This window comes from Apodemus sylvaticus, chromosome X (assembly GCF_947179515.1).
Source record: "Apodemus sylvaticus chromosome X, mApoSyl1.1, whole genome shotgun sequence".
NCBI classification, from domain to species: domain Eukaryota; kingdom Metazoa; phylum Chordata; class Mammalia; order Rodentia; family Muridae; genus Apodemus; species Apodemus sylvaticus.
Window position 1 is genome coordinate 12318160 of NC_067495.1, and position 60948 is coordinate 12379107.

The 60948-nt window shown below is 45.9% G+C and overlaps 2 protein-coding genes, 1 long non-coding RNA gene and 1 other non-coding gene across 5 annotated transcripts; 2 read left to right on the forward strand and 2 right to left on the reverse strand.

Moving 5' to 3' along the window:
* The first annotated feature begins 12473 nt into the window (after positions 1-12473).
* Positions 12474-19901, forward strand: Was (WASP actin nucleation promoting factor). The gene is made up of 12 exons (XM_052171079.1): positions 12474-12669; positions 12969-13109; positions 13652-13738; positions 13865-13967; positions 14089-14130; positions 14224-14277; positions 15103-15277; positions 16043-16085; positions 16293-16446; positions 16539-16954; positions 17176-17290; positions 19673-19901. The coding sequence occupies exons 1-12, from the start codon at positions 12538-12540 to the stop codon at positions 19726-19728; spliced, it is 1518 nt and encodes a 505-aa protein (XP_052027039.1). The 5' UTR covers positions 12474-12537; the 3' UTR covers positions 19729-19901.
* Positions 18658-18762, reverse strand: LOC127675868 (U6 spliceosomal RNA). The gene has a single exon (XR_007975556.1). It is a non-coding gene; the product is annotated as a U6 spliceosomal RNA (small nuclear RNA).
* Positions 19902-26683: 6782 nt separating the features above from the next.
* Suv39h1 (SUV39H1 histone lysine methyltransferase) lies at positions 26684-38866 on the forward strand. Of its 2 annotated transcripts, none has more exons than XM_052170880.1 (6): positions 26684-26879; positions 29094-29239; positions 30300-30962; positions 36329-36475; positions 36561-36690; positions 37409-38866. In XM_052170880.1, the coding sequence occupies exons 1-6, from the start codon at positions 26861-26863 to the stop codon at positions 37540-37542; spliced, it is 1239 nt and encodes a 412-aa protein (XP_052026840.1). In that variant the 5' UTR covers positions 26684-26860; the 3' UTR covers positions 37543-38866. The 2 variants fall into 2 exon arrangements, with proteins under 2 accessions (XP_052026840.1, XP_052026839.1); XM_052170879.1 differs by lacking the exon at positions 26684-26879 and adding an exon at positions 27088-27304.
* Positions 32703-59926, reverse strand: LOC127675000 (uncharacterized). Its single transcript, XR_007975425.1, has 5 exons — positions 59530-59926; positions 51835-52009; positions 47486-47663; positions 46441-46572; positions 32703-32847 (listed from the first exon to the last, which is right to left on the reverse strand). It is a non-coding gene; the product is annotated as an uncharacterized LOC127675000 (long non-coding RNA).
* Between the last annotated feature and the right edge of the window lie 1022 nt (positions 59927-60948).

Sequence of the window (60948 nt, forward strand, 5' to 3'; positions counted from 1 at the left end):
GTCTCAGTCTCTTCAGTGGCTGAGATTACAGGCACCAGCCACTGCTCCAGTTTGATTCACACACACACACACACACAGAGAGAGAGAGAGAGAGAGAGAGAGAGAGAGAGAGAGAGAGAGAGAGAGAGAGAGAGAGAGAGGAGACCCCTGTGGCTGTGGCTTCTGACTCCTTTTCATGGCTCCAGAAATGGCCTGACAGCTTTTCGCAGCCCGGTTTCCCAGCTTCCTCCTGTTTGACTTCAGTGCTTGCTATGCCTCGCAGCCTACTCTTGGTGGCAGTGTTGCCCTAGGAACCAGAAAAGCTTTGTAATTCCTTCACCCACTCCCCAAATTGACATTCTCTCTTCCCACCCTTTGGGTCTGAAAAAAACTGCTAGGGAAGCAAGCAGGCTGGGGGCTGGGAGACAGGCTGCCTGGCAGGAGGAGGGCAGCCCCTGTGGGTAGCAGCACCTTTGTTCCTTCAAATTGGAAATCAGTAGAGCTCCAAGCTGCAGATCCTCCGGGGAGGATGTCTTTTGGAGAACTGCAGTGCCCTTTGTGAGAGCTCCCACCATCTATTTGTATGATCAGGTAGTCAGGCAAAGGAGGCTGCGCTAATGCAGAAGCCCCAAAACACTGGCACCTCAAGGCCTTGCAGGAAGCGATCACTGACCATCTAGCCACACGGTCCAGGGCCTCCATGCCTTCTAACTTTTAAGCATCCACTGCTATTTGATGACACCCGGGGTCCTCAGAGGTGGGTCTTCAAAGGCTGCATCTGTATCATCGGGGAAGTTTCTACTGACAAGTTTCCCCAGACTGTAGCTCCTACCTTGTAAATAGACAATATGTAGGTGGATACGTACCTCCTCCCCAGCAAGGGACTGGGATGGCTGCTACAGTTTGAAGATCACTGTGCTGGCACAGGTACTGTCACATAAGCACAAACCCTCATGGGGCCCATCGGTGAGACAAGGTCTCACCAAGTAGCCCGGGCTGTCCAGGGACTGACAGCGATCGCCTGCATCTCCTTCCTGAGTGCTTGGTTTAATGGTATGTGCTACCACACCTAGCCTACCTTCAAGATTTTAGAAAAGAAAATTTGCCCTGGGAATATAGAATATAGCTCTCTCTCTCTCTCTCTCTCTGTTTTTTTTTTAAAGACAGTTTTTCTGTGTGTCCTTGGCTGTCGAGAACCTCCTCTTTAGCCCAGGCTGGCCTCAAACTCGAAGAGATCCACCTGTCTCTACCTCCTAAGTGCTGGGATTAAGGGTATGTGCCACCACTATCCGGCTGCTGGACCTAATTTTAATATTAGCAGTTTAGTTCTGAAACCAATTAAAATTTTTGACCACTCTTTGGGAGTGGAAAGAATTTTTATAATACAAAGGACAAATATACTAAAATAGGCAATTGAAATAGTGTAAATTTTATTTTATGTGAATGCTTTATCTTCATGTATGTCTGTGTGCATACCTATTGCCTACAGTGGTCATTAGAGGGTGTCTGATACCCTAGAACTGCAGTTATAGGTGGTTGTGAACCACCATGTGGGTGAGGGAAATTAAATCCAGGTCTTCTGCAACAGCAGCCAGTTTATCTTTCCAGCCCTTAAAATGGGTAATCTTTAGGTTTTTTTAATCAATAAATGTAAATTGTACTAATTATGTATATGCGAGAGAGATGCATGCAATATGACTTAGGTATTGAAGGTCAGAGACTGTGCTATGGTCTGTCTGTTCTCTTTCCATCTTTGGATTCAGGAATTGAATCCAGGCTATGATGGTTGGATGGCAAGTGCTAAGCCATGTCACCAGCTCCACATAAGCAATTTTAAACATCCCTTTCTTCCCTACACCATGAATTTGTCCTTTTAAAATTAGGCAGCACCTTCCATTTGGTTGTTCAGACCAATAATTACATATTTAAGCTATATACTTAATTAGTTTAGTATAGGTATGGTAATACCTTGTCCTGCAGACACTCCTTTGGTGAAAGTTTGTATTTCTTTTACTACTTTTTCTGGTATTAGGGGCATTTTACCAGGGCATTGTAAATGCAGTCTACTACTGAGCTATATCCCCATCCCTCATATCAGCTGGGTGATAGTCTCCTGCACCTTTAATCCCAGGACTCAGGGGACAGAGACAAGCAGATCTTTGAGTTCGAGGCCACTCTGGTCTACAGAGAGTTCCAGGACAGGCAAGGCTACCCAGAGAAACCCTGTCTCAAAAAATCAAAACTATTATAGCCCATCCCTGTGGCCTTTAACCCCAGAAGTCCAGAGGCAGAGGCAGGCAGATCTCTGAGTTCAAGTCTAGATTTGTCTACAAGGTCCAGGACAGCCAGGGCAACAAGAGAAACTTTGTCTGTTTTTTTTAAAAAGGCAAAAATAGGACCCAGCATTTATCTTGGGGGTAGGGCACTTTCCTAGCCCGCGGACGCACTTCATTCTGTAGTACTTAGAGAAAACAAAGAAAAAAAACCCAATAGTTTGTAGTCAAAAATTTACAAGTAAAGTAATTAAAAATGTTTTGTTTTTGTTTCTGGTTTTTTTTTGGGGGGGGGAGGGTTTCGGAGACAGGATTTCTTTGTATAGCCCGTTAGCCTATGCCGTCCTGGAACTCACTCAGTAGACCAGGCTGGCCTTGAACCACTGCCCAGCTTTCAGAATGTTTTGTGCTGTCAGTTGTGGTGACTTTCCCTGGCTGTCCTGGAACTCACTCTGTAGACCAGGCTGGCCTCGAACTCAGAAATCCGCCTGCCTCTGCCTCCCAAGTGCTGGGATTACAGGTGTGTGCCACCACCGCCCGGCTAGTTGTGGTGACTTATGCTGAACCCAAGGTAGACAGAAGCAGGTGGAATTTTTTCAGTTAAAGGTCAGCTTTGTTTACATAATCAGTTCCAGACCAGCTAGGACCAGAGAGAACCTATCTCAAAAAGAAACAAGTTGCCCGGCTGAACTGAGTAGCTGGTAAAACAAATTGTTGCCAGGCTGTGGTGGTGCACGCCTTTAGTCCCAAGCCTCAGGAGGCCAAGGCACGGGGATTTCTAAGTTCAAGGCTGGCCAAAAGAAACAAAGGAAAAACCATTTATGCATCAGCTGTAAAAGAAGATAATTGATGACAATAAATAAGATTTTAAAGCTTTTTAAATTCGTTTTATTTGTGGGTTTTTTTGTTTTTGTTTTTGTTTTGTTTTGTTTTTCCGAGACAGGGTTTCTCTGTGTAGTCCTGGCTGTCCTGGAACTCAGTCTGTAGACCAGGCTGGCCTCAAACTCAGAAATCTGCCTGCCTCTGCCTCCCAGAGCGCTGGGATTACAGGTGTGCGCCCCCACTGCCAGGCTTAAATTCCTTTTTTTTTTCTTTTAATAAAATTTAAGTTTCAAAGGGGGAAAGTTGCTTAATCACCTGAGTTTCAGAATCTGTACCAGATAATTCTTATTTTCAAAGTCCACAGAGAAGACATTTCAGAAGAAGTCCATTACTTCCATTTTTTTTTTCAAATTCACCCAGCAGTTTTAGTATTGAGAAATGTTTCTTTCTGGGGCTTCCAATCTCGAGCAGCAGGTGTGTGCTGACTTGTTTTGATACAAGTATTCTGAGCACGAGCTGGGTCTGTGGAGCTAGACATATCGTGTCTGACATTGGTAGAGCCCGTGTCTCTCCTGTGTCTGCAGGAACAGAATTGCTTGGTGATCAGAGGAAGCTTTTACAGTGATATTTCACTCTCCTGTGGCATGTCTTTTGTTTGTTGTTTGTTTTTTTTTTTGTGACAGTTTCTTTGTGTAGCCCTGACTGTCCTGAAACCCTGGAACTTGCTCTGCAGACCAGGATGACTTCAAACTCCGAGATCAACTTGCCTGTGCCACCAAAGCTCGGCTTCTGCTACACCTGCTCAGGGGTTACTGAGAGATTACAGTGATTGAAGAACAAAATTTACACAGAGCCCTGTTCTCAAAAGAACCAAACAACAAAAACCAATTTTTAAAAAATTGACTTATATGACCCAGGCTGGCTACTAAAGTATTAATTATAGAAGCTCTAAGCCCTGTAATGCGATCTCAGTAACCTTCTACTGTAAGCAAGTACCCTCCATTGGCCTTTTACCCACGATGAATTTTACAGACGGAGGTGGTATTTGAACCCTCCACCAAAGAGCTCTAGCTAAAGCCTGGCTTTGCAAGGATGCCTAGTCACGGGCTACAATCACTGCGCATGCCCCGAGGCAGTTAGCGGGAACTTGGCGCAAAAGTGGAGGCGGAGCCGCGTTCTTCCCAGGGCCGCAGCCTCAGAAAGGAAGTCCCGCCTTCATCTGGCCACAGACCAATCAGAGCTCACCATGGCAGCTCCGGAGCCAATGGCCCGCGCGAGTGGCTGGGAGCAGGTTCCAAAAGAAAGGATTAGGGGGTTAGGGGAAAGCGGGTGACCGTGGAGGGTGGGATAGAGGCCGTCCGCTGACTCGATCCTGCCATCCGCCAGAGTCACCTGGAAGAAGGCAGGCGAGGACGGCGTCCTGGGACGAGCGGACTGGCGGCCGTTTGTGTCCAGGCGCCGCTTCTTGCTGCCCCCCCTCCAGCAAGTGGAAGGTTCCAAGATGGCCGCCCTCCGCGGCGGCGGCGGGAGCCCGGGCGGTGGCTCGGCTCCCGATCCCCCCTCGCCCGACACCCGCGTGGTTCAGTCCGTGCGGCCGAGCTCGTGCGGGGGGGGGGGGGCGCGGGGGGGGGGCGCGCGGGGGGCGGGGGCGGGGCTGAGACGCGGGCGCCTCCCAGGCCGCACGCAGTGGTTTCGGCCGTGCCAGCGTCACAGGCTATGGAGAGGATGCTTCTCTCAACACAGACGCTCAGCGTGCACTCGGTCGTGAGACCACAACCATTTGTGAGGGAGCCTTGTCGGCGACCTGGGTTTTCTTTTCGTGACAAGGTCGCTGGCCTGCGACGTACCGTGCTGGCCGCAATGGTGTAAAACTCAAAGAGATCCATCCTCCTGCCTACCCCGCTGAGCACTGAGATGACAGGAAGGACCGAGGAGGGTGGGGAGGGGCTTGGGGGAGTACTGAGCATCACTCTGATATTTTACAGAAATAACAATAAATAATAACCCACCCAGGCCTGTTGACTGACACACACTGATCCCAGAACTCAGGATATGGTACCCATCCTCAATTACATAGATACTCTGGGCTACATAAGACTGCCTCAAATAATAATGATGATGATGTATAATTATAATAATAGAATTATTTTAAAAAATATAACCTGTCAGATTTCACCTGCATCTTCATCACATTACTCCAACGGTCTTATTTATCTCAATGACCTTAATTACTATTATTTTCTTTCCTATGGAAGAAAGTACTCAGAGCTCACCAGAAAGGACAAGGATGGTGAGAGGACAAGAGACAGAGCCCAGGCTGAATAGCTCCAAATTTTGCTTCTAGCCCATTAGCCCTATTAGCTACTGTAGTGGCTGTTCAAGGTTGTCGACTTGACTATATTTGGAATGAACTACAATCCAGAATTGTAGGGCTCACCTGTGATTCTAATCTGGAGGCTCAGAGATACAAGTTTCTGACCTGGATCTCAGCATGGACATCTTGAGGCATAGTGGCTATGAATCCCAGATGATTAAGACAAGGAGATCTCTGAGTTCAAGGTCATCTGGGACGAAGCAAGTCCCAGATCCATGCTACATTTAATCTGGGCCACTCCTTCTGCTGGAGACCTGCATAAGGACATTGGAAGAAGGAGGATTTGCTCACTCTCTTTCGCCTACTTGCCTTGTGGGACTGAGCAACAGCTAGATTTGTGGACTTCCATTCACAGATCACCATAGTTGGGGAGTTGGGACTGTAAGTCACCAACAAATTCCCTTGCTATATAGAGACTACCCATAAGTTCTGTGACTCTAGAGGACCTTGGCTAATAGAGCTACTGAGCTCTCTCTCTCTCTCTCTCTCTCTCTCTCTCTCTCTCTCTCTCTCTCTCTCTGTGTGTGTGTGTGTGTGTGTGTGTGTGTGTGTGTGTGTGTGTACACATGCCCGCAGTGTTGCTCAAGATGGACTTTAAAGCCTCTGAAACACAAGGCAGCAGAGTTCAGCCCTCAGCTCAGTACATGTGATTCTTATCTCTACAGATGTTCTCTGTCCAGAGCAGGTTCCTCTCTTACCGAGCCAGGACTCGGGGCCTCTAACCCATCCACATGCTCCTAGCCCTCAGGAGTAAAATGTGTCATCACAGTCTCAGATAGTTCTTAAGAAACAGTAAGCTGGGCAGTGGTGGCACATGCCTTTAATCCCAGCACTCTGGGAGGCAGAGGCAGGCAAATTTCTGAGTTTGAGGCCAGCCTGGTCTACAAAGTGAGTTCCAGGACAGCCAGGGCTACACAGAGAAACCCTGTCTCAGAAACCCAAAGAGAGAAAGAAAGAAAGAAAGAAAGAAAGAAAGAAAGAAAGAAAGAAAGAAAGAAAGAAAGAAAGAGAAAGGGAAAAAGGGAAAGGGAAAAGGGGAAAAAGGGAAAGGGAAAGAAAAGAAGCACTAGTTGGCTCCTCCCCATGTGTAAGTAAGTCTTCGATATGGACTTGGTGGGAACCAGAGTGTGAAGATAGCCATTCAGGGCTAGAGGTGTATGATCAGGATCCTTTAGGCAACATCTTTATGAAATATAATCATCCTTTCTTTATTTTTTTTTCTTTTGACACAGTCTGTGTAGCCTTGGCTGGTGTAAAAGTCACTACATAGACCCAGATGGTCTCAAGCTCCTGGCAATCCTCCTGCCTCAGCCTCTTGAATGCTAGTTTACATGGTCCTGCCCTCATACTTGACTTCCTCCTTGTTATTTGCGAGTGGTTTAGTTCCACACTCCTGCAGATTCCCTATTCCTCCAGTGTTGCTATAGTCTTTTTTTTTTTTTTAATTTTTAAAATTTATTTACTTTATATATGAGTGCATGTACCTCTGTGTGCCAGAAGAGGGCATCAGATCCTTTTATAGTTGTGAGCCACCATGTGAGTGCTGGCATTTTAGGACCTCTGGAAGAGAACAGCCAGTGCCCTTAACCTCTGAGCCATCTCTCCAGACCGTAGTTTTGTTTTTCATTTGGAGCAATGTCAATAAAATATCTACCCATTATTAACACACACACACACACATACACACACACACACACACCACAGCTCACCTCTTAAAGGGAATAGGAGAGCTTATTCTGGAGACATTCTGAGTGGCTTGGAGGCACAGATTTAGTTGGCCCCAAATGCCACGTTCCAACGAGCAAGCAGTTTCATCCAATTTTGTAGTTTTACAGAACAAAGACAGTCATAAATCAAGACAAGTTTAAAATACACTGGTCGGTACCTCAGAGATGGCAGAAATTTTTCTAGCAGCCCAAGGTACTATCTGATGGCATTCCTAGCTTTTATGTTGGTGGGAACATGCAGTCGGCTACCTCAAGAGATTCTCGAAGGTTTTTATCTTTTCCTTACAGGATGTTAGTTCTGACACAAAGGTGGGCACAAATGGCTGCTCTAGGAGCTAAAGCCAGCCCACGAATAAGAAATATCCATCCTCTTCCCATCTGTGCAGATTTTTCCAGTCAAGAGATTCTGAATTCACAGCTTCTTTCTAGGAATTCTCGAATATTCAGACCATATTTAATACAGAAGTGACGTGGAGGTTTTTCATTTATTTATGTATTTATCTTTCACAAATTTTAAATCGTTTATTGATTAAAGTCACAGACATGGAAGGCCAATCATAAAGCAAAGTAAGTACTAGGTATCACTATAAACAGGAAACCAGCTGCGCGGTGACACACATCTGTAATCCCAGCGATTAGGAAGCTGAGAAAAGTGAGTTTGGGGCCTACTGGAGCTATAGCCCAAGTAGTTTACAAAAGAAAAACAAAAGACAAAACAAAACAAAATTCAGCTGGGCTATGCTCATGCCTTTGATCCAGCAGGAAGGGGCAGAGGCAGGTGGATCTCTGTGAGTTCCAGAGCAAGAATGCCTGTCTGGAGGGTGGTGGTGGGTTGGAAACAAACAAGATTAAAATTGGGAACATTTCTCCACCTGAAAGCCCTGGTATTACACACATGCACACATACACGCGAGTGCGCACACACGTGCGAGCGCGCACACACACACACACATATAATGGGATCTAATTCCCTATTACGCTGTGTCTGAAGACAGCGACAGTGTACTGTACTCACATTAAATAAATAAATAAATCTTAAACAAATATATGATTTTTGTTTTCTTTTTTAAAGAGAAAAAGTATAAGTTTTAATTCTGTCTGCTACTTATAAATAAGAACAGAAACACAACAATAATTAATTTTCTGGTTCTTTTGAGACAGGGTCTGGAATTTACCATGTTCACCAGCCCAGCTTTGAACTCAGAGAGATCTTTCTGCCTCTGCCTCCCAATTAAAGGCTTGTGCCAACACACCCAGAGAGAATCACAACTATGAAATGTTCATTTAAAAAATACCAGCTAGCAGAAGCATGGAGGTTTAAGGTCATGTGCTGTATGTAAAGGGGGGCAGCTCTTGGGCTTCTTATTACAGAAGCAGTAAGAAGGTGAAGAACAGAAACCATAGGAGTAAGGGAGTTGATTTTCATTCCATGCATGTAAGTGTTCTGCTTGCATCTGTGCCTGTGTATGTGCCTGGTGTCCCTGGAGGCCAGAAGAGGGCATTGGATCCCCTAAAGCTGGAACCTACAGAGCCTTAGGAGCTGCCAGGTGGGTGCTAGTTAGAAGAGCAACCTCTGAGCAACGTCTCAATCCCCCAGAGCAGGAGAATTTTCTCTTATCGTGTGAGTGCCTCCTAAGACTTTAGGAGTTCACACAGAACTGGCCATCAGCACACCTCCCAAGCTCTGTGACCACAGCCAGCTTGTGCTGCAATCTCCCGCCCAGGAAAATCAGTGCCTAACAACTGAGCCTTTCCCACGAGTTGGGTCACCTGTGGACACTGAGTTAACACGCGGTACTTTTTCTTTTTTTCATTTTTTAAAAAAAAGTATTTATTGATTTCATGTATATGAGTACACTGTAGCTGTCTTCTGACACACCAGAAGAGGGCGTCAGATCTCATTATGGATGGTTGTGAGCCACCGTGTGGTTGCTGGGAATTGAGCTCAGGACCTCTGGAAGAGCAGTCAGTGCTCTTAACTGCTGAGCCATTCCCTCAACTCCTTTAAAAGATTCCAGAAAAACAAAAAATTAAAACAAACCTGGGACAAGTTTCTTTGAGGACACACATCATCAAATTAAGGATTATTAATCCTCCCCTTTGTTCCTTCAACACTGTCTCTTTTTGAGACAGGGTCTCATGTAGCCCAGGCCAGCCTCTAATTCACTATGTAGTTTTGGCTGACCTTCTACCTCTCTTTTCCAAATTTTTGGATTGCATGTGTGTGCCACCATACCCAACAAACATACTTCTTTTGTATTTAGTTTGGGCTAGTTCCTAAAAATTCTCTCCCCCCCCCCCAGACATGTTATCTCTGTGTAGCCCTGGCTGTCCTGGAACTCACTCTGTAGGCCTCGAACTCAGAAATCCGCCTGCCTCTGCCTCCCAAATGCTGGAATTAAAGGCATGTACCACCACTGCCTGGCCTTAGAAAATCCTAGTAGAAATTCAGTGTGTCCTACTAAGATGAGAGAACTCTGGTCAGTAGAGCGGCTGCTTGGCACAGGAAACCCTGAGTTTAATTCTCAGCATCCCATAAATCATGGGGCAGATGCTTATAATCTCTGTACTTGGGAAGTTGGAGGCTTCAGGATCAGAAGTTCAAGGCAAGCCTCAGCTACATGGAAAATCGGAAGTCAGTCTGTAAAACATTTCTTGTAGAAAGAGTTTAATTAATTGAGATGTTTACCTTGAAATGTACACATACACACAATACAGGAAATAAAAAGCACAGCTTCTAACACAGCGGGTCACTCACAGCCTGAAATGTCTTTTCCTTCCTTCCCTCCTTCCTTCCTTCCTTCCTTCCTTCCTTCCTTCCTTCCTTTCTTTTTTGACAAAGGGTCTCACTATGTAGCTCTGGGTTCTGCTAGAATTCACGATGTAGACCAGGCTGGCCCAAATTCAAAGTGATCTTCCTGTCTCTGCCTCCCAGATTCTGGAGTTAAAAGTGTGTGCCACCATACCCACCATCCTACAATGGGTTTTTACACACTTTTTTTATTTGTTTTTTTTTTTCCGAGATAGGGTTTCTCTGTGTAGCCTTGGCTCTCCGCTGTCCTGGAACTTACTCTGTAGACCAGGCTGGCCTTGAACTCAGAAATCTACCTGCCTCTGCCTCCCAAGTGCTGGGATTAAAGGCCTGCGCCACCACCACCCAGCTTTCAATGGCTTTTTAAAGCCAAATATGTCCTTGGAAAAGCCTGGGGGGATGGCATCAGTAATCCCAGCATATGAGAGGAGGTAATGATGGCTTAGCGGTTAAGAGTGCTAACTGCTCTTCCAGAGGTCCTGAGTTCAAATTCCAGGATAATCAGAAGTTTAATATCATCCACAGTTACACAAGTTCAAGGTCATCCTGGACTAAGTGAAACTCTGTAGGTCCCACTCTGTCGCCCACCCCCCAAATGAAAGAAAATAAAAATCAGGTTGTAAAGTGGCCGAGATCTGGAGATGTCAGTAGCTCTGTGTGTTGTGGGCCCCATAAACCATTTGGAGACTAGGTGAGAGGCTGGGAGAAGTGAAGGAATCATCTCAAATGGCTTTTGGAGCCTGCCTGAGTTCAGGATCTAAGACCTTGTGCCTGCAGGCATAGATAGTCATGGTCCAGGCAGCCCTGAGGACATCCAATTAAAAGGTTTTTACCCACACCTGAAACCTGTTTCAGCATGTCAGACTGCTGTCCCTACAACTGGCGACCCTCCTCCCCAACCTGCGGCCTCATCCCTTAGGCAATGGAATGAGAAGGCATGAGGGTACCACTCAGTGTTACAGCATGTACTTGACGTGGACAAGGCCTGGTAGCCAATCCTCATCACTAAAACTGGAGAACACTAAACCTTCAACAGTTACAGACTTTCAAAAAGTCCCAACATAATAAAAAAAAAAATCAATCAAGATGTTGTTTTAGTATTTATTTATACTGTGAAGTCCTTCCTTCCAGAGTGAGATTGAAAATAAAGTAGTGTGTGTGTGTGTGTGTGTGTGTGTGTGTGTAGGGAGATGGCTCAGCGGTTAAGAGCACTGACTGCACTTCCAGAGGTCCCGAGTTCAAATCCCAGCAACCACATGGTGTCTCACCATGAGATCTGAAGACCTCTCCTGGTGTGTCTGGAGACAGTGTACTTACATATAATAATAAATAAATCTTAAAAAAAGAAAGTAATTAGGGCCACGCATGGTGGCACATGCCTTTAATGCAAGCATTCAGAAGGCAGAGGCAGATGGATCTCTGTGAGTTCAAGGCCAGGCTGGTCTATAGAGTGAGTTTTAGGATAGCCAGGGCTCTACACAAAGAAAACCTGTCCAAAAAAAAAAAAAAAAAAAAAAAAAACAAAAACCAAACCAAATGAAACAACAACAAAACGAACAAACAAAAAACCAAAAAGGGGTGAGGTCTTAGTTAGGGCTAAAGAGGTTGCTGAATGGTTAAGAGCCCTGACTGATTGCTCTTCCAGAGGACCCAGGTTCAAATCTCAGCACCCACATGGTAGCCCATGACTGTAACTCCAAGATCTGATACCCTTACATAGACATACACGTAGGCAAAACACCAAGGCACATAAAGTAAAAATAAATTTTAAAAAAGAAAGTATTTGGGGGCTGGAGATATGGCTCAGTGGTTAAGAGCGCTGACTGCTCTTCCAGAAGTCCTGGGTTCAAATCCCAGCAATGACATGGTGGCTCACAACCATCCATAAGGAGATCTGATGCCTTCTTCTGGTGTGTCTGAAGACAGCGACAGTGTACTCACATACATGAAATGAATGAATGAATGAATGAATGAATGAATGAATAAAAAGAATAATTGAGAAGCTGCAGGGGGCAAGAGTAAAAGATGGGGAAGTGAGTCATGGCCTTCCATATCGTTGGCAACATCCAAAGCTGGAGATGGGTTCAATATGCCTTTAAAAGGAAAAGCTGTAATGCAATGGCTCTTTAGCACCTGGAGCCTTCGACTCAACCCCAGGCCAAGTCGGTGCCTTTAGAGGACGGAAGGAGGCTGCACAGACTTGTGACTACTCTCTGTGTAGATGCGCTGCAGATGGCTTAGCTCTCTCTCAGTGTCAACTAGAGCAAGGCTGACCTGAGCCTGTCAGAAGGAGATGGCCCCACACAGAAAGGGAGAGGAGGTTGGGAAGAAAGAAGAAAGGAAGAAGCCCTGAGCTTGTCACAAACATGGATCTAGCCAGACATTTGGAGGAGGGCCCAAGCCTGTCCTAGAGAGGAGGACAGGCCCTCTGGGGGGCCCTGGAGGACTTATTTCCCTTGTGGTTTATTGTACTTCCTGTTCCCTTGCTCACTGCGGAAGTTCCTCTTCTTTCTCTGCACCCAGAGCTTAGCTGCAGAGGACTAAGGCACCATGAGTAGTGGCCCTGTAGGAGGCAGGCCTGGGGGCCGAGGGGGACCAGTGGCTCAGCAGAACATCCCTTCCAACCTCCTCCAGGACCATGAGAACCAGAGACTCTTTGAGCTTCTCGGCCGAAAATGCTGGGTGAGTTGGGTGATCTCCTGGTCCTCCCGGTCTCCCTTCCTCTCCTCCTCTTCCTCGCTACCGCTTCTTCCCCCTTCTGCCTCCTTCTCTTACCCATATTCCCCTGCTCTGTCTCCCCATCATTTCTCTTTTCCCCTTCTCCCCATCTCCTCTCCCCGGATCCACTCCCCCGTTATCTTGATGTCTCTCCACCTTCCTCCTGGCTCTTTCTCCAAGTTCATGACAACCACAGACAAGCAAGGACCAGGCCCGGCTGGCCATGAACAGACTCCACTGAGCCCTGCTCTCTCCCCTCCTAGACGCTGGCCACTGCCGTTGTTCAGCTGTACCTGGCCCTGCCTCCCGGAGCTGAGCACTGGACCATGGAGCACTGCGGGGCTGTGTGCTTCGTCAAGGATAACCCTCAGAAGTCCTACTTCATCCGCCTTTATGGCCTACAGGTGACCCCAGGCCCAGCTGGACAGGAAAGCTAGTTCCCAACTTGCAAAACCAGTTTTTGTCCACAACTCCAAGCCCTCACTCATCTGAGTGATACCCCTGAGCTCCAAAACCAAAACCCAGTGCAGATCCCAAATTGTGTTCTTCTCATTCTGAGTCTAAGAAGATGGACCTCAGAAGGTTTATATCAACACTTTGATCTGCTCCACAAATACCTGAGCCTCAGCCTCAAATCTGTTCTAAATCCAATATGTTGAATACTCTTAGAACCAGAATCTTAAATTCCCATTTTGGAGCCTTCAACTCTTACATATAGGCTTTGAATCCCAAACCTAAATCTCTCACATTGGTGTCTGATTCTTAGACTGTACCCCAATCCTCCATCTCAGACACCTAGAACCCAAGCCCTGATAGTGAGCTGAAGAGCTCTAAAATAAGACCCTGGGACACCCAATCTGGACACCATGCCCCCTGGTTAGAAAACAGAGGTCTGCCACCCAGGATGCCTGGATGCCAGCGTGTCCCCCACCCTGCTCCTCTGCAGGCTGGCCGGCTACTCTGGGAACAGGAGCTGTACTCACAGCTGGTTTACCTCACCCCCACCCCGTTCTTCCACACCTTTGCTGGAGACGTAAGTGAGGAGCAGCATGTACATCCTTGTGCTGCACATGGGGTTTGGGGAGGAGATGAGAAAGTCCTGGGGATGGGGGGGGGGAGGTGAATTGCTGGAAGTTTGCTGACCCCAAGGCATGTATAGGACTGTCAAGTAGGACTCAACTTTTCGGATGAGAGTGAAGCCCAGGCCTTCAGGGCCCTGGTGCAGGAGAAGATCCAAAAAAGGAATCAGAGGCAAAGTGGAGGTGAGGAGGCCTGGGTGGGAACTGGGGGAGGGGTGGGTTACACAGGGGTGAGTGCAGGGCTGTGAAGCTGGAAAAGCCCCTCTCATGGTTTTGGCTCTCGGTCCACCCTATTTAACCACAGAAAGACGACAGCTGCCGCCACCGCCAGCACCAACCAATGAGGGTGAGTCCTCTAGTTCAAGTGGGGGTTATGAAGAACTAACCCAGAAACCTGGGGCAAGATTGGGACAGATCTGAACTCATTCCATTTTCCCAGAGAGAAGAGGAGGGCTCCCACCTGTGCCCCCGCATCCGGGTGGAGATCATGGGGGTAAGTGGTGATTCTCATCTCTGGAGAGATGGTGGAGGGTTAGTAGATCAATGAGTACTTGGGTGTGTCTGTAAATTGGTAAAGAGGTAGATGGGTGGGTGGGTAGGTGAGCATGGTGATGGATGGGTGGCAGCCATGACTAAATTGGGAGATGAACTGATGGTGGCTTATAGATAAATGAGTATTCGGGTAAATGGGTGAATATTTACTTGTATTTAAGTAATGAGCAGGTGGTTCAGAGAATTCATGAATGGGCATGTAAACAGATGAATAGTAAACAAGAGGGTTGGGGACACGGTTCAGGGCCTCCTCAGAATGCACATAAAGATAGGAGAGAAACAATTCCACAAAGTTGTCCTCTGACCTCCACACATGTGCTTTGCGTGCATGCACACACACACAGAAACACACACACACACAGAAACACACACACACACACTATATATATATATATATATCCACACATAATAATACATTTAAAGAATTAAATTACAAAAATGAGATGAGATAATATTCTACCCAGGGAAGATTCAAGGATTAAGTGTGAATGAATGAATAACTTGATAAGCCTTCCAGCCAACCAGCCAGAGAATGAACGAGTCAGTAGTTGAATGATAAAGATGCATGAATTGGTGACTTGTTGTTTTGTTTTTTTGGGGATCCATCCACCGTTCTATAGACCTTACTTTTAGACCTCTCTCATCCATTTCCTTCATGACCATCGAACATTCCACAAACTTCTCCAATGGTCTTTCTATTTCTTGCCCCTCTGCTTTGGCTAGTAGGTGTGTTGGTCAGTGGTTCATTCACCATTTTTTTCCACAGGCCCATCAGGTGGTCCACTGTCTCTAGGACTTGTGACGGTCGACATTCAGAACCCTGACATCACAAGTTCCCGATACCGGGGGCTCCCTGCCCCTGGCCCTGGCCCAACTGATAAGAAACGCTCAGGGAAAAAGAAGATCAGTAAAGCCGATATCGGTGCACCGAGTGGATTCAAGTGAGAACTTCTTCCCGTAGGACCCCAGTGGGTGGGAAAGCACCTGAGCAGGTGGATAGCCGAGCAGAGGGAAGGCTGGCCAGATGGCGGAATGGGTAGAATGAGCTAATGGGTGGAAGACTGAATGGGTGGGTGAGTGGTAGGAGTGGCAGGTAGACGGATGGGTGAGCAGACAAGGATGCAGAGGGATGATGCAGGTTGACTAGTTCACAGACAAAGCGGACAGGGATAGATAACTAGACAGTCAAGCAGATGAATGGATAGAGCATGAGGATTGCACACATGCGTGGAGAGGACATGTAAAAATGCAATGGATAACCAGCTGGGTGGTGGTGGCGCATGCCTGTAATCCCAGCACTCTGGGAGGCAGAGGCAGGCAGATTTCTGAGTTCGAGGCCAGCCTGGTCTACAGAGTGAGTTCCAGGACAGCCAGGGCTACACAGGGAAACCCTGTCTCGGAAACAACCAAATCCAACAAACAAACAAACAAATAAATGAATGAATGAAAACAACAACCCACAGACAATAAAGAACATGGGGGGCGGGCGGTGGTGGCCCACGCCTGTAATCCCAGCACTAGGGAGGCAGAGGCAGGTGGATTTCTGAGTTCGAGGCCAGCCTGGTCTACAGAGTGAGCTCCAGGACAGCTAGGGCTACACAGAGAAATCCTGTCTCAAAAAAAACAAATCCAAAAAAAAAAAAAAAAAAAAAAAAAAAAAGACCGTGGGGCTTGATTGATTGACGATGTCCCCTTCTCTTCCCTAGACATGTCAGCCACGTGGGCTGGGATCCCCAGAATGGATTTGATGTGAGTAGTCCAAAGACAACCCCCCCCACCTCACCCAACTTCCACATGCGCTCCCACTGACTGGGGCTCAGAGCCCACGCCCAGCCCCAGCCCTTCCCACAGCCCTGGTGCTACTTCTACTTCACTGTGATGATGTGGGGACAACGCGGGCCCCTTCCTAATCACGTTCTGCTTTAAACCCTGCTCTGCCCCTTTATCCGGGGGCAGGTGAACAACCTAGACCCGGATCTGCGGAGCTTGTTCTCCAGGGCAGGAATCAGCGAGGCCCAGCTCACCGACGCGGAGACCTCCAAGCTCATCTATGACTTTATTGAGGACCAGGGTGGTCTAGAGGCTGTCCGGCAGGAGATGCGGCGCCAGGGTAAGCTCCCTTTTCTCTGGTCCTGGGGGTTGTTACCCTACAAATGTAGAAGAAAAAAATGAAGCTCAAAATTTAGCTCTACCCCTCTGCAGAGCCACTCCCACCACCTCCACCGCCGTGCCGAGGAGGTGGAGGAAGCCAGCCCCTGAGACCTCCAGCTGTGGGGAGTAATAAGGGTCGCAGTGGTCAACTGCCACCTGTACCTATGGGCGGTGCACCGCCCCCACCAACACCCCGAGGACCCCCACCACCGGGCCGAGGGGGTCCTCCACCACCACCTCCTCCAACCACTGGAAGATCTGGACCACCACCTCCTCCACTCCCTGGAGCTGGAGGACCACCAGCGCCACCGCCACCACCACCGCCACCACCACCTCCACCCTGTCCTGGGACTGGGCCTGCCCCTCCCCCGCTTCCTCCTACTCCGGTGTCTATGGGGAGCCCAGCACCTGGTGGGGGCCGGGGTGCACTTTTGGATCAAATCCGGCAGGGAATTCAGCTGAACAAGGTAAAGATGGGCAGGATAGATAACTGGGGTTCTATGTGTAAGTCAGAACATTGTGGGCCATGGGTGAGATGCCGGGCTTTGGGGGACCCAGTGATAAACTGGAGATCGGTGTGGTCCCTTGAAAGAGACTGGAGTGTGTGAGAGAAGAAATGGAAAAAGGGCAGGAGCAATGCCCTTCTCACCCTCCTGAGCCCTCCTCTGTGCTCCATCTCTCACTGTAGACCCCTGGAGCTATAGAGAACTCAGTCCAGCAACCACTCGCTCAGCAGTCAGAAGGCCTAGTGGGGGCCCTGATGCATGTCATGCAGAAGAGAAGTAGAGTCATTCATTCCTCAGGTGAGCCCACGATGCCAGAAGTGTGCCCTGACTCCCAGGTGTTGCTCTTCTTGGTGACACTAGAGGCCCGTGTATGTGGGGAGATACATATCAAGTCGTCAGGCAGCAGTAATATAATAAGTGGATCTTTGGCAATAATATGAACATATGCCAAGGTATGCACACAGTATGATCATTAACCACATATGTTCAGTGATAGTAGCATTAGTTGTGTGACAAGACTGTTCTTACCTTAAATGGGGAGCCCATGACACACGGATGTACAGATACCACCAAAGTCCAATATGAAGAATCAATGAGTTTTATTGGGGTTACTTACAGGAATATGGGTGAGGGGTTATTTACAGAAGTAGATATGAGTCAAGACAGCTGTATCACCAAAGCCCACCCCAGCATGGTGACAGCTCATAAAAGCTGGGATCCTGGAGCCTGCAGGCTGATAACAGGCTGGGAACTGTCTTTCCCAAGTGACTCTGGTCTAAACCTCTTGCAGGCAGCCGGTCTGGCCTAAGTCTTCTTTGTGGCTGGCATGTCTTGAGAGTGACTCACGGTAGTCTTTAGTGCTTATTCTGAGAGGAAGAGGCCTGGTGGATCCGGTCGGTTGCGGGGACTTGCTGAAGCTGTTTTGAGTTGTTTACCTTTGGGCTGAAGCAGATGCAGTGCTTCAATCTTCATCTCAGAGGAAACCATTAAGACATTAGCTCATCATGTGACAATGCTGTTATAAAGCACTCTTTGGATAAGAGCACGGGCTGCTGTTCCACAGCACATGGGTTCAATTCCCACAGCCCAGAGGGCAGCTCAAAACTATCTATAAATTCTAGTCCCAAGGAATCTGGAAGGCCCCCACAGCCACCAGGCACACAGCTGAGGCACAAATGTACATGCAGGCAAACGCTGATACATAAAATAATAAGCTTAAAAAATTAAGAACTGTATCTTTGCTGAGCTGGTATGGTGGTACATGCCTTTTACCCCACCACTTGGGAGGCAGAAACAGGTGGATCTCTCTGAGTTCAAGGCCAGCTTCATCTACATAGAGAGTTCAGGCTAGCTGAGGCTACATATAGAGACCGTGTCTCAAAATAAAACCAAGGGGCTTGAGGGTTGGCTAAAGGGCTCCTACTGCCAAGCCGGATGACCTGAGTTTGAGTACCATCCAGCATTCCTATGGTGGAAGTAGAGAACTGGTTCCTGCAAGTTATTCTCTGACCTCCACACTTGCACGTGGACCCACACGCAAATGAACAGTGACAGAATTTAAAAAAGAAAAACCTCCATCTTTGGCAATCACATTACCATTAAATCCAATAATTCGCAGAAGCAAATCAACTCATGTCATGCTAATATAACTAGCCATTTTGAGTAAAAATATGGAATGATGCATCATGAATGTCCACGTCATAATTGTACAGGGGCCATGCTAATTTTCTCCGTATCATTCCATATGCGCTGTGTGTGCTGTCAGACACTAGTCTAGCCTTTCTACTTGTCTTTTTTTTTTTTTTTTTTTGAGACAGGGTTTCTCTGTGTAGCCCTGGCTGTCCTGGAACTCACTCTGTAGACCAGGCTGGCCTCGAACTCAGAAATCTGCCTGCCTCTGCCTCCCAGAGTGCTGGGATTACAGGCGTGCGCCACCACTGCCTGGCTCGAGGCAGGTGCTTTTATTTTTATTTGTAAACATTTATTTATTTTGTGTATGTGACTACACTGTAGTTGTCTTTAGACACACTAGAAGAGGGCATCAGATCCCATTACAGATGGTTGTGAGCCACCATGTGGTTGCTGGGAATTGAACTCAGGACCTCTGGAAGAGCAGTCAAGTGCTCTTAACTGCTGAGCCATCTCTCCAGACCCTTTTCTTCTTTTCTCTCTATTTTTTTTAAGACAGTGTCTCACTATGTAGCCCAGGCTAGGATGGAATTCATTATGCATAAGCTACCCTGGTCTCAAATTCATGATCCTCGTGCCTCATACTGACGTTATGTGAATACACTAGTGTATGCGGCTCCGTTAACATCTGTTGTTGTTTTAAGACAGGGTCTCACTATTATGTAGCCCTGGTTGCCCTGGAACTCTTTGAGTAGACCATGCTGGATCCACTTGGCCTCTGCCTCCAGAATGCTGGGATTAAAGGCATGTGCCACCAAACCCAGCCTGACCCTTTTTTTTCCAATACTGCATGGACTTGAACTCCAGCTCTAACACTCACTGCTGCAATATAACCCCTCTTTTGCCCAAGGTCTGCCTTCAGCAGAGAACTTTAGTCTCTCCACGCCCACCCCAGGCCAACTCTTTACCTCCTAGGCCATAGGAGCGTTCTCAGGGCCTTTGAGCCTACCTTCCTGTCCTAAATAATAATCTGAATCTTTCTTCCTCCAGACGAAGGGGAGGATCAGACCGGTGAGGATGAAGAGGATGATGAATGGGATGACTAAAGTCATCTTCCTTCCGGTGGGCCAGCTCTTCTCCACACTCACTCTGCCATCTAGATTCTGCTCTGCTGTCAGCTTTCAAATTCATCAGTGGTGCAGCCTCATACCCACTCTAAACTCAACATCGCATCAACCTTCACTTCTCGTCACTCAGGGATTAAACAGGATAAAATGAATCTTTGTGTCTGAGTGTGTGTTCGTTCGCATCCGAAATGAGTGGCTTGGGTTTCTTTCCCTCACAGTCCCTTTTGGCTTTGATCTTGCTTTGTGTGTTGTTGATTGAGTCTTTCACAAATATGTTCAGTTATTCCTTTAAGCTTTCAGCCATTTAGCCTGTATTTCTTTTCTTTTCCCTTCCTCCCCCCCCCCCAATGACCACCCCCTGTTCTACAGAAGCTTGAATTGGGGCTAGAGGGAAGGCTCAGTGGTTAAGAGCACTGATTGCTCTTCCAGAGGTCCTGAGTTCAAATCCCAGCAACCACATAGTAGCTCACAACCATCTGTAATGGGATCTGATGCCCTCTTCTGGTGTGTCTGACGACAGCTGCAGTGTATTCATCATATATAAAATAAATAAATAAATAAATAAATAAATAAATAAATAAACAAATCTTTAAAAAAAAAGAAGCTTGAACTTTTGTTATGATTTGGGCAGAGGGGGCTACTACAGTCTCAGTATGAGTTTCCTAGGCTTTCCTCAAACTCTTGGGCCTATGCAACCCTCCTGCTTCAGCCTTCTGTGAGCGGGAGCTCCAGGCATGTGCCGCCACATCTGGCTTTAGCCTGTATGTCGTTTCTTTCTTTTTGATGTGTGTGAGTGTGTGTGTGCACATGTGCATATGTGTAACATAGAGAAAGTGTGTGTGTGTGTGTGTGTATGTATGATATATTCATAGTCCAAAGGTTGGTGTTGGATATTGTACTGACTGGTTTTGTTTCAATTTGATATAAGCTAGAGTCATCACAGGGACGGGGGCCTCCATTGAGGCCTTCATGAGATCTAACTGTAAGATAATTTTCTCACTTAATGCTCAATGGGGAAGGGCCCAGCCCATTGTGGGTGGTGCCATCCCTGGGCTGGTGGGCCTGGGTTATAGAAGAAAGCAGGTTGAACACGCTATGAGGAACAAGCCAGTAAGCAGCGCCCTCCATGGCCTCTGCATCAGCTCCTGCCTCCAGGTTCCTGTCCTGTCTGTTTCAGTCCTGACCTCCCTTGGTGATGTGGAAGTGTAAACTGAATAAACCCTTCCTCCCTAACTTGCTTATGGTCAAGGTGTTTTGTTGCAGCCATAGAAACTCTAAGCAGGACTCTAAGTATTCCTCAATTACTCTTTATTTTGTAAGATATTTTCTTGGTTATTTCGTTTGTTTTGTTTTATTTTCTCATTTTTGAGACAGTCTATGTGGCTCTAGTTGTCCTGGAACTTGCTGTATAGATCAACTGGGCTTAAACTCACAGAGATCTCTGTCTGCCTCTGTCTCTTGAGTGCCACCATACCTGTTTGTTTGTTTGAGGAGGGTTTCTCTGTGTAGCCCTGGCTGTCCTAGCACTCACTTTTGTAGATCAGGCTAGCCTTGAACTCACAGACATTTGCCTGCCTCGGCCTCTGGAGTGCTGGGGTAAAAGGTGTGCACTACCCCTGTCTGCTGACACCTTTTTAAAATGTGTGAGCTTCTATATTAGACTTATTACCTTCACTTAGTGGTCTCATATCAATAAACTCAGCCTAATCCAATTTATATTCTGTCTGCATTTATCCCACACCAATAAAATCTATTCCCATACATATCCCCCAGACTTCTGCTTGAATGAATTAGGAAACTCATTAATCTTTTTAGTAGTGTAGTGGAATTCCTCATGGACTGCACTTTCCACCTCCCCTCTAGGAGCCTGCTGAGTCTTTCGTTAGTCTGGTTATAGGTCTAGAGGCAACTATTGGTGGACACTGGGATGTCAGTATTGTCCTGCCCCGCATCTCCTTCAGAGAAAGTCACTGTTGGCTTAGCAGGCAATGAAGGATTAATTTCCTCTATCAAAGCTGAAAAGGCTTTATGTGGGGGGGTTGGGGTTCACCTTCTGCTGATCGTGGAGAGACTGCGTCCTCAGGTGAGGTAAACCCATGAGGATCTGAGGGTTCAAAGTTCTCAGCTTCACTAAGGTCCTCCCGCACATCCCCATCCCAAGGTACAAGACCTCCAATTACTGCCCTGTCTATAACTGCCAACACCCTCCAATGTTGAGACGTGAATTTTCACTGTAATTCAGCCAACCTTGTAGTGAGGACTTCAGTTTGACTTCCCACAACATGAGCTCTCTGGGTGCTGGAGAGAAGACTCTTCCAGCGCACACTCAGAAACCTTTAGACTGTGAGCATCTGGCCCGGACCAGTTTTTAATCACTGAGTTCATTGTTTCCCCTTCACTGTATCAGGAGATGCTCGAATGCTGGTTGGTTAATTTTTATCACGGAGCTTATTCCTTCCCTTTGTCAATTTAACCAGAGAGGCTGGGAGCAACCAGACGGCATCATCATTTGCCTTATTTTTCCACAAATGGTCAAAAGTGTTACATACAGAGTCACAACTGGTGAATTGGGATAATCAAGTACATTTTTCCTCTTCTTCTTTTTTTCGAGACAGGGTTTCTCTGTGTAGCCCTGACTGGCCTGGAAGTCACTCTGTAGACCAGGCTGGCCTCGAACTTAGAAATTCCCCTGGCTCTGCCCCCCAAGTGCTGGGATTAAAGACATGTGCCACCACGACTCAGCACATTTTTCTTCTTAAGTTTGTAAAATAGTTCACATCATGGGCTTTCAGTAGCCTCCAATCTCCTGAAAGAAGTTCTAGTAACTGGAGGGTTACTGGTTACTGTAGGTGTTGGCAAACTGGGAGGCCTATTTCAGACATTTAAAAAATTAATTCTTGCAGGAGTACCTTTAATCCCAGCATTTGGGAAGCAGACTTCTGTAAGTTTAAGGCCAGCCTGATTTACAGAGAGAGTTTCAGGACCACTAGAGCTACACAGAGAAATCTTGTCTGGAAAAGCCAAACCAACCAACCAACCAACCAAAAAACCCCACACAGAGAAAGAAAGAAAAAAGAAATCATCTTTATATATTCATTTCTCTAGAACCACTTGATAAACAGAATTTACACTTAATTATATATGTGTATGCATCTATTTTTTCTTTTCTTGTCTTTCTTTTTTTTTTCTTTTTTTTTCTTTTTGGTTTTTTGGATTTGTTTGTTTTGTTTTGTTTTGTTTTGTTTCCGAGACAGGGTTTCTCTGTGTAGCCCTGGCTGTCCTGGAACTCACTCTGTAGACCAGGATGGCCTCAAACTCAGAAATCTGCCTGCCTCTGCCTCTCAGAGTGCTGGGATTACAGGTGTGCACCACCACCGCCTGGCTATTTATTTTTATATATGGGATTTATTGGAATGGTTTACAGGCCGTGGTCCTGGTAGTTAGTTCCACAGTAGCTATATAGCAGAATCCTGAAGAAGTAGCCTTTAACACCAATGAAGGAATGGACTGGCCAACTAGAGCAGAAGTAAGAAGACAGAGAGAGACAGAGGGAGAGGGAGAGTCAGAGACGGAGAACAAGTTTCCTTCTTCCATGTCCTTGTAGGCTGCCCATAGAAGTTGTGGCCCAGATTAAAGGTAGATTGTCTCACTTCAAAAGATCTGCATTAAAAGTGGCTCTTCTTACTTCAGATGATTTAATTAAGAAAAATAATCCCTGGGCTAGACAGATGGCTCAGCGGTTAAGGGCACTGACTGCTCTTCCGAAGGTCCTGAGTTCAAATCCTAGCAACCACATGGTGGCTCACAGCCATCCATAATGAGATCTGATGCCCTCTTCTGGTATGTCTGAAGACAGCTACAGTGTACTTAGATCTAATAAATAAATAAAGTCGTAAAAAAAAAAAAAATCCCTCACGGGTGTACCTAGTCACTTGGGTTTTAGTCAAGTTCAGATGTCGTGAAGTTGACAACCGAGACTAGCCTTTGGAACCTTACAGCCCACAGAGCCAGAGGAGGAGGACAGTGTGAGGTAGCGATGCTGCGGTGTTGTGATACCGTGAGACAGTGCACATGCAGGCTGTATGCCAAGCCTGCCAGCACTGGTCGGGGTGGATAGCTTTACAGGCTGATTCACTGGCGATCCATGGCACTGCTGCTGACCAGGCTACCAGATGTGTGGATGGCTAAAGAACCACCTCTGGTTTCTAAGAACCGCATCTGGCCCGAGAGAATGTCTGGATGTGATCCTAAGTCTGTGAAATAAAGTAAAACCAAGGAACTACTGAAAGAGACTCCCGAGCTTCAATTGCTTCCAACAAATCCCCGATTTTGGAGGCCTCAAGGGCAAACAATTTAGTCTCCCACTAGTTCTGCTGTAGATAGCGTCTCTGCATGAGGCTGTGTCATCACTTAGGTTGTTGTCTGGCAAAGATGCTTTGGGGCTCCTGTTCCCGGCTCCATCCGCTATCTAAAATCACAAGGTTAAATAACTTCCTGACATAAAGAATTGAGTCAGAAAACTTGCTAATCAGTAGCTTTTCGTGCGATTTACAGACTCCAGAACACCAAAGAGCATTTAGACAATAACAGTTTACATGTCAGAAAAACAGGCCACTGTGGAATTTATGACCATCCCAGCCCCCCTCAAACTAGAAAGATAACTTCCCTCACATCCCTCAGTTCCCTTATACCTGCAGACTCTAAGCAAAATGATCTCCGTCTCTGATAGCGTCCTATCTTCTTTTGTTTGCTGACTTTCCAAATAGATCTCTTTTTTCTTTGTTCCCAATCTGGCTTTTTCCAGTCACGAGTAAATGAATGTGGGTGCTCTAATTGCAGAGGTAATCTTGGCAATTTCAGGCTGGCTGATCAAAGAGTTTGGGGCTTCCAGCTAGGCAGCTATTTCTGATGGCTGGTTGTCTGAGCTGAGTCACATGATACTGAGCATTTTGACTGAATACCCACAGGTAGTATGGTCAGTGGGATACTGAGACTGAATACCTGGTTATCTGACAAGGTGAGAGGAAGAAGGAATGAGTCCCAGGTCAGCTGAAAAACAGCTCTTTCAGTGAAGCTCCCCGACCCCTCAGATACGTATATGGTTACAGACTATCCTGACAGAATCCAAGTCTCTCTGAGGAATCTAACAAATCAGAAGATATTGACTGGTTGACCCATAGTGGGAATGAGAAATAATAGACTCATTATAGGAACCCAGTTTGACATGAGCACAGCCATTTTAGTCATAATTTCATTGGTGGTAAGGCACAGGGCCTCAGTATACTTTCCAAACCTATAGGATAAACAAAGCCATTAAGATAAGCCAGGCTCCAACTGCATATGTAGCAGAGGATGGTCTTATCTGGCATCAGTGGGAGGGGAGGCCCTTGGTTCTGTGAAGGCTCGATGCCCCAGCAAAAGGGGATGCTAGGGCGGTGAGGTGGGAGTGGGTGGGTTGTGGTGGGGGAGCATCCTCATAGAAGCAGGGGGAAGGGGAGTGGGATGGGGGTTTTCCAGGGGGGAACCGGGAAAGGTAACATTTGAAATGTAAATACATAAAATAACCAATAAAAAAATAAAAAGAAAATCTTAAAAAAAAAAAAAAGACAAGTCAGGGGAGCATTTCATGATAACTACTGCTGCCCAAATTATTTTAAACTGATATTTAATGAAATAGCTTTAGAAAAATAATTGATGGGCCACATCGAAGTTTATGTAGCACAGAAACTCCTTCCTCCTGCTATACAGCATAGAGTTTCTCTTGTCTTGCTGACACTAGAGATACGAATAAGTCTGTAAATCTGTAATAACTGCACTTTGCAAAAATCCTGGATCTTTCTAACTCCTCTGGTATATGTACATGTTACTGTGGACTGTGCACATGTGCATACACACATGTATACTAGAGGTCAATGTCAGGCATCTCCCTTAATTGTGATCCATTTTATTTTTAATTTTTATTACATTTAGTGGATGTGTATATGCATACACATATGTAGGCCAGAGGTCAATAATGAGCATCAACCTTGATTTCTTCGTATTTAAAAAAAATTTTTTTTATTACATTTGGGGTACCTGTGTTCATACCTACCAAGGTGCAGCTGTGGAGTACAGAGGACAGCTTACAGGAATGGCTTCTGACCTTCTATAAGAGCAAGCTTGGGGCTCCTGTCTCCCTGCCTCAAACAGTTTGGTGCTGGGTGTGACTTTTACATGGGTGCGGAGGATCTGAATTCAAGCCCTTTGCTAGCGTGGCAGACACTTTCCTGAGCCATGGTTTCATCTTCACCCTCCCTGTTGTGAGAGCCTTGCTAGGTGCTGCGGCTGACCAATCCTGGTGTAAATGAGGACCACAGTAACCAAGTGGCAGTGTGACTGTCCAGAGAGAGCTATTGGGAGCTGACAATGATTTGTCCGGACCTAATCCCAGTCCTCCTCAGGACATGGGTGGACATTGTAGTTCATGAGACGTTTCCTTCAGAGGTAGATGGAGAAAAGGGCGTCCTGGCTAACAATGTGATGGGGACAGTTTGAGGGACTAGCAGGCTGTCTGACGAACAGCACAAGGGCTGTGCTTCAGTGAACTCAGACGGCAGCAGGGCACAGATGGATGTGACCATGTTACTATTGACTGTCGTAGTGCCAATGAAGAAGCGAGTGATCGGAACGGACATCCGATGGCGGCGACTGACTTATTCATTTCAATCAGGTGACTGACTGAGCACCTAGATATGGCTATAGGGCCACCCTGTCAGTGAATGCCTGTTCGACGTTAAAATTTAATGACGGGCAGAATCGGGCTTGCACAAAACGTTCCCTTTATGACTGGCTGACGACGTGATTGGCTAGCAATATGAGTGACAGGGGGCAGGGCCTGGAGCAAAGGCAGACTGTTACTGCGCATGCGCACTCTGAAATAAAAGCGGCGAGCCCGGGCGCTCGAGACCACTCCTGGTGACGGGAGGAGTCCAGTCACAGCTCCCCGGTTGGTCTGAGCCCGAGCTGCGGGCGGTGAGGAGCGGCCAATAGACTGCGCGTCCCCGGCCACGCCCGCGCGCGCTCTCTTCTCGCGAGGCCTGCTAGGCCCGAATGTCGTTAGCTGTGGAGAAAGATGGCGGAAAATTTAAAAGGTGAAGCTGTGGTGGTAGAGACGCAAGCTACCGGCCCGGCCGAGTAGAATGGAGGGAAGGTGTCCACGGCTCCAGGCCAGGCGTCCCGAGCCACGGAGCCTGGAGCTAGAAGGCCGGTGCGGAAAACGTGGGGCCCGAGAGCGCGGGCCCGGCGCACGGGCAGGGCGGGGCTGAGGGGAGGGGGCGCGTGCTTCGGCCGCGGGGGGCGCGGGGCTGCGCAGACTGTGCGCGGGGTTTCTCGGCCGCGCGCGGCTGGCCGACGCGCCTACGCGCGTGAGAGAGTCCTGAAGAGAAGGTTGCGGCCACGCGCGGGAAAAGCGGCTCTCGGTGACCGTTACCCTTTCGGTTTCCACGGGAGACGCCGGAAGGGGAGGAAGAAGTGGAACGGACCCCCCTTCTCAAAATGGGGGACCCGGCGACTCTAGGTGGGAAAGGGATCTCGGCAAGCTCGGGGCTGGGTTTCGGGGTAGGCGATTCTCCCCCCCCCCCTCCGTCCGAGAAAGCGGGATTGGGGGGCCTCGGGGAGAGGAGGGCTGGGCTCGTCCATGTGCAGGGAAAGAGGGATGACTGTGCGTGCCGGGCGGGCGCCTCGGCCGCGAGTAAAGCTGTGAATAGATTCCACAAGTGTGAGCCGGGGCTGCGATGGGTAGGTGTGCGGCCGCGGTTAGTGCGCAGCCAGATGCTGAAATGTTCTTTTCGGGCCGCGTCTCAGGGCTTTCAAAGGCAGGTTAGAGGCTTTGGGGAAGGAGAGGCCTTGGAGGAGAGGGATTAGTCTCCGCCGGGCCTTGGGGAAAAGGATGGGTGTATACAGACGTACGCAATGATTTTAGGGTTTTTTTTTTTTTCTTTTGAAGTGTTTGTACGTTCTTAGGTTACCATCTAGACCATCTTATGAGGATTGTTTTAGATTGGAGTCGTATGGTGGGAGGAGAAAAACATCCTTAAAAGATGGGATTGGTTATTGACAGCGTACACCTAGCATCAAGTGGTTTTCATGACATATTTTGATTTTTAAAAATGGCTTCTAAAATTATGTTGAAGAACGGATGTGCTCTGAAGCCAAAAAAAAAAAAAAAAAGAAAATGTGTAATGTGTACACTTTAGATCCGTGTCTCTTGAACAGTTTTTTGGTGACCCTCAAGAGTCAGTGTTAGCGATTTACCACATGTATTGTTTACATGTTCCTTGATTGAGAGCAGATCCCTTCGGATGGAGTTGTACTTTTCTCAGAAACGTGGGATGGGACCCCTGAGACAGGGACTGTGGCTGTCCTGGAACTCAGAGATAGGCTGGCCTCTCTGCCTCTCCTGGACATGCACCACGATGCTCAGCTTAATGAAATGTCTTTCTTAAATGTGGCACTAATCATGACAAGGGATTTTTTTCCAAGACAGGGTTTCTCTGTATAGCCCTGGCTGTCCTGGAACTCACTCTGTAGACCAGGCTGGCCTCGAATTCAGAAATCCGGCCTGCCTCTGCCTCCCAAGTGCTGGAATTACAGGTGTACACCACCACCGCCTGACAGCAAGGGATATTTAATGTGAAAAATTGATGCTTTTGCTATAGATGTGTTTGCTGTTAATGTGTTTTGATTATAGATAGATGGCTTAATGCCATAGACCCTGCTGCTGGGAATTCGCCTAAGATTACTTGTGTAAAATTCCCAAATGTTTGGATTCTAAAATCCAGTAGCCCAGGAGTTTCAGATAAGTGCCCTTCGGATAAGGAATTTCAACACCTCTGGTGCCCTAGGGATTTTTGTCCTGCCCTGCCTCCCTTGGTTAACACACCCCACTGAGCTAGGAAGCTGTTGTCTTTTGGAAAGTGTAGAGAACATTAGTTAATGCTCTGGACCTCAGGTAAGTTTGCAGGCAGCTTAAGGCCTTGGATGTTCTGGAAGTGGATCCCTTTATGGACTGGCCCATTGCTACAAGCTCCATCCACTTCATCCTTGCTATTCCAGAGTTAGGGGGCAGTGTTTGGAGTAGAAGACTCTCCCAGAAGAGGGCATAGGTCCTCTGATAGGAGAACTTATCCATGTTCAGAGAACCCTTCCATGTGCAGAGAAAGACAGGTTGGGTGACTCTTCCAGGTGTTGCCCTGAGAATTGAGCATTAGGGTTCAAGGAATTGGCACTTCCTGTTGCAGAGGATCTTAGCTTGGGTAAAGCCTGTGGATTACATTTTTTGTGAGTCTTTGGCCTTCTCGTTCTAGGTTGCCGTGTGTGCTGTAAATCTTCCTGGAATCAGCTGCAGGATCTGTGCCGGCTAGCCAAGCTTTCTTGTCCTGCCCTTGGTGTTTCTAAGAAGAATCTGTATGACTTTGAAGTTGAATACCTGTGTGATTATAAGAAGATCCGTGTAAGTCTGGTGTGTGTGTGGGGGGGGGGGCAGAGAGAGAAGAAACAGACAACACTGGCAGGGAGGGGACCCTCTTCTCCACCCAGCCGCCCACATATGTTTGCAAAGAGGATTTTTCTCCTCTCGTTCTTCCTGGGGGGAAATGGTATTAATTGACCCTCTTATATTTCCATTTTACATGGAGGGAAATTAAGTGGCTTTCTCAGAGAACAAGAGGCAGAATGGATCCTCAAACACATGTTTATATCCACCTAGAAATATAGTTATACATATATAGTTAACAAAGTTGAGATTCTGTGCCAAGAGTGGAAGTAATGGGAGCAGGGGAAAGGAGCCCATGGAAAGCAGCATACTTAGTTGAAATGTAGCCTTCATTTTCTATCTGTAAAATGGGGGGGACTAGAGCTGTAAGAATTAGTTCTAGGGTGTGTCAGCTGCTCGGGAAAATACCTGCTGCATAGTGAATGCTACAAAAAAAAGTTAGCTGTTTTTTTCCTTTTTTTTTTTTTTTTTTTTTTTTTTTTTTGGATTTGGTTTTTCTGAGACAGGGTTTCTCTGTGTAGCCCTGGCTGTCCTGGAACTCACTCTGTAGACCAGGCTGGCCTCGAACTCAGAAATCTGCCTGCCTTGAACTCAGAAATCTGCCTGCCTCTGCCTCCCAGAGTGCTGGGATTATAGGCGTGCACCACCACTGCCCGGCTGTTTTTTCCTTTCTTTTCATCTTTCTTTTGAGTTTTAGGCAGGGTTTTCCCAACCTGAAAGAGGGAGGAAGCAGGGGACCAGTGGAAAGGCACCTACCCAGCAGTGTTATGATGTGAATGGTATTTAATGGGGAGTGTGAGCAAAAGAGGAACCAAGAGTAACTACAGGAGTTTGGCCTGAGCAGCTAAAAAGGAGGGACAGATCATTGGAAGACAGAGCAGGAAGTAGTCTGGGGAATTGAAATGGAAAGTAGAAATTTTAACAAATAGTAAGGGGAGGGTGGAAATTAACTTAGTAATCCTTGTTGTAGTGGGTTCTCAGCATTTATGGTACCCTCATGTCCCTGTCTGCCTAACAGGAACAGGAATATTACCTGGTTAAATGGCGTGGCTATCCTGACTCAGAAAACACCTGGGAGCCACGGCAGAATCTCAAATGTGTGCGTGTTCTTAAGCAGTTCCACAAAGACTTAGAAAGAGAGCTTGTTCGGCGACACCGCCGGTCAAAGCCACCCAGGCATCTGGACCCAAACCTAGCCAATTACCTGGTGCAGAAGGCCAAGCAGAGGCGGGCACTGCAGCGTTGGGAACAAGAGCTCAATGCCAAGCGCAGCCACCTGGGGCGGATCACCGTGGAGAATGAGGTAGACCTGGATGGCCCTCCAAGGTCCTTTGTCTATATCAATGAGTATCGAGTTGGTGAGGGCATCACCCTCAACCAGGTAGCTGTTGGCTGTGAGTGTCAGGACTGTCTGTTGTCACCCACTGGAGGCTGTTGCCCTGGAGCATCCCTGCACAAGTTCGCCTACAATGACCAAGGCCAGGTGCGACTGAAAGCTGGGCAGCCCATCTACGAGTGCAACTCCCGCTGTTGCTGTGGCTATGACTGCCCAAACCGTGTAGTCCAGAAAGGCATCCGCTACGACCTCTGTATCTTCCGCACTGATGATGGCCGAGGCTGGGGTGTCCGCACGCTGGAAAAGATCCGCAAAAATAGCTTTGTTATGGAGTATGTGGGAGAGGTGAGGAGATGGGTCTGGGTGTGTGCAGCTTTCTCCACTCCCTGTTTGTAGTGTGTGTGCCCTAACTGTGTACCTAAAACTCTTCTGCTTTCCTGAAGAAGAACCTAGGGTATGGGTCTGAGTATTATAGGGCTATAGTTAAAAGAACACTGAAGTATGAAATCTCTGGTTTCATAAGGGTATATAGCAAAGCAAGTGGGAACTAAGCTCCAGGCAGCATGTTGCAGAGTTTGTGGTAAGGGTTATCACAAACTGAATCTAAAGGAGCATGTAGGCTTGTCTTGGATGGAGGTTGGGCAATATCCCCTAGGCCATTGGTTCTCAACTGTGGGTCACAACCCCTTTGAGAATAGTTTGCCTAAGACCATTGGAAAATAGATAGTCACATAATTCATAGTAGCAAAGAAATAGAATTTTATGGTTGAGGGAGTCACTACAATATGAAGAACTGGGTCATAGCATTAGGAAAGCTAAGAACTGACTTTCAAGTTAACCCTGGAAAGGCATGGTAATACAGTATGCAGGCTAGCTTTTGTAATCAACAATCCCCAGATCTTTGCGGCTTACCATGTTAGGAGTTAGTCTGCATTGTTTTAAAGCAGTCTCCCCTTGGTAGCTCAGGTTGTCTTGGAGTTCAGTCCTGCTCTCCCCTCCTGAGTGCTAGGATTATAAACATGTGCTACTATACCTGGTGTATATAGTTTCAGTGGATATACTATTCGCATAGTGACTTGGGCCCCCTATTTTACACACATCCCCAATGCCTTTCTTCTACCTATGGCCTTCTGGCCACCATCACAACCTCAGCATTTTTGTAGGGGACTGAAGGGGAAGGTGCTAATGACTCAGGCTACTATCTACTGGCTGGAAATAGAGTCACTTCAGTGCCAGGGAGATGGGTGTGTGGGTGTGTGCGCTTTTAAGTTTGTGACCAGGTGTAAAGGGGGGTGGGTCTGGATGAGCAACTAGCAGGTGTATGCAGTACGGGTAAGACACTGGGCATTTAGGATTGGGCAGACAAATCTCGTGGTTTGAATCTTAGCATCCCTGGACCTTTACTGCCTAAATGTGTGTTTTGTCATAATGACATTGTTCATGTATTTCCATAGGTCCCTCCTGGGTGTTATATGCTCCGAAAGTGACAGTACTGGCCCAGGATACATCTGAGGATGTCCACCTATATATCAGTGATGACTAGGAGAGGCTTCCACTCTTAGGAAACTAAAATAAAGGGTCAGGAAAGATGTGATCTCAAGGTATAACAGTCTACCATACAGTAGACAACAGTCTGGACAAGGGGATAGCCATACCCCCAGATTGTCTGCTAGAGAAAATCCACATGCTGGAAAGCCAGGCAGCTCGGAGCAGAGAGGAAGGTGTTGATACTCAAAGGGTCCTGACAGGAAGCAGAGGGATCCCGAGTGTCTGCAGCCCAGTGGGCTGTGGGAAGCATGAGCTCTCCATATTTACAGAGGTATCACCCCTGAATGATTTTGGACAGTCTGGTATGTAGACATCTTTCTAGAAGAAAATGTTCTTAACCTGGGGCTCCTGACAATCTGAAAGGAGAAGTGTCCAGACCCTCTGGGATCTCATTCCTAGAGGTCATCCCAAGCAAGAAGCAAGTCAGTATAATTGTATTGACCAAGGTAGAGGAAAGCCTCTTATAGGAAGGCTCAGTCCCCCAAGTGTCCTTGCTCTTCTACTCTGCAGAGTTTCCAGGAGCCCACTTACCTTTTTTTCCCATTCTCATCCATTCTCTCCACGTTTCTTGACTTCTGTCTTGCCATGACCTTCTTAGGTCTTCTCTTAGTACCCTTAGACCTACGGATCCTTGTGATGGTGCCCCCAAACACTTAGAGAGCTACCTCTTTCCACGTGGCCTCTGAAAGGCAGTAAGTACAGTATCAAGATTGTGTACCACCCCTGCCACTCAGCAGGAGTCACTTTGTCTTCTCCCTGTGAAGTACTTGGAAGCAATTCATCAATGTTGCTTTCATTAGTAGTTTCATTAGTCCAAAACTTAGACAATCCAAAATGCTCAAATGAAAAAAAAAAATTTTTTTTTTTGAGACAAGGTTTCTGTAGACCAGGCTGGCCTTGAATTCAGAGATCCACCTGCTTCTGCCTCTCCAGTGCTGGGAATAAAGATATGTGTCACCACTGCTGGATTGTTTTGTTTTGGATAACCTTTCTCTTTGTACTTGGGGTTAGTGTTTATACTTAATTACGTAGCACTGTCTAGATACTCTTAAGGTGCTCTATGATGAATCCACCCCTCTCCCCACCTGAGGATAGAACACAGGGCCTCCTTTATGCTAGGCAGTACTCTCCACTGAACCACATCCTAATAGGCAAGCTGTTGTGTAATTCAGATTACCATTCCCAGTCTTGGATACTAGTCTTTGGGGCCACAGTTTGTACCAGTAGTTCCTGCTCTATGTTTCCAATGTTATTTCTAGCTTCACTAGGCAGAAAATATTAGCGAATACTGTCACACATACCTTCTTTTGTCTCGAGAAAATAGAGGCCCGGAGAGGTCTCATGTAAGAAATGGTCCAAATTATAAAGTGCTAATAAACCCAGGGCTGTGGCAGGTCTGCTGGCTTCTCCCCAGTGAAAGCAGGCACAAGAGCACCACCCCTCCACAGTTTCATAGTCTCATTCACATCAACAGCCTTTTTTTTTTTTAAGTGTGGGTGTTTTGCCTGCGGTGTATATAGCATGGGTATGCCTCCAGGAGAGGCCATAGATCTTAGGACTAGAGTTAAGAGTTTTGCATCTCCATGTGGGTGCTGGGAATCAAAAGTAGGTCCTATGGAAGAACAGCAAGTATTCTTAGCCAATGAGACATTTCTCTAGCCCCTCAACAACCTTAAAAAATAGACTTTATTTAATAAACATAAATGCCCTGTCTTCATGCACACCAGAAGAGGGCATCAGATCCCATTACAGATGGCTGTGAACCACCATGTAGTTGGTGGTATTCGAACTCGGGACCTCTGGAAGAGCAGTCAGTGCTCTTAACCCCTGAGCCATCTCTCTGGTCCTCTTAACAGCCTTTTAAAACTGCCTAAACTGTTTCCTTGACCTGAAGAGAGTAGAATGGGAACAGGGGTAGGACATCACAGGTGAGAGACAAGGAGGGCAGGTTAAGCCTGGAGGGCTATGACTCATCTTTGTGAGACTGGAGGAGCAGGTAGGGACAGAACAGACAGGTGAGTGGGGGAGGATGTGGATATTCCTTAAGGTTTGAAGGTCTTCTGGTGAACTAGAGACTGGGTAGCTTCGGAGGGACTGAAAAGACCTAGTGGTCATATGGTTCTCAGGGAGATAGGAAGCTTACCTTAGCATACTTTGCCTTATGTGAATATTATTGCGGCTGTCACCGCATCCTTCAGGAGCAAAAGCTTCACCAGTAGCGATGCACTATTATGACCTGGGCCTGCTTTACAGAATATTTTTTTGATATTTTTTATCTTGTGTGTATGTGCTCTTGTAGTCCAGAAAAGAAGGGGTTATTGGATCCCTTGAGCTTGAGTTACAGGTATTTGGATTTTGTTTTGGAGACAGGATCTCCTTGTATTGCCCTGGCAGTCCTGGAACTATGTAGACTAGGCTGATCTCAGATTCAGGGATCCACTTGCCTCTGCCTCCCATGTACTCGGATTAAAGGTTATATGTGAACATGTCTGGCCAAGTTACAGGTATTTGTGAGCAGTCTGATATGGGCCCTCAGATATAAACTGTGGTCCTCTGATAACCATTACTGCAGCCCTAGGACTTTTTTTTTTAATTTCTCCAGTGATGTTTCCCTGAACCCTGTTATCCTGAACTATGTCTTACAGTGTTGTATGGGAGTCAGATTCTATCTTTGTTGCCTCTGTGGCCCATGGGGGTCAGTGGTAGGCCTGGATGTTTTCCCTATCAGACTGAGACCTTTATAAGCAGGATCTAGATAGTCCCCAGTGGAAAAATAACCTGGTATGCTAAGGGTATATATTGCATGCGTAGACTGAATGCAAGGTTCTGAGTTTGTCTACACTACCAAAACAGAGGACCTGAGTGAATGGAGAAACAAATTGCAGATGGGAAGGCCAGGTCCTTCAGGAATGAGCTAGAGTAGTGGGTGGTGTGGAATGTGGAGAGAAGGTGATAACAGAAGAGGCAGGAAGGACACTAATATAGCCTTCCTTGCTGGAGAACTGAGAAGTCATACCCAGAGGAGGGTGCTAGGAAGGTCTGTGTCGGTGTCTGGTGCCATCTGGCAGGTGGACAGTGTCTTTGAGGAAGGAAGAAGATAGGTGGGGAGTTAATATTGGAGCTACCTAGAAGACAGCCTCTTAGGCAGAGAGTTTTCTGGGTTATAGGACAGACGGAAAAATAGTAGTATAAATCTGCTGGGGGTATGCTTTGTTTGGGGCATTTGTCTGCACAGAGTAAGCATATGGAAGAAACCCTGGGCTGAGGAGATGGTGGTACATATGGGGCCCAAGAAGAGGGCTGTCAAGTGACTGGGAACTTAAGAAAAAAAAACATCAGTAACATTTGGAAGGCATGAGCAGATCAGACCTGAGATAGTGAAGCAGTGTTATATTTACTAGGATGGGGGCAGTGGGAAGAAGTGCCTTCTGTTTCCAGCCTTGGGTGTTAGCGCCACTGTGTTAGGGCCTTCTCTCAGCTCATGTTCTTATTTTCCCTTTTTGTCATTTTATTATTAGGTTTTATTTTCAGCTTTTTTCTGGTCCTCAGGATTTGAGGATCTTGGCCCTGGACTTTCTCTGTGGGCTTTGATCTTCTCTCTCTAGCCTGGATCTTTCAAACTAAGATTCTGTGTTTTTGTTTCTGCCTCTAGCTCTCTTGTCTGAGTCCCCTTTCCATTCAGTCAAGCCCCTGTCCTCATTGTCCAGGGCCTCTTTATTTCCTTCATCCTCTGTCCTTGCCATCTGCATGGCCTGTTCTGGTCTCACTCCCTTGTTGCCTTGTGCTGTGTCTCTTACTGTCCTGCCCCAGGTCAGTCACTTTCTCCTTGTCTCTTCCTTGCACCCTGGCTCTCACTTTCTTGCCTGTTCTGGGTCTGTATGTCTCTGTCCCATCTTGCTCTGCCCCAAATATGCATGAGGCTCTGGGACATCTAAGAACAGAAAGTGTTCTCAGTTACTTCCTTTCACAAAGAGTTGGCACCTTGCGGCCAACTCTCCCCCCACCATTGCAAGCAAGACAGCTCCTGCCATCTGGGCTGGAGAAGGAGTGGGTGGTGGACAGCCTCTACATCCCTCCTGCTGTTCTCTTCCCAGGGGCCAGGTCAAGGTCTAGTTGGGGCTGGCTTTCCTGAACCTTCATGACCAAATCTTACCGTTCTTCAGATTATTACCTCAGAGGAGGCAGAGCGGAGGGGCCAGATCTACGACCGCCAGGGCGCCACCTACCTCTTTGACCTGGACTACGTGGAGGACGTATATACCGTGGATGCCGCCTTTTATGGCAACATCTCTCACTTTGTCAACCATAGTGTGGGTGCCTCCAGCAAGTGGGCAGGGGGTTGGGAGGGACAGGCCAGGGCCTCTCCTTACCTTCCCATTGTTCTTTCTTGCCCAGTGTGATCCCAACCTGCAGGTGTACAACGTATTCATAGACAACCTTGATGAGCGACTACCCCGCATCGCATTCTTTGCCACAAGAACCATCTGGGCGGGCGAGGAGCTCACCTTTGATTACAACATGCAAGGTGGGGGTGGTAAGGGCCCCAGGGGCAGGGGCAGTGATATGGGATGTGAGGACCCCACCCCAAGGCATATATGGGTCATTGAGTAGACAGAGGGAAATTCTTTTGCTGGAGTTTTAAGATGTTCTTCCTATTTCCAGCCTTCTCCGTGGACCCTGCCCACGGCTCATGGGTTCCCATATTTGTCCTCCCTGAACCCCAACCCTGATACACTTATACCACCTTCTTTCCGTACTTGTGGGAGAAGATGTTTGGATGAAGAGTTAAGGCATACCTCACTTCCATCTTGAATGAACTACTACCCCCTGCCCATCCTGACCGTAATCCTCCTTCACCTTCCTTGTTCTGAGCCTCTGGATAACCCTTGTGGTTTCGAGCCTGGCCTCTTCTTGATTAAACTAGTCATCTCTGAGACTCGGCAGATAGTGGGCAAGAGTTCAGGTGCCTTATGGATGCCCAGGTTGCCCTCTATTCCTGAACCCCGCCTGACATGACCCTTCTGTTTCCCTGTCAGCCTTCTTCCTACCCAAACATCTCTCAAACCCACTCATGAGCAAACCCCTCTAGTGTTGTGCTCTAGTTCTAACCCCTACCCACCATCCCAAAGATCCCCTCCTAACTCAAACCCCAAGATCCCTGGGTCTTCTCATATAAGGGGTAGCAGGACAATTCATGCAGGCCTTCTAACACATCCCCTCCTTCCCTGGCTGTGACTTCACAGTGGACCCTGTGGACATGGAGAGTACCCGAATGGACTCCAACTTTGGCCTGGCTGGGCTCCCTGGCTCCCCCAAGAAACGGGTCCGTATTGAATGCAAATGCGGGACAACGGCTTGCCGAAAATACCTCTTCTAGTCCTGAGAAGTCTGAGGCCAGGCTAACTGAAGGGGCCTGAAGCCACCTTCCTCTCCTACTGCTACCCTCTTGTCAAGAATGACCATCAATCAGAGCCTTGTCTGCCTCCACTTGTCCTCACCTGCCCTAACCTACCCCAGGGTCAGGGCTGTTGTGAGGACTAATTCTGGGTACCCTTTTCCTGTTCCTTTCCCCTGTCCTAGGCCCATCAGGCGTTGCACTTAAAACTCTCAGCCCCATTTTTAGAAGCATACTTTTCACATCAGGATTCCCTAGAGTTGGAATTCATGTCATGTAATGGAGGTCCGAAGACTTAGCAATTCAGCCCCAAAACAGGGGTTTGTTTTTTTTGTTTTTTTTTTTTTTTTTTTTTTGGTTTTGTTTTGGTTTTTGGTTTTTTTGGGGGGGGGGGAGACAGCATCTCTGCAGCTCTATTTAGTTAAGTCTGGTCTCAACTTTCCTCATGAGATTATAGGTGTAAACCCAGCTAAGATTTTTTTTTTCTAATTGCATTTGCTTCTGCTTGGAACTTGTGTGCCCTGTTGCAACACCCCTGGCTGACAGACATCAGAGAGGCCAGCCTAACATCAAGCTGATTAGCAAGCACAGAGCCTTTGTACTCAAGAAAGAGCTGGGAAATAAGGCTGGTTCTGCTCATTGTGCTTTTGATGCTGGCTAGTATTAAGACCCATATGGTCTCAAAAAGTTGCAGGTCTGGAAAGTAGTTGCCCAAATGCCATCAGAATGGGGATGGAGTAAATACCTCTTTGAAAGCCCCACAGAATTAGTTTTACCATCGGGAAGTAGAGTGCTGGGCTTAACCAAACCCAGCCTTGGCATTTGATGGCCACTAGAACTATTAGAAGCTGGAACCAAGATCTAGGTATTCTGTAGATAGCACTTAAGACAATATGTGCATTAACTAGAAGGTAGAGCACCTTGTCTCAGGGAAGCCTTGAAAACCACAAAGGTGGAGGCCAGGAAAAAGCCCATGTGACAGAAGGCAATGTCTAGGCCAAAAACCCTTGTCAGCTCCAAGTATTCATCTGGGTCCACTTATCTCAAAGTTAACTGCCTAGAAATGTTTAAAAGGCAAAGATTCTGATGGCTGCCTTGTCCCCTGCTTCCCCACCTCCAGGAAGCCTTTCCTGTGAAACTCTGTGTCCCGCTACCAGATGCCAGATCTCTGTGTATTTTGTATATATGTGTCCTGCCCACACTCCCCAGGCTGGCCTTCAGGCATGGACTGAATTTGGTTCTCTGTATACCCTTCAGCCCTCCCTAGCCTGGAGTGCACACCAATAAACTGTTGTTGACTTAATAAGCTTGAGGATTGAGGTCTTGATAACTGGGAAATGAGAGGTTAGGAGCTGGGGTTGCTCTAGAATGTGGTCAGAAAGGCTTGAGTCATCTGACTATGATCTTCCTGTTGGGGGGGCCCCTTATAAAGTGGTCTAAAACCATTTTGAAAATATACTTGAACAAATAGTCCAGCTTTTTCTAAATTTATTAGTTGCTACAAATAAAAATAACTACCTGAAGAATAAAGCAATGTGCTAAGTTCAAGCTGGGCCCTTACTGTTCTTAAGTTTTCAACTTAGAGACTACCTGGTACATTTGAAAAGAAAATGTTCCACAGACTCTTTCCTGCCAATATTTACTGAGCACCTATATATGCTAAACACACTGCCTCATGTTTGGTTTTAGACCCTCAAATGACACACTGAAAATATGAGTCAACAAACCAAATCCCAGGACGCAGATCCTCAAAACACCCCAGAAATAGCAAAAACTTTGGGGAAAACTTAATAGTTGTCAGAAACCTCAGTCCTTAGAAACAGACCCCTAATAAGCAAACCTCATACTCTGTGACCAAAATTCCCCAGATAGGAAGAAGTGCTTTAACATTGGATACAACAGCTGAGGAATTTCAACAGCGAGTGTTAACAGGGAACTAACTGCAGGTTTATACTTTGGAACATGGGTAAAGCACCTAGGAGGCTTAACACAGTAGATGGAAAATAGTGGAAAAATATCAGGTGCCAGGAACAGATTCTGAAGCTGCTCAGAAAAATGAAGACAGAACCCATAATACCAAGAAGAACAAGTAAGTCAAACCAGCTCAGAGACTACCACAGAATTAAGTACAGAGTTGCAAACAGAAAATGCACCCGTTAAAAACTCAGCTGACTTTGCATGAAACCACTAATAGGTCAAGTATATCATATATGGGACTGAGACCACCCCCAAAAATGGAGATCTTACCTGGCAACATATTCTGAGTGGTCAAGAAACTCGAACCAAGAAGCTTAGGGGCCATATATCCAGGCCATTAGGTAGCTTAGAGACCTCAATTTAAGTACGGTCGTTCCAGTGGGTCAGTGAACAAACCCATGTTATGCTGATTAAAATCCCTCAAAACCATCCAGGGTTAAGAAATACTAAGTTTTAGGAAGCAAACTCCAAAATATAATTCAGAGACTATACTGGAAGTATATATAACATAGATACTTCAGATGATGAGATGTACCATTTGAGACCTCACAGCTAGACACACGAACACACTGGGTAGGGATCCCACCCTTGTGACATACTAAAACAGCTCAAAGAACTCAAATGCTATGAAATATTCCAAAGATCCTCACATCCTGTGGCATACAGATGAAAAACCATTCAAGATAAGACACATATGCACAAACTTAAGAGGAATAACATTTGGGGCAATATAGTAAATAGATCATAGATACCAATACCTGAACATAAAACAAGAGCCATAGTCAACCAGGAATGGTGGCACATGTGTCTTATTCCCAGTACTTGAGAAACTGAGGCGGGAATGTCGTAATTTTCAGGGTAGCCCGAGATCATGTCTCATTAAAAAAAAGAAAATAGTCTCTTTTTTTTGGGGGGGGGGGGTTTCGAGACATGGTTTCTCTGTGTAGCCCTGGCTGTCCTGGAACTCGCTCTGTAGACCAGGCTGGCCTCAAACTCAGAAATCCACCTGCCTCTGCCTCCCAAGTGCTGGGATTACAGGTGTGTGCCACCACCACCCGGCTGAGAACTGAGAACTGAAATGTATTCAGACTTTCAAGTCCCTGATACACTTTTACTTATATTACAGAATGTTAGCTGGTGTGTGAAGTATCTGATGTTTTAATTTTTTTAGGACTATCTAGGGCCAGGCATATCAGCAACAGTTCCTAGACCTGATATCCTATAAAACAGCTTCAAAGAGGGGATAGAGCTCACTCATCACTTCATATCGCAAGCCAGAGATGAGAGACTGCTATCATCAGACACATACAGATCATGGCACTCCCAACCAGAGATGCTATAATAGTGTATTTACAGAAACAAAATGTATTTTACATTTCTCCAGGTCAGAAGAGTGCTAAGTGTTAGTACATATGATTGAAATCAAAGTGTAGGGTGGGCTCCATGATACACACTGTAGTCAGCTAGTCAGGAAGCTGATGCGGTAAGACTGCTTAAGCCCAGGATTTTGAAGCCAGCCAGCATGGCATACCTTTGAGAACAGAATACACTGTGTGGTCTTGTTTATGTATAAATGACTTGGATATAGGCATTAAAAAAACTATAATTTTGCTGTTTTAAGTCAACCTGCCTGAGTGACAGGGATAATTTACCCTTCTGTGTAAATCCTACCATTCTGTGCCTTAACTGTCCCTTCCTCCCCTACTTTCAAAATGGATGGCATTCCATCAGTCACTATTTTTTCCACACTGTCTCCATCTCTCTATATGACCATCTCTTTCTCTAGCTCTTGGATTTGTTACCTTTTCTTGTTCTGCTTTCACCGCTCCATCACCTCCATGCTTCCCTCATATAGTGACACTTTGTGATCATGCTCAACCAACCAGAAACTCTAAGATAATTTTCCCTTCTCAGGATACTTAATCATATCTACAAAGCCACCTTACCATGTCAGTTGGCATAGCTACAGGTTCTGGTGATTGTGCATCCTACCCTAGTCTGTCTCTGTTCTTTTTCTGCAGCTATGTGCCAGAGTTTCAGTCACTTGGAACTAAGCTCTCTTATGTGCTAGAAAGTGATTGAGGACCCTAAAGATGTTTTGGTGTATGTCTCAGGATGTGTATGTATGTGTGTTCTTTTTGTATCTCTGTAAATAGGAAGTGTGTGACTTGGGAAATTATTGTTTCATGTGAGGTCTGTGAGTTGTTTGTGTGTGTATGTCTCTGGCGGCCAGATAGCAGTACCATGAAGATATCTATTTCCCAATCCCTGGAACCTGCAGCTATGCTAATTGACATGGTTAGCGTAGCACGAAAGCTAGCAGGATGTCACAGCCTGGGAACGTCACACCTGGGTACATCAATTATAAACCTGGGACACACACAATGCAAAGGGAAACATGTTATTAGACATAAAGGCACAGAAAGTCAAGTCCTTATAAATAGACACACCACCACTGAACAGACCTAACCCCCTGAACAAATGTATATAAAAAAGATCAGATCCTCACTATGAGTCTATACCACAGACTAGAAACCTCAGGGAGAGAAGAGAATTTAAAATGAGAAATTCAAATTCTATAAGAAAGACAATGAGGTTGAGACTTTACAGGAAGACTATACACCCTGAATAGATACAGAGTCTTGACAATTTGGAATAGATATAAGCATGTCAGAAGCCTTACCATCTGAGATGTGTATTTACAAAGCAGAGAGTCCAAATCAGGCAGTAAATATCTGTAACCAAGCCACAGACCTCACATGCAAGAAAAAGATCCAGAAACATTGTAATTCTGAGGCTTTTGTTTTTTTTTTCCAAGACAGGGTTTCTCTGTGTAGCCTTAGCTGCCCTGGAACTCACTTTGTAGACCAGGCTGACCTCAGATTCAGAGATCTGCCTGCTTCTGCCTCCTGAGTGCCCCAAGTTCTGAGATCTTATAAAATATAGCTATAATGAGATTAGAGAGGAGCTGGGGAAGGAAATGGCTCAGTAATTAAGAGTGCATGCTGCTCTTACAAAGAACTTTAGTTCAGTTCCCAGCACTGGCATGGCAGCTCATAACACCTGTACTTCCAGTTCCTATGTCTTCTGGCTTTTCCAACACAGAGAGACATAATCTTCTCTTTAAAATATATATCAGAACTGGGCAGTGGTGGTGCACGCCTGTAATCCCAGCACTTGGGAGGCAGAGGCAGGTTTCTGAGTTCCAGGGCAGCCTGGTCTACAGAGTGAGTTCCAGGGCAGCCAGGGCTACACAGAGAAATCCTGTCTTGAAACAACCAAATTTTTAAAAAAAAGTAAAAACTATATCAGTGTTTGCTTGTGTCTTAGTTAGGATTTTATTGCTGTGAAGAGTTAACACAGTAAATCTTTATAAAGGCAAACACTGAATTGGGGCTGGCCTACAGTTTCAAGGTTTAATCCATTACCATCATGACAGCATGCATGCAGACCTGGTGCTGGAGAAAATGATTAAAAGTTCTACATCTGGATTGGCAGGCCGCAGGAAGTGAACTGGTTTGAGCTTCTGAGATCTCAAAGCTACCCCTAGTGATACCACCACTCATCTAACAAAGCCATACCTATTCATTCCAACAAGGCCACAGTTCCTCTGACCAACCATTTACATGCCAGTCTATGGTTGCTATACCTATCCAAACCACCACAGCCTGTATATATGTATATGTCTGTGTAGCACATGCATGCTTTGCCCACAGAGGCCAGAAGAGGGTATTGGATCTTCAGGAACTGCAGTTACAGATAGTTGTGAGCTGCCATGTCGGTGCTGGGAACTGGAGTTCTCTAGAAGAGCAGCCAGTACTCCTAACAACTCTCTGATCTTTCTTCCCAACCCATAAAATAAATCTTTAAAAACAAAACAAAGAGCCTGCCTTCTGAGATATTATACCCCAAGTCAGAAGTCTTCTGGGCAAGGTAAACAAACCACAGAGACCCTAAAAGACTCCACAGCCTGGACACAGCTCACCTGCAGGTGCCTGATACAAGTTTATCAGTTAGCAAATCACAAGTGCTTAAAGATACACTCCCAAGCCTCAGGGAGCTGACAAGAGGGAGGACACACGTCCCAATAGTTCAGGGAACATCCACCAAGAGCTCAGAGACCAAACTGGGGCTAGGACACTTGCCCAGAACCCATGGGATCTTAGGTCTGATACCCAAAAGTACAGGAAAAAGAGCTTTAGAGGACATGTACCTAGGTCAGGCTTTCATGACTAAATGTTCAAGTGCAGTGAGAATGCCCTCACCACGGATAAAAAGACATCACATTTTACTGTCCTCTCATCAGTGAATACATCGGACATTTATCATCATCCAACATCCCTACAAATAGCTTAGGAAATTCACACTTTGGGATCCACATCAACAGAGGGATGTCTAAGTTGTTTAGCCTTGTTTTGGGGAGGGAGCATTTTCCCTTTTATTATTCATTTATTGATTGATTTATTGATTTATTTTCAATAGCTCCAGCTGTCCTGGAACTTACTCTGTAGACCAAGGTGGCCTTGAACTCATAAGGATCTGCCTGCAGAGATCATAGAGCAAAGATATACACCCTGTGCACATGCACAACACAATCAGGGACCACAATGCCCTAATGTATGGACCTGGAAGTATATGAGGGACTTTATTCTGGGACACAACCTTAAAGAGATGGCAGACCTCTCATTCCCTCATTTATCTGCAAATGGACCCAAGAATTTACAATATCAGATACACTCCTATAAGTGAATCAGAGCTCATACCCTGAGATATAGAACAAGAAAGAAGTTATAGGTTTCACAGCTTGGACGTATGTGTCAGGAACCTGAGGCTCCAAGCAGCTCAGAGTCCTAATACTATTTGATATCCTGACACCAGACTGGTCAGGGAGCTGAAGTCCTAGAATATGTGAGCACAGATTGGAGGCCTGCCCATAGACCCACAAAGAAGCCAGACTTCAAAATCAAGGCCCTGAGAAATAGATCAAAAATCCACATCCAAGGATTCATTGTACAAATAATGCAGAGCTCTATAACACCTCAAACAGCCACAAATGGAACAGGTCTCCTGTAATGTACAACTATAATCAAGTCATAGACCTCTCCGACCAGGAAAATGCCAGAGATAGACCCTAGATCTGACATCTTGTAATCTAGATCCAGGAACAAAACAAGAAGCTCATGCACCGAGACAGCAGAAATCAGGAGAGGCCTCAATACAAATCATCTCTCCAGCAGGGCAGTAGTGGTGGCGCACACCTTTAATCCCAACATTCAGGAGGCAGAGGCAGGCAGATCTCTGAGTTCGAGGCCAGCCTGGTCTACAAAGTGATTTCCAGCATAGCTGGAGTTATACAGAGAAATCCTGTCTCGAAAAATAAAAAATAAATAATAAAAGGAATAAAATGCCTACCTTAAATGAGACTAAACAATTTGAACATAACCCCCCCATTCAAATAACTCATACACTGTAATATTACCCTCACACACATAACTCAGCTTAGAAGCTTACATACTATGATATGTGCATAGCAATCATTTAGAAATCACAAATTCTGGGGTACCCACGAAACATTCAAAACCCTCTCAGTCTAGTCCATATCCATGCCCAGAGAGTGGAGCTCCACCACTGGAAACACACAATGTGTAATGTAACTGAGCTCACATAGTGTCTATAAATGTACACTAGCAGTCATGTAGAGACATGTAGAGACATTGAAACCTAGAACAACAGATTCATTTCCTAGAACAAGAATGACCTTACCTTTCTATCATCAGAAGCCAGAATGTACAAATATCAAAGTATCCGCAGAAGTTCATTTCTCCTAGAGGCTGTCAGGAGGGTTTTGCCCTGGCTTTCTTGGTTTAAGACTTCCTTCTAGAGTTCATCATGGAGAATCCAGTTACCCCAAAGTACCCACCCCACCCCCACCCCAGCTCACTGTCTATCCTCCATCCTCAGAGGCAGCAGTATTTCATCTTCAAATCTCTCCTATTTCCTCTCCACCCCGTTTCTCCGCCTGATTCTTCCTGTCTGAATGACTCTTGCTAATCTTTTCTCAGTTTACAGACCTTTCCCCTGGTCCTCATGTTCATACCTTCCACTTATTATAACATTTGTATTCACACTGGACCACCCAGACAATCTAGGATCATTTCCCTTTCCTAGGATACTTATTTTAACCATATCTATGCGCGCGCGCACACGCGCACAAACAAACACACACACACACACACACTTTACTATGCCTGTGGGTTCTGGGGAAGTGGGTTTCTTTGGAGTATTCCTTCTGACCACCAAGGACGGTCACTCACCACTCCCCCCCAAGCCTAGCAAAGATTTTACATTGTGATTCATCAGGGTCACCTTGGAAATCCAGGATTACTTCCTCATCTCAAGATTATTGCTTTGTCAAACTGGGCATGGTAGCCCATGCCTCTAATCCCAGCATTCCAGAGGCAGGCAGATTTCTGTGAGGAGGCCAGCCTACAGGACACCCAGCACTACACCGAGAAACCTTGTCTTGAAAAAAATCAAAAGAAGGGCTGGAGAGATGGCTCAGTGGTTAAGAGCACTAATTGCTGTTCCAGAGGTCCTGAGTTTAACTCCCAGCACCCACATGGTGGCTAACAGCCATCTGTAATGGGCTCTGATGCCCCCTTCTGGTGTGTCTGAGGACAGTGACAGTGTACTTACATATAATAATAAATAGATTCTAAAAAAAAAAAAAGAAAAAAATCAAAACAAAATAAAACAAAGAAGGATTATTGCTTTGTCATTATCTCTAGGAGACCTTTGGATATAAAAGGTCACATATCCACACATTCCAGAATATTAGAAGATCTTTCAGGGAACATGGTCCACCAACTATAGATATATGTGCACAAGCAGTTAATATATTACCTTAGTTGGGTGATAGTGGCATGCCTTTAATCTGAGCATTCCAGCAGGTTGATCTCTGTGACCTCAAGGAACAGCCTGGTCTACAACAGCAAGTTCCAGGACAACTAGGACTGTTATAGAGAAAAACCCTGCCTTGAAAAACAAAACAAAAGATTGTCATTCCATAGCTGGATATGGTAGATCATGTCTATAAATCTCAAAACTCAGGAAACTTGGAGAAAGTTCCAAGTTAACCAGGGCTACCATGTGAGATCCTATCTTAAAACAATTGCAAATAAACAAACAGGCACAAACCACTTGGGAGGCAGAGGCAGGCAGATCTTGAGCCGGAGGCCAGTAAGGTCTACAAAGTGAAACTGTCTCAAAAACACCAAACAACAACAACAACAAAAAACCCAAACAACTAAATAAGTGGGAAAAAACCATATACCCAATGAAACACACCCATAAGTAACAAAGGTTCCACAGACCTTCCACCATTGGACATATATCTCAAAGAGGAAGGAGGCACGTACTCTGTGTCATTTCTACACAAATAGGACAGATATTTTGCAAGCTCAGGCAATTAATTAAACCGGATACCTTACGGGACCCTGGCATTCTGGTGAAGGTTCCTGGCTGGTGACAAAACACAGCAGCAGAAAAGTAGAGAGGGAACTGCCTGTGTCCAGAAAGTGCCAAGACATGGAGTAGCCTTATTTTATAATAGCCTGCTTCCAGGCTGGGGATATAGCTCCGATGTGGAGTTACTCCATAGAATGCTCTAGGTCTTGGGTTCTGTCTGTAGAGCAGCAAAAAGAGAAAAAAAAGGCAAAGAAAAAAAACTCAAAATAATCCAGTCAGAGGAAAGATAGGACCTACTCATATAAGAGAGCATTCAGGAGGGTGGAGTCCTTTTTACTAAGGGGGGGAGGTTCTCTACAGGAACAAAAGGAATATACATTAACAGGGGGTTCCAGGCTAGCCTAGTCTACATAGCCTGTTGGAGGACAGCCAGGGCTACATAGAGAGACCCTGTCCACAAAACAAAATTAGATTGGCTTACCATTTGGTCCGATAATGGCTGTATCCCACCAGAGAGACAGAGAAGCCCAGCTGCTCAGTCCACAAGGCTGTGTGTCTCAGTAGTCCCAGGTTGGCACTGAAGGCCTGGAAGATTCCTGGAGGGCTGCAGGTCTTCAATCCTGACTGGAAACTTGGAAAGGCTCGTTCTACCTAACTATCTGCAAAGTCAACAGCAGGGGTGGAGATTGGATAAGCCAACAAGAGTGAAGGGCAAGGAGCAAAAACAAGCTTGCCTCCCTCTTAGAGTCATTTTACAGCCACAGACAGTGCTGGGGGGGGGGGGGGGTATGGAGGTGTGAGCCTGCAGGCGTGCTAAAACAATTAAGACAGTCTCGGTTAAAATACAGATTGAGAGGGTGGGGCTATGCAAAGTAAATGCCTTTAGTATTCCCGATCGACCTCTTCCAAGCAAAGATTTCCTAGGAAGGCAAAGACAATAATGAAGGTGAATCCCTGGATAAAATGCAGAAGAAAAGAAAGAGCTCACTGAGAAAAGTAGCCAACTCAAGATGCACAGACACAATCTAAACAAAGCCTGTCCTGGAAGAAAGCTCTCTGCAGCTGCCACAGAGCCCAAGCGGCTGAAAAACCAGACCCAAGCTGATGTCAAATGATTGGCTGACTTACAATGCAAATTCAAGCCTGGGGGGTGTTGAACTCAGTTCTTCGGGGTTCATTGGCCGGAGGTAGGCTTCCTACCTCTAGCAGAGGATGTGAGACCTTCCTTCCTCCCACCCACTGTAGTATTACCCTCTCCACACCACAGCTGTCTCTGGAGCAAGGAGTGACTTTCCCTGAAGGAGACAATCAGTTAGATGTATCTATCCTTTGTCCGCCACTGCCTCTACACCTGTAACAAGGCCCTAGCTGTGAGAAAGTGAGGTCCCCAGTACCATGAGGTACTCCATGAGAGAACTTAATACATTTGCTAATTCATCAAGCAGCAGTCTGGGAATGATGCACAGAACATGACCCTGGATCACGCTGAGTTTATCAATATGGGCCCTATGAGCAGAGATTCTAGGGTTTTGTTTATTTTTAAATATTTATTTATTTTATGTGAGTACTCTGTAGCTGTCTTCAGACACCCCAGAAGAGGGCATCAGATCTCATTATGGATGGTTGTGGGCCACCATGTGGTTGCTGGGATTTGAACTCAGGACCTTTGGAAGAGCAGTCAGTGCTCTTAACCTCTGAGCCATCTTTCCAGTCCCTGAGATTCTAGGTTTAATATTGAAGCTCGGTTTTAAAAGGTACCAAGAGCCGGGCGGTGATGGCGCATGCCTGCACTTAGGAGGCAGAGGCAGGCAGATTTCTGAGTTCGAGGCCAGCATGGACTACAGAGTGAGTTCCAGGACAGCCAGGGCTACACAGAGAAACCCTGTCTCGGAAAAAACAAACAAACAAACAAACAAACAAACAAACAAACAAAAAAAGGTACCAAGAGTTTATTTGATTGGTTGACCACCACAGTCTTTGCCAGGTGAAAGCCTACTGAGGAGGACCTGGAGATGCTTTGTATGTTTTGACTTAGTGTTAATGAAGGGATTCGAAAGCTCAAATAAATTGGAGTGCTGGACAAGGATTTGCTGTTTAAAACCTAGTCCTCCACCAGGTGTAATGGCTCACACCTTCAATCCCTGCACTCAGAAGGCATAAGTAGGTGGAACTCTGTGAGTTCAAGGCCAGCCTGGTCTACAAGGCGAGTTCCAGGACAGCCAGGGTGACTATACAGAGCAACAAAAACAAACAAAACCAGAAAACCCTAGTCCTCTACGAGGCAGGGTTCTGAAGACACACTCTTCCTAATATCATTTGAAGTGGTTGGTGTTTACTTTTCTAGGTAGACTCCAAAAGTAGCAGGGGACAAAGGGACAGCATTGTGTCACCGAAGGCAAGGTGAACAGGTCCCACAATGCAAAGTACAAGTAATGGACTAGTATTTTTAAGATTCATTTTATGTATGTGAGTACACTGTAGCTAGCTATCTTCAGACACACCAGAAGAGGGCATCAGATCCCATTATAGATAGTTGGAAGCCACCATGTGGGTGCTGGGATTTGAACTCAAGCCCCCTGGAAGAGCAGTCAGCGCTATAAACTGCTGAGCCATCTCTCCAGCCCTGAATGTACTGTTTTGACTGGTGTAGAACTGTGTTCACTGCCTAATGAACACAGTGTTACAACGCCTTCTGTCCCTAAGTATGCACCTATGGCCTCATGGCCTGTGCCCTATGATGGGTTGGCTGAGGAAGAAAAAAGAAATAATGGTTCTGGGGGGTGGGGGGCAGGAGGGGTGGCTCAAAGGCTAACCGTATCTGCTGCTCTTGCAGAGGACCTGGATTCAGTTCTCAGTACCTCACATGGTAGCTCACCACAACCACCCAAGAGTCTAGTTCTGAGCTCAAGGGGCCAACTTACAGTTTCAAGAGGTTTAGTCCATAGAGCAGGAAGCAAAGTGATGTTCTGGCAGACTGGAGTACTGGAGGAGGAGCTGAGGGGAGAGTTCTACAGCCAGACCTGAGCGGTTGAGACCTCAAAGCTTGCCCCTAGGGCATCATTTCCACCAACGAAGCCGCACCTATCTTGGGGGATGGTTTTGTGCACAGTGTATTCAGATGCTGATTTGTGTCCGGATGTCAGAAGGCAGTCTAGAGATGAGCATTGTCCTGGTATTTAGAGCATCTCCTGTCTCAGTGATGTAAAGATTCTTTTCCATAGCCTCAGACTAATTGGCAGAAGAGAATAGGGCAGACTTCCCATCCCAGTCTGGCGGTCCCAAGGAAAAAAAGAAAAAAGAGGCAGGAAGAGGGTGAAGAGAGGAAGAAGAGGAGGAGGGACCAGGAGAATTCACCAGGAGGTGCAATGAGAGGAGAGAGCAGCCAAGCAGGCAGGCAGGCAGGCAGACAGACACACACACACAGACAGACACACACACACACACACACACACACGGGACAGAGCAAGCTGGGGAAGGACTCAGAGGCAGGGAAGGGGCCCTGTGGCTGGGAACCCTCAGAGGGTCAGAACAGATGACTATCTGCCCAGCAGAGTGCCTGCAGCTTATTAATAAACTTATTGGGTTCCTGTGTCATTTATCCAGGAGCTAAAATGGGCCAGAGCATATGTACAGACACCCCAGTATTACTTGTGAGCAAAAGTGGGGAAGAAAATCCCCCAGAATTACCTTTACTTACCTCCTCCAACAAGGCCACACCTCTTAGTAGTATCACTCCTTATTATGGGGGCCATTTTTATTCAAATTACCACAGAGATGAACCCTAGAGCCTAGACTCCCTAGTCCCCCCAAATTGAACAAACCTCACGTAGTATGATATACTCCATTTCATAAAACAAAACCCCACAATATATTACAGTCCTCACATCTTGATAAATAAACACAAAATAATTAAAGCAACTGAAAATCTTGGGATATATGCCCATAAGGAGCGAAGAGTGCCCCAGTTGTAGGATGCTATCTTAGTTAGGGTTACTATTACTTAGATGAAACACCATGACCAAAGGCAACTTTGGGAGGAAAGGGTTTGACCTGCACTCCCATATCACTTTCATCATTGAAGGTAGTCAGGCCAGGAACTCAAACAGAGCCAGAGCGGATCCAGCAAGCTTGCTCCCCATAAGTTCCCTGCTGCTGTGATTCAGACACTTTCTTTTTTCTTTTTTCTTTTTTTTTAACATTTTGAACTTTATTTTATATGGATGGGTTGTTTTGCTTGTATGTAGCTCCTAGCGTTGGAGTCAGAGATGATTGTGAACTACTGTGTAGGTTCTGGGAATTGAACCCTGATCCTCCGGAACAGCGGCCAGTGCTCTTAGCTGCTGAGCGCTCTCTTTAGCTACAGCCCCCCCCCCCCAATCAGACCACTTTCTTATAGAACCCAGGACCACTAGCCCGGGATGGCCCTGCCCGCCGGGACTCACTAATTAAGAAAATGCACTATCAATTTACTTACACTCTGATCTCCTGGAGCATTTTCTCAAATCTGTAACTTTAACTTTTTTCAGCCCCCCCCCTTTTTTTTTAAAGATTTTTTTTATTTATTATGTATACAGTGTCCTGTATGCTTGTGTGCCTGCACACCAGAAGAGGGCATCAGATCCCATTACAGATGGTTGTGAGCCACCGTGTGGTTGCTGGGAACTGAACTCGGGACCTCTGGAAGAGCAGTCAGTGCTCCGAACAGCTGAGCCATCTCTCTAGCAATTAACCCTTATATTTAATGCTGATTCTTAAATGCTTTAACCTCCCTTGTAGCCCACCACCCACCAGAGGTAGTGGAAAAGAAAGGAAGGATACGGGGAAGTGCACCTGTTTAGAAATGGCTCTTTGGAGCAACTCCCATCTGTGTTGTCTGAAAATTGGCAGTTCAGTTCACAGGTCAGCCACGGCAGCTCCATCCACCCGCAAACACTTCACAGATACACCCGCAGTCCAGTTCGGTAGAGTCAGGATAGCAAACAGGAATCAGCAGGGGTGACACTACCTAGCAGAGACAGCCAGGCCTCAGCCTCAGCACAAGTCAGCAGGAGGGCCCGGGAGGGGCGCCAGGAGGTCTCGGCTGTGCTTCTCCCAGGGAAGGAATGGAAGACCAGCAGAGACAAGATAGCACAACTATCGCGCCACTAGCTCTGTAAGCAAACCTAGCTCAGCCTCCGTCCGGGCTGTGGAATCCTTTTATACTTCCTCCAAACATCATGTGTCCTCAGCACCTGAGTCATCTGTCTCAGCTGACATCACTCTGCCAATCAACCTGAGTTGAGGAAACAGAAGATTTTTGGTGCATTTCTCCTGACTAATGCAGCTCATCTGCCCAATGTAAGGTGGACCAATTACACGTATGTCCTTAGCGAAGAATCCTTCATCACAGGTCCTTTCACGAGCTTGCTTTAGCACAACATCCTTTCTCCTGTGTCTGCTTCAGTGAAACGTTCCTTCATGAGTCTGCCTTAGTCTTTCACCTGTGTCCACTTCAGGAAAACACTCCTTCACGTGTTTGCCCCAGCTAATGTTAATTAGCTAACACAACTGACTTTCCAAAGAACCCTTAATGTTTCCACTTCATATACCCTTTCTGTTTAAGAATTGTTCTTTTCTTTTTCTTTTTTGTTAAAGATTTATTTATTTTTTAAAAAGGGTGTATTTATTTTATGTATTTATTTTATGTATTTATCTGTACACTGTAACTGTACAGATGGTTGTGAGCCATCATGTGCTTGCTGGGAATTGAATTTAGGACCTCTGCTCACACCAGTCAGCCCCGCTCACTCCGGTTGGCTCAGCTCACTTCGGTTAACCTTGCTCTCTCCGGCCCAAAGATTTATTTATTATTATAACATGTGAGTACAATGTCGCTGTCTTCAGACACACCAGAAGAGGGCGTCAGATCTCATAGATGGTTGTGAGCCACTATGTGGTTGCTGGGATTTGAACTCAGCACCTTTGGGAGAGCAGTCAGTGTTCTTACCTGCTGAGCCATCTCACCAGCCCGAATTGTTCTTTTCTTAAAAAATAAAAAATAAAATTAAAAAAAAGAAAAAAGAAAAATTGTCCTTTTCTTTAACATTAACAATCTATACATTGCAGAGGCAGGCAGGTCTCTGAGTTCGAGGCCAGCCTGGTCTACAGAGTGAGTTCCAGGACAGCCAGGGCTACACAGAGAAACCCTGTCTTCAAAAACCAAAAACAAACAAACAAACAAAAAAACAAATCCCAGCACTCACATGGTGGCTCACAACCATCTGACTCCCTCTTCTGGTGTGTCTGAAGACAGCTGCAGTGTACTTACATGTAATAAATAAATAAATCTTTAAAAAAAGAATACAATAGAAGGACACCTTAAATTTCTATTAATATATAATAACTGAACAAAAAACTTAAATTTTTACCAATATACAATAATTAAGGAATTCAACCTAAAACCATAGATGATAACAGCCTTAACACATTAAGCAACCAAAACCATGGATCCCAACCTAAGGGATTGGGATGATGGTCTTATATATATTTGTTTCCTGATGAATTGGCACAAAGAATTCCTGTTTTGAGTCCCCAAGGGAAAAAATGCTTAGTCTGAAAAAAGCTAACTATAACATTTATTGCGCCGTCTCTGTGTTTCTCCGGTCTCTGCATTGTCTGTCTCTTTATGATCAATCACTTAGGCTAGCCCCTTTTTTTGTTTTGTTTTGCTTTGTTTTTTGGATTTGGTTTTTTCGAGACAGGGTTTCTCTGTATAGCCCTGGCTGTCCTGGAACTCACTCTGTAGACCAGGCTGGCCTCGAACTCAGAAATCCACCTGTCTCTGCCTCCCAAGTGCCGGGATTAAAGGTGTGCACCACCATTGCCTGGCTAGGTTAGCCCTTTTGAAGTTGACTTGCATGCATTTTTCTTGGAGAAATCAGTAACGAGATAGTCTGTGAATCATTTGTGAAGACATCTATGTCTCAGGTGGTAATAAGTTTTCCTTTTATAAGTTTTAGTGGTAGCCATACTTTCTCATTCCCTGTAGATGCATAAACATAAGCACATTCCCATCTTTTACCATACAAGACCCACACCCGTGAGACAGCGTTCAATAGTCCAGGCATGAGAGTGGAGCTCCAAGGCCCAAGTTCCTTCTGTCAGGCCTCAGATCCTAAAGGTTCCATCACTTCATGTGAATCTTTTGGGGGCAAATCATAACAGGCACATGAACAGGTAGGTTATACTGTAACTTAATGACTCAAACCATTTTTACAAAATCTTATAAAAAAAAAAAGGCACGACGCACACCTTTAATCCCAGCACTTGGGAAGCAGAGACAGGTAGATTTCTGAGTTCAAGGCCAGCCTGGTCTACAGAGTGAGTTCCAGGACAGCCAGGGCTACACAGAGAAACCCTTTCTCAAAAAAAAATTTTTTTAAAAAAGAAGATAGAAAGGGTGAGCTTATTCAGCAGTAAGTCTCAGAGGCTGAAAGCATCCTAGGCCTAGATTAGAGTGTACAGAAGCTGGAAGCTTCCAGAACTAGGACTAGGTTAGCATATCGGAGGCAGTAAGTCTCTGAGAGGACAATTGCATCAGGCAGAGAAAACATACATTTACATAGCAGTGTGTGTGTGTGTGTGTGTGTGTGTGTGTGAGAGAGAGAGAGAGAGCTCACACACGTTCTAATGCCTGGCTTTTTTAGTGGAGATTTGAACTCAGGCCCTCATGCTTGTAGCATTATGTAACAGTAGCTCTTATCCACAGAGCCATCCCTCCAGCCCCAGAGGCATGCTTTTTCCCCCTTAGGGGAATCTTGTTGTTTTAGGGTTTCTATTGCTTTGACAAACACCATGATCAAAAAGCAAGTTTGGGAGGAAAGGGTTTATTCAGCTTACACTTCCACATCACCAAAGGAAGTCGGGATAGGAACTCACACAGGGCAAGAACCTGGAGGCAGGAGCTGATGTAGCGGTCACAGAGGGGTGCCACTTGCTGGCTTGCTCAGCTTGCTTTTTTATAGAGCCCAGGACAACCAGCCCAGGGATGGCACCCACAGAAGGCTGGGCCCTTCCCCAATGATCACTAATTGAAAAAATGTCCTAAGCTGGATCTCATGGAGGCACTTCATTAACTGAATATCCTTCCTCTTTGATAATTTCAGCCTGTGTCATTTTGACACCCAAAACTACCCAGTCCTCTAGGCACTACCTAAATACATTTTGACTGTCCTAACAATGGGGATGGGAATGTGCTACTGACATTTTATGGGTAGAAGCCAATGCCCTATAGCCAAAGACCTCCACCCCAAAGCATATCTGTGGCTAACCATGGGTGTGTTTATTACTCATTGCAATTAGGGACAAGGTCCAACAAGAGGGTAGTAACTATGCCTGTAGGCACTGTAAGCCTTTATTTTAAAAAATATATAATTTGCTTCATTATCAAACTGGCTTATAAGAAAGTGCTCATATAAACTAAATTTGTTAAATTGGCCCAACTTCCTTCTTGGTCAGAGTAAAACTAAAAATTTTACCTTTTGTTTTATTCTTATTTTAGTAAAACTAAATTTTAAGGGAAAATGTTCCAACTCCAAAAGCCCTAACAAGTTACATAAGCTTGGCCCCAAGTCCAGTTAATTGACCAATTAAAGGGAAAAAAAAACAGGAAAGGACAGATAGAAGATATTATTTAATCAGTGTGACCAATGTGATAAGCTAATGTTCCTAGATATTTCTTTTGGAAATTAATCTGAGTTGTGTTTAATTTAAAAATATTTAAAAAAAGTTCTCTCTCAAATGTATGGCCTCTGGCTTCTATTTCTTCTTTTTTAAGATTTATTTATTTTATGCATGAGTACCAAACACACCAGAAGAGGGCATCAGATCCCATTGCAGATGGTTGTGAGCCACCATGTAGTTGCTGGGAATTGAACTCAGGATCTCTGGAAGAGCAGCCAGTGCTCTTTTTGTTTGTTTGTTTTTTGGATTTAGTTTTTTTGAGACAGGGTTTCTCTGTATAGCCCTGGCTGTCCTGGAACTCACTCTGTAGACCAGGCTGGCCTCGAACTCAGAAATCCGCCTGCCTCTGCCTCCCAGAGTGCTGGGATTACAGGCGTGCGCCACCACTGCCCAGCCTGCAGCCAGTGCTCTTAACCACTGAGTCATCTCTTCAGCCCCTCTGGCTTCTTCTTCAGAATTTGTTCATACTTTTTTTTTAAAGATTTATTTTATGTATGTAAGTACACTGTAGCTATCTTCAGACACACCCAAAGAGGGCGTCAGATCCCATTACAGATGGTTGTGAGCCACCATGTGGTTGCAGGGATTTGAACTCAGGACCTCTGGAAGAACAGTCAGTGCTCTTAACCACTGAGCCATCTCTCCAGACGTTATTCATACTTTTAAAAGGGAAGATACAGATAATTCTCTTCTTGGTTCCTGTCTCAATCCTGGCTCCATATCTATTTGCTAGAGGGTATAAATTAGAGAAGGATTACTCTATTTTAGAATATGGCTTTCCAATTAGGTAGCTGGCCTCCACTAAGATGCTAAACCCTTTATTCCAAAGATTCAGAGAGTGATTTATCTGTGGTTTTAGATATGCTTTGTATTTGTACATGCATATAAACATACAGATTTTAAAGGTACTTTTAATAGATCCTGGAAGTGCATTTATTTATTTATTTATTTATTATAAGTAAGTACACTGTCGCTGTCTTCAGACACACCAGAAAAGGGCATCAGATCTCATTATAGATGGCTGTGAGCTCTCATGTGATTGCTGCGATTTGAACTCAGGAACTCTGGAAGAACAGTCAGTGCTCTTAACCACTGAGCCAGCTCTCCAGCCCCTTAAAGGTACCTAATACCTAATGTGATGTAGCTTGGTGTTCCTGTGGGACTTCCAACAATGGGCATAGAGAGTGTCTCTTTTTTTTTCTCACTGTAATATTTTTTATTGATTCTTTGGGAATTTCACATCATGCACCCCAATCATACTTCCTAGTCCTTCCATATCCACCCACACACCCTTGGGATCTGTGTGTCTGTGGATTACATACGTGCAGGAGACCAGAGGAGTGTGTCGGATCCCCTAGAGCTGGAGTGACCAGAGGGTTGTGAGCCTCTGTGTGGGTGCTGGGATCTGAGCCTGGGCCCTCTGGAAAAACAAGCAGAGCCATCGCTCTGGCCCCAAAGGCCTAAAGGTTGAAGACCTTTCCCAGACTGCCCCCCCCCATGTTATATACCCTGAAATGACTTTTCACATTAATATCATATAGGTATACGGGAATAGAGTTTGTTTTCTCTGCCAATTACAGAATTAAAAGGCAGGAAAGAAAAAAGTATTACCAGAAATCTTGGAGAGTCCCAGCAGAGCCATCTTCGATGGCAGCATATACTGCAAGGGGATAAGGGTCCTCTTGTGGACTTCTCAATCTCATTAATATTTAAAATATTTATTTTTTGTTTAAACAGCACTGGCAGGGGTTTATTTAGTGACAGTAAGGTTAATGACTCCCCCAAAACAATATAGGACAGGCCACCTGGTTTATTCAGACTGAATCTAAACCTTAGATAATCTGACTCAACAGTAACATAAGAAACCTTTAATGACACAAACCCATGTTAAACCAAAGACAGTTTATAAATGAATGAGTCTCATAAGCTCTACTGTTGATGGGCTGGCATCCACAACAGTTCAGTTATAAAAGCACAGTTCTGTTTCTTGCTGCCACATCGTAAGCAGGTCTGAAATCTGCTGTCTTATAAGGATTTTACCATGTCCCCACTGCTACCAGTCTCCAGTCATTACGGTTTCTCTAGCCCTCAGAACATTTTTAGGAGAGATTTTCTTTGACCTGCTTGCCTTGACAGGTACATAAGAACTCAGTAAACTGACAGAGTAAAGATGGACTGAGATGTTAAGAATAGTTTTTAAGCCGGGCGGTGGTGGCGCACACCTTTAATCCCAGCACTCTGGGAGGCAGAGGCAGGTGGATTTGAGTTTGAGGCCAGCCTGGTCTACAGACTGAGTCCCAGGACAGCCAGGACTACACAGAGAAACCCTGTCCCGAAAAAACAAAACAAAACAACCAAACAAACAAACAAACAAAAACCAATGTGGGTTGTAGCCAGCATCCAAAAGAAAAAGAAATAGTTAAAGCCAAAGGCAGGCAGACTTATCTGAACCTCATGGTACTGAATTAAAGGGTGGGAATTCTGGGAAGGAAAAGTATACGATCCTGACGTGACCCTCCTCCCTAGGGGTGGTAACCTTACCAAGGTCCCTTGACCTGTCCCACTAGATCGACTGACCCTTGAGAGAGGAGACAATGACCCACCTCCACCTAGAGGTAGAATCTATCCTTTACTGATACACTTCTTGAATACACTTCTCCAAGTTACACTCACAGTGTCCTGAATACACTTCTCCAAGTTCCACTCACAGTGTAATATTGACAAATCAATATTACCACTACTTTCCTCTTAGCCAAACATCCTACACTCAAAATTTGATCATTAAAAGTACAATTCTGAGCCGGGTGGTGGTGGCACACACCTGTAATCCCAGCACTCTGGGAGGCAGAGGCAGGTGGGTTTCTGAGTTTGAGGCCAGCCTGGTCTACAGAGTGAGTTCCAGGACAGCCAGGGCTACACAGAGAAACCTTGTCTCGGAAAAAAAAAAAAACAAATCCAAAAAAACCCAAAAATAAATAAATAAATAAATAAAGATAATAATTAATCGCAAACTGTTTATCCATCTAGCATTCTGTGCAGTTTATACTTTGAGTTCTCTTTTCCTTAATGAGGACTGAAGGTAAAGATCTCTCATGTGTTTATTGGGCATCTGGAGATGCTCTTCCGAGATGTGCTTGTTCCAATTATTTGCTCACCTGTTTACCAGCTGCAAAAGATTATTTAAGAGCATTTCCTTAGCAGCCTGGCGTGGTGGGGCGCATCTACCATCCCAGCACTCAGGAGGCTGGAGCAAGAGCAGGACGAGCAAGGACGGCCTTAAAGCAAGGGCTGGGGATGTAGCCCGGATGGTAGGATGCTTGCCTAGCATGCAGGAAGCCCTGAGTTTGATACCTAGCACTTTATAAAATTGGGTATGGTAAGCCAGGCGGTGGTGGGGCATGCATGCCTGTAATCCCAGCACTCTGGGAGGCAGAGGCAGGTGGACTTCTGAATTTGAGGCCAGCCTGGTCCATAGAGTTAGTTCCAGGACAGCCAGGGCTACACAGAGAAACTCTGTCTCGAAACAATCAAACAAAATTGGGTTTGGTGGAGCATCTACCCTGGGCTGCATAGAACTCTATCTCAAAACAAAACAAAGGATATCCAGGGAAGGGGGAGGTGCATGCTTGTAATCCTAGCACTTACAAGGCTGAGGTAGAAGGATTTTGAGTTCAAATCTAACCTGGAATACACCGAAAGACCCAATGTAAAAACCAGGACCACTGGTGTATTAGTTTGGGTTCTCTAGAGTCACAGAATGTATGGATAGTCTTTATATAGTTAGGGAATTTGTCGATGACTTACAGTCTGTAGTCCAACTCCCCAACAATGATCAGCAGCAGCTGTGGATGGAAGTCCAAGGATCTAGCAGTTTCTCAGTCCCACGAGGCAAGCAGGCAAGGAAGAGTGAGTAAATCTTCCTTCTTCCAATGTCCTTATATAGATCTCCAGCAGAGGGTGTGGCCCAGATTAAAGGCTGTAGGTCTCCAGCAGAGGGTGTGGCCCAGATTAAAGGCTGTGGGTCTCCAGCAGAGGGTGTGGCCCAGATTAAAGGTGTGTGCCTCCATGCCTTTAATCCCAGATGATCTTGAACTAGGAGATGTCCTTGTCTTAATCTTCTGGAAATCATAGCCACTATGCTTCAAGATCTCCATGCCAAGATCCAGGTCAGAAACTTATCTCTCTGAGCCTCCAGATTAGGATCATAGGTGAGCCTTTCAATTCTAGACTGTAGTTCATTCCAGATATAGTCAAGTTGACAACCAGGAATAGCCACTACAACTGATATGGTGGCACATGACTTTAATCTCAACAGTTGGAAGACGGAAGTGTGTCATCCTGATCTACACAGTGAATTCCAGGCTAGACAGAGTTGCACAGCAAGACCCTGTTCATTTCAACAAAGGAAAGGAAAAAGGATAAAATATTTAATACCGGCCAATCGATAAACATATTCTCAACTCCAGACAGGGTGGCACATGGCTATAACCATAGCACTTGAGAGGCAGAGGCAGGAGGATCAAGAATTCAAGGCTATCTTCTCAAAACGGTATAAAGTTAGTCTCAGCTGTGTGAAACCTTGTCTCAAAAAAAAAAATCATCTAATAAAGGGCCGGAGAGATGGCTCAGTAGTTAAGAGTACATATGTGCTGCACAGATATACAGGCAGGCAAAACATCCAGACACATTAAAAAAATATGACTGTAAATGTAGAGAAGTTTTTACACTTTCTAACATGCTTGAAGCCCTAGGTTCAGGCTCTAGTATCATAAGAAAACATAGTAAAAGATTCTCTGTTGAATTTCCATGGCTTCTGCTTTTCTACAAGACAGCTAGCTGTCCCTGGACAGTGACAGTGGCCTGCATTGCAGCTGGTATAGCTGTCCCTCTGGATCGGTCCTGGGCTCTCCTAGGGTGCATAAGCCCACTGCTAGCCAGCTGGGCCTTGTCCTGAGAGCACAGGACTCTGCAGCTACCCTGACTCTATCTCTGCCTCTTCCTTTATCTTCTATGAACGGATCTCTCTGCGGGCAGATGTTTCTGTAATTCCACCCAGAGGTTTAGAAGTCACAGTCACACCCTTCGTAGTGTGCATGGTCTCATGGCTGTTTGGTAAGTGTGTATACCCCCCAAGCCCCCAGCTACCTCCTGTCTCAGAGTCCTATTTGCCACCTGACCTTACCTAATTGGATATGCCTGGTTAATGTTTTCTCATCTCCATAT

What these genes read in the sequence shown, in the direction of transcription:
- Was (XM_052171079.1), top strand. Translation starts at nt 12,538, where the DNA reads ATGAGTAGTGGCCCTGTAGGAGGCAGGCCTGGGGGCCGAGGGGGACCA. An exon ending in TCCGCCTTTATGGCCTACAG is followed by an intron (nt 13,110 to 13,651) that starts GTGACCCCAGGC and finishes GCTCCTCTGCAG; the next exon opens with GCTGGCCGGCTACTCTGGGA. An exon ending in AGGGAATTCAGCTGAACAAG is followed by an intron (nt 16,955 to 17,175) that starts GTAAAGATGGGC and finishes CTCTCACTGTAG; the next exon opens with ACCCCTGGAGCTATAGAGAA.
- Suv39h1 (XM_052170879.1), top strand. Translation starts at nt 27,283, where the DNA reads ATGGGGGACCCGGCGACTCTAG. An exon ending in TTATGGAGTATGTGGGAGAG is followed by an intron (nt 30,963 to 36,328) that starts GTGAGGAGATGG and finishes ACCGTTCTTCAG; the next exon opens with ATTATTACCTCAGAGGAGGC. An exon ending in CTTTGATTACAACATGCAAG is followed by an intron (nt 36,691 to 37,408) that starts GTGGGGGTGGTA and finishes GTGACTTCACAG; the next exon opens with TGGACCCTGTGGACATGGAG.